This window comes from Marmota monax, unplaced genomic scaffold, assembly GCF_021218885.2.
Source record: "Marmota monax isolate L192 unplaced genomic scaffold, Marmota_monax_Labrador192_F-V1.1 WCK01_AAM20220418_F8-fsc00362, whole genome shotgun sequence".
NCBI lineage: Eukaryota > Metazoa > Chordata > Mammalia > Rodentia > Sciuridae > Marmota > Marmota monax.
In genome coordinates this window covers 608430-677623 of record NW_026694757.1, presented here as the reverse complement: position 1 = coordinate 677623, position 69194 = coordinate 608430, and the positions used below count along the sequence as shown (strand labels likewise).

General features: G+C 57.1%; 4 long non-coding RNA genes across 5 annotated transcripts; 1 reads left to right on the top strand and 3 right to left on the bottom strand.

The window, feature by feature from the left end:
* Nucleotides 1-19058: 19058 nt before the first annotated feature.
* On the bottom strand, nucleotides 19059-21286 carry LOC124079418 (uncharacterized). The gene is made up of 3 exons (XR_006847360.1): nucleotides 21197-21286; nucleotides 20121-20266; nucleotides 19059-19994 (listed from the first exon to the last, which is right to left on the bottom strand). It is a non-coding gene; the product is annotated as an uncharacterized LOC124079418 (long non-coding RNA).
* Nucleotides 21287-33176: 11890 nt separating this feature from the next.
* Nucleotides 33177-47941, top strand: LOC124079423 (uncharacterized). 2 transcript variants are annotated; one of them, XR_009225001.1, is made up of 4 exons: nucleotides 33177-39823; nucleotides 42917-43005; nucleotides 44755-44883; nucleotides 46285-47941. It is a non-coding gene; the product is annotated as an uncharacterized LOC124079423 (long non-coding RNA). The 2 variants fall into 2 exon arrangements; XR_006847371.2 differs by lacking the exon at nucleotides 44755-44883 and having other exon boundaries at nucleotides 34609-39823.
* Nucleotides 47091-48150, bottom strand: LOC131423422 (uncharacterized). Its single transcript, XR_009225002.1, has 2 exons — nucleotides 47815-48150; nucleotides 47091-47561 (listed from the first exon to the last, which is right to left on the bottom strand). It is a non-coding gene; the product is annotated as an uncharacterized LOC131423422 (long non-coding RNA).
* A 1649-nt stretch (nucleotides 48151-49799) lies between these two features.
* Nucleotides 49800-52885, bottom strand: LOC124079422 (uncharacterized). The gene is made up of 2 exons (XR_006847369.1): nucleotides 51177-52885; nucleotides 49800-50681 (listed from the first exon to the last, which is right to left on the bottom strand). It is a non-coding gene; the product is annotated as an uncharacterized LOC124079422 (long non-coding RNA).
* Nucleotides 52886-69194: the final 16309 nt, after the last annotated feature.

Here is a 69194-nt window from a genome sequence, read left to right as displayed (position 1 = left end):
TTTGGTTTCTGTGGCTACAGTAACAAATCCCCATAGACTGGGGGGCTTAAAACCGCAGATGCTCATTCTCTTACTATTCTAGAGGTCAGAATCCAAGAGCAAGATGTGGTCGGGCTCTTCCTTCTGAGGCTCTGGGGAGCATGATCCTGCCTCTCCCTGTTGCTGCTGCTCACTGCAATCCTTGGCCTTCCTCAGCCTCAGACGCGTCCCTTCGGCTTGGCCCTCCTGGTCTCCCTAAGTGTGTCTGTATCTAAATTTCCTCCTCCTCTTCCTCTTCCTTTCCTTCTTCTTTGAGCCCAGGGGCACATGACCACGGAGCCACATGCCCAGTACCCCCCCCGCCTGCTTTATAATTTTTTTTTAGTTGAAGATGGACACAATATCTTTTATTGATTGATTGATTGATTTTATGTGGTGCTGAGAATCGAACCCAGTGCCTCACACATGCCAGGCAAGTGCTCTACCACTGAGCCACATCCCCAGCCCCATTTTCATATTTTATTTAGAGACAGAATTTCACTGAGTTGCTTAGGGCCTCATTTTGCTGATGCTGGCTTTGAACCCGAGTGCCTCAGCCTCCCGAGCAGCTGGGATTACAGGTGTGCAACCCTGTGCCCAGCTTCCCAATGCCAGTCATTGGATCAGGTCCCCCACCCCACTACACATGACCTCATCTCAACTTGATGACATCGTCAGAAACCCTCTTCCCAAATAAGGTTCCATTCTAAGGTCGGAGGGGTTAGACCTTGAGCATGGTCTTTTAGGGGGACACAATTTGACCCACTAGAGATTCTTAGATTTGTGCCTGCTCCCAAGCCTGGTCCCAGACTCTGCTTTTGGAGGGGACTAAGCCAAGGCAGCAGGGAGTTTGTCTGCAGTTGGTGGACTGGAGTTGTGTCTGTCACAGAGACAGGATGGCTGCTGTGCAGAGGGGCAGGGGGAGATGCAGAAGGCGTTGCATCAGAGCGGGGGGAACAGGTGGGCAGGACACAGGTCTGGGGGGTGGGAACCTTACATCTCAGTGATGGGAGGGAAGGGATGGAGCCCAAGAGGGAAGCAGTGCTTTCCCCATGTGGGAGCCGCCTAGTGGGGAGCAGAGGCTGCCAGAGCTGGCCTCCTGCACCTTCACCCAGGGGAGTGTCTGACCCTTCCCCACCCCTGCTTTCAGATCACGCTAATTGGGAGAACAAGTCCTTCCCCATGAGACAACAGGGGAGAGGGTGCTTGGGAAATCAGAGCATTCTCAGTTAAAGGTTTTAGGGACGTGTGTCGTGCCCGCACTGTCGAACATTAATAACAGCTGTTTTTGGAGTCATAGTAATGATCGATGTCCCTGGGGCTATTGAGATGCCGTCACAAGTGTTTACGATATCCTCTCGGGTGAGCAGAGCTTTGGAAGGAGAAAAAAGGAAACTGGAAAATTGACCAACTTCTGAAAACACGCTGGGCTGGCAAGAATGTCCTCTCCCCGAGAGCAACACACTCACAAAGGGGGTCCCCGACTCAGGTCACTGTCCCCGGCACTCTCTCATCTGACACCGACAGCAGCCCTAGGGTAGGGGGAAGTGGGGATGGCGGGGGGAGTGGGAGAGTCAGAATCCCCATGACTCCAGTCCCCAAACCCACATCCAGAACCTGAGGGGCTACAGTACCCCAGCCCCATTTTCCTATATCCTAGAAGATTCTGAGGGGCTGGTGCCAGCTTCCCTCTGCCTCTCCTGGCCCCCAGTTGGCCCCCAATTGGTGGTTCTCTGAGGAGCAGCTGCTGAGGGCGGGGAGTGGGCTGCAGGAGCTATGTTAATGAGCCAAATCCCTCTGAGAGGTGGGTCCTCTACCTTGTTGCTCAGGGACCCCTCTGCCCAGCACCCTACTCCCTTCTGCGAGAATGAGAGCATTCATGGTCTCCATGTGGTCACAGCAGAGGGGACATTTGGTCATGAGGACACAGGATAATGCATTTATCTGTTGCTTTGTCGTTGACAGCACACCCTCAATGCGCCTGTCCATAGAGACATTCTACCCTGCAAGGGACATATTCTTTTTAATTTTTTCCATTTGATAGTTTGTGGCAAATTGGGTTCTTGTTTCCTATCTTCTTTCCATCTCTCCCTGGAATAGATTTTCACATCTGTGTCCTTTGCCAGGTGGCTTTGCAGCCCCACCCCCACCCCCGGAGTGGATGCAGACCTTCTCAGGCCCTGCTGATACTGCGTGTGACCATGCCACCTGCAAAGGCACCTGGAGCAGGGCCCCTGCTGACCTGGACCCAGGAATAAGAAAAACAAGTCGGCTTTGTTGTCCAAGCCCCGGAGGCTTCTGGGATGGCTTGTTATGCAGCATGGTTGCAGCAACAGCTGACCAGTGCACGGGTTGCAGGTCCTCCCATTGGGAACACAGCAGAGCTCCCCCTGCCCAGGAGCTGGACGGAGGTGACATTTGGGGGAAGGAGGTAGCCCTGGCTTTCCTGAAACACGGGTGATCAACGCCACACCAGGATTCATGTGACTGTGGAGAGCTGGAGAGCAGCTTTCTCATGCTCGGGGCTGGCCGCAGCACCTTGACCTGTCCTCCCCCGGTACCCAGAAAAGTGGCTGTTTAAGGCAACCAGTAGCCAGGATGTCCTCCCTCCCCCAACCTCCCTGAGACTCAAAGGCTGCTCTTCCAGTGAAATGCCACCTGAAGTCCTTCAGGAGCAGGGCTGCCACCCTTAGAGATTAGCTCATCACAGGAAGCGGGCAGGGTGGCACCCAGGGCAGCAAGGTAGTGACCCTCAGAGCCAGGCCACCTTCAATGTTTGGTTAGCAGCAGCCCTGTAGGTGTCCTTTGTTTTCAGATGTCACACAATATCTTTTTGTGCTATTTTGGGACAGAGCCTCTCTTCCTTCCTCCAGCCCCGCCTTAGTTAGGGGTGGGGTGGGGGAATTGGACACAAGGGCTGTGGACAGAAACCCTCATGACAGTCCCAGAAAACTAGCGCAGAGCAGAGCTTAACACACTGGGATGACATGGTGACAGTCTCGTGCCCTAACAGGCTCAATTCATCCCTGTGCAACTGTGAGGTTGGCAGCCTCGTCTGCATTCCCTCCAGGAGGCTCAGGGAGGTAAAGTGACTTGCCTGAGGTCACCCATCTACAGGAAAGAGAAGGAGTGGGTGGGGACTGGCCCCCACAGACCTGTCTGGGTACAGGGACTCATGCTTCCCCTCTCTCGGTGGCTTCTCTCTGGGTGCAGCTGGCTCTACCTTTGCTCTGCCCGGCCCCTGCAGCAGGAGGGCACGGAGCTGACTGCTGGCTGGTCTCCATGGTAACGGCTGACGAGCCTGCATCAGATGATGGCAGAGCCGCCAGCCTCCAGCTCTGTCTTGGAGTGTGAGCTTGGCTGGCTGTGGATGGCAGGGGCTGGGGGGAGGGGCTGCGGGGCTGGGGGATGGGGTGGCTGCGGGATGGGCCTTCTCCCCAGCAGCCCTTCGAAGATACTGCTATACTTCCGGTTGGCTCTTCATCAGCCCCTAACCCTGGGGGTTGGGCGTTTGCTCTCTGCTGGGAAAGTTGGTTCATTTCACATTCATTTCCTGGGCATCTACCATGCGCCAGGCACAGGGCATCCAATGGTCTTGCTCCCAAGTGGTGTTCTGTCCAGGGAAGCAGGCAATGCCAGCCCAGCAGGATTGACGTGAAGAGGGGGAAACTTGGGGCACCTGTCCCAGGATTGGGGGCAGAAAAAGCCTCTGAGAGAGGGATGTCTATGTGGCATCCCGAAGGATGCAGCAGCCGGGTAGGTGAGCAGGGTGCCGGGGAGCCAGGGCGTGCGTGTGTTGGGGAGACAGAGGGAGACAGGGAGAGGGACAGAGGTTGAAGGCAGAAGCTCTTGAGGAGGAAGCCATGGGAGCGGGTGAGCTGTCCTGGGGTGCAGATCCGGAGAGGCTAGGTCCTGGGCACGGGGACAGATTGGTCTTCACTGCCCTCCCAACAGATGAGGCGGCGAGGCTCATATGGCTGTGGCTGGATAGAGGAGGGGGCGACCCCGGCCCTGACCATGGGGGCTGGCTCCAGGACAGCCCCTCCTCCCTGCAAGCCGTAATTCCTGAACCAAATCTGGGGGCCCTGGAGTACAGTGGTCATCTCCAGGGCATGGCTAGCTGCCTGTCTCTGGAGACTCCCAAGGAGAGCTGCTTGACCTTGAGGATGCCTGGGGGCCGTGTAGGGACCCCTTGGAGGGGCCAGGGCACAGCTGACCTGCCTCCCAGTCCTTCCTGGGTGAGGGCTTCTCCGTGGCTGCAGGGACCAGCACAGGGCTCTCTGTTTACTCCAGGACAGGTCCAGGCCACTTTGGGCTCAGCATGCAGACCCCAGAGAGCCCAGGCCTTGGCGTGGTCCAGGCTGTGGTGTGGTTGGTGCTGTGGGGTCTCTCGCTCCTGCAGACTTGGCTCCAGTCCCAGCTGTGACAGCGCCACAGATGCCACCCAGTGGCATCTGGTCTGAAAAGGAATCTAGTCTTGCCAGTCCTGCAGGGCTCTGCTTCTTGTGCCCTAGAAATCCAAAGGGAGCGCTAGTCTGGACTGTTCCGAGACACTAGGTGGAAATGAGCCAACTCTGCTTGTCCCCAGAGGCCTATGCATTTAGATGCACAGAGGCCTGGAAAGTTCTTTAGCTGAACATTGGAAAACAGCTTACGTCATCCCCCCGCACCCGCCCCAAGAAGCTGTCAGGAAATCCCCTTGTTCCTGGGTGAGAACCCGGCCTTCAGGAGTGGTGACCTTGAGAGGGTGCCACCCTTGGCTCCCATTAGGAGCCCTGCAGCATGGCACCCTTCAAGGGGCAGCCATCCCTGGGGTGTGATCAGAGGGGAGGCACCTGGCCCTGCCTGCCTGCTGAGCCACTCCTGCCTGCTGGTGCCTCCCGCCTGCCAGTGCTGTGTGGGTGTTCTGCCCTTCTCCCTCCTCCTCCCGCTCTGCCCAGGTGCCCTGCACATGTATGCCTGCACACCCAAGCACGGTTGAGCACGTGTGTGTTGGCAGACACAGGTGTCCCTACACACCATGCATCCACACACATTTGCACACCTGTGCACGTTGGCCTGCCTGCCTCTGCAGACACATGCACACTTTCGCAGCACATCTGCACATCTGCATACCACACACCATTCAACCTGAACACCTGCACAGGGGCATTTGCACACACGCTTACATGCCTGCATCACAGCAGACTTGTACACATGAACACCTGCTCGTTCACACCCACACACAGCGGCATACACCTCTGCCTCAGTCTCCCAGTGGCTGCCCTCTCCCTGGCCCTCTCCACCTGGGAGCCACCCCTGGAAGGGGCTGGCCTTGTGTCCCGTATCTCTGGCTGTCTATCTCTCCCATGCAGGAGGCTTCGTGCAGACAGCCAGACATCTCAGCTCGAGGTGGCCGCAGCTGTGCAGACACAGCAGAGGGGCGAGGCTGAGAGGAGACCACATGCTTGCTCAGGGTCCCCGAAGCTCCTGCCCCCAGAGAGTGGTGGAGCAGTGTGTGTGTGTGTGTGTGTGTGTGTGTGTGTGTGTGTGAGGTGGCTTGGGGGGAGGGGTGCAAGAGGCCACCTCCCCTGGTCTCTTCAGTCTCCAAGACAGAAAGAGGCCTCCTGCTCCAGGAGAAGGGAAAGCCATGTCCTGCTGGTGCACAAATGGGCTCCCAGGTGCTCTTCCTCTGGCCTCAGCCTCTCTCTTCTTTGGGTCCCGTAAACAGAATTTGGAGGACAGTGGCCCCTCAGATGAGCCCTGACCTGCTCTACAGGGCTTACCCCTTGACCCTGGGCACCGTGCAAATTGGCATGCAATGGCGCCCCTGGAGTCGCACCGTGTGGGGTTGGCGCAGGAGGCAGCAGCCCTGCCCATCTAGCAGCTTTGGCCTGTCAGCCCAGCTCCGCCTCTGCCACAGGGAGGAGGCCAGGGTGGAGTTACAGGCACCTGGCAGGTCTGGCTGGGCCATCACTGCACCCTGTCGGTGGAGTCCGAGTGGTTGTGGCACCAGGGGGACGGCCTGGCTGAGTAACAATGTTGACCAGGGGACACACGTCTCTGCTGTGTGCCCCGCATGGCTCCAGGCGTGTTTCTGGCGGAATCTGATGCAGTGATTCAGAGACAGTCTACCACTACCCCGGCTATGTCAGGTGAGCCCTGGCCACACAGCTAAGAAGCAGCAAGCAGGTTTGATCTGATCTGCACTCAGGCAGGCTCCAGGACCGCAGTCCAACCACTGGCCGTCCAGCCGCTCACGGAGACTCGATGCTTGCAGGCATTGCTCCCCTCTGTTTTCCAGGGACACAACTGCCAGCAGCCCCCTCTCCTCAAGGGCACTTGACCCAGACACTTTGCCTTGGCGGTGGGCAGCCAAGGAACCATTTCTCTCCTGGGAAGGGGCCTGGGTTCTCCAGCTCGATCCTTCTCAGAGATGGTCCTGTGGGTAGAGGGAGGTGGCCAGGAAGGTCAGTTCAAGATGGATAGGGGAGGGGCATGGATGGAGGCCTGTTAGAGCTTTCTGAAGCACCCAGCCTAGCTGGGGTGCTGGGGAGTCCTTAGCTGGCCTCTGCGGGCTCTTCTGTAGAGCCTGTGTCCAGGTGGGCGGGAGGAGTCAGTGCTGGCCTGAGTTCCTGGGGTGACCAGGCCTGGAACCTACCCTCCTGGGACGCCAGGCCTCTTCCCCTCCACCTGGGACCTCAAGTTCTCACCTTCAAGGCAGAGGAGACAATCCATTGTCCCTGTCTCTAGCATGGCTCCAACAGAGGCCAGCAGAGGCCTGGCACCTACCTGGCCTCCTACGGCCCTGACCTCACTGCTGCGGTGAGGCCAGACCCCCACCATCTCCCCCCTCTGTGTTCAGGAGGGAAGCGGGAGGCTCATCTCCCAGTCCCCAGCTGCTCCCAAGCCCTGCTGCCCGCGGGTGGCCCTCGGCCCTCGGGACCCTTCAGCAGTGAAGTTCCCGGGAAGAAGAACCTCACAGCGAACAAATTGCTGCCCGGCAGACCCGTTCCTTCTGAGCCTCATTTTCCCTCCTTTCATGCCAACTTTCCCACTATTAAGAGCATTTTGAAAGAGAAGATGAAAAGAGAGAGAGAGAGAAAGAGGGAAGAGAGGGCGAGGGACACCTGGGATCCCCCAGCGCCTGCTGCTGCGAGCCGAGAAGAAGGGGAGGACGCGGAGGGGGCTTTCCCGTCACCCCTCCTGGGGGCTGAGTCAGGGCAGCAGGGGAGGTGAGCGACAGGCATCTGGCCGGCCCTGCAGCCCCGGGCTGCCCCTCCCTGGCCTCTGGCCTGTGCCTGGCACCTGTTGGTACTTACTCAATAATTTCTTGTTGAATGAAAAAAAAATAATCAACAGATGGAGGGTGGCTGCAGTCTCCTGGGGGAGGGGGGCGCCACACCTCCTCCATGGGGTTCTAAGGCCAAGACAAACAGACTCAGCCAGGGGGCAACTAAGTCATGCCGGAAGAATATGGTGAGCCGCTGACATCGGTGCATGCAGTGACGGAGGCAGCGCCAGTGTCACAGGAGCTGGGAGTGAGCTGCCTGCTGGGTCCAGCTGAGGAAATTCAGGAACTTGCCGAGAAGATTCGATGGGATGGTGCCTATGGGATGGAGGGGAGAAACGGCAGGTGTGTGAAGGGTGGACTGGAGGCCCGGCCAGCGGAGTGACCCCTGGAAAGTCACCGTGACTCCTGTGAGGGAGACCCAGGGAGGAAAGGAAACGGGCTGTCAGTGGGTGAGATGGGGAAGGAGCGACAGCAGGCTCCCCTTACCAGGCATTCTGGAACTCTCTAGAACTCGCCCAGGCCAGGAAGGGCTGGGGTGGGGACGTGACAGCAAGGGGGCAGGAGGGAGTTTGGGGGCACATGAAAATGAGGGAGTGTGGATGTAGTCTCACAACCACGTCCAGGTGTCAAAATCCCTCAAATAGACCCCTAAAGCTGGTGGGTGTATGGCATGTCAGTTGTGCCTCAGAGAAACTGTGGTTTTTGAGAAGCGACCACTGACTGCAGCCCTCTGTTCCAGGCATGAGCCGAGCTGTCAACACAGGGTGTCGGTATTCACATTGATGTCAATGTTTATAGCAGCACAATTCACAATAGCTAAACTGTGGAGCCAACCTAGATGTCCTTCAGTGGATGAATGGATTAAAACAATGTGGCATTTATACACAATGGAATATTACTCAGCAATAAAAAAAAATAAGATCATGGCATTTGCAGGGAAGTGGATGGCATTAGAGCAGATTATGCTAAGTGAAGTTAGCCAATCCCCCCAAAAAACAAATGCTGAATGTCTTTTCTGATATAAGGGGAGTGACTCAAAATGGGATTGGGAGGGAGAGCAAGGGAGGAAGATTACCTCTAGATAGGGAATAGGGGTGGGAGGGAAAGGGAGGGAGAAGGGGAATAGCATGGAAGAGGGAAGGAGACCCTCATCACTATACAAAATGCATGTATGGAGATGTGGATTTGGTGTCAACATACCTTATATACAATCAGAGATATGATAAATTATGGTATAATGGTGTATTAAGAATTGTAATGCAAAATAAATAAATAAATAAAATCATTAAAAATAAATAAATAAAATTTAAAAAAAAAGAGATAAGGACATGGGCAAGAGAGGCTTTGGCCACGAGCCTCAGATCCAAGCCTGAGGAGAAAGGCTGGACCTTCTCGAGGGGTCCGACTTGACTATAGGGGCCTGCAGACCCTGGTCTCACGGGCTTGGGGCTCTGCACTCATACACGATCCCGGTGCAAGACCCGACCCTCCCTGGCAGCAGCCCGGCCACCTGCACCTCTAAACCTGGGACACATTTGATCTACGGGTTTTTCTAAATTAGAATTTGCTCAGGGCCATCCCGAGTGCCCGCAGAGTGCCCTCAGAGCCCAGGCAGGACCTGGTCCCTGGTCCTAGAGGGAGGCCCTGTCTCCTCCCTCCCTCTCCCTCCCTCTCCTTCTCCCTCTCTGTCTCTCTCTCCAGATCAGCGTATCTGTCACACTTTTCATTTCTCCTCCGCTTGGTGACACAAGGTGAGTGGAAGGAGAACTGTTTGGGCGAGAACCGTGAAGGCTGGAAACCATGGAAACCACTGGAAGTCCCCTCAGCTGTCCTCCCCTCAGCCACTGGCCCTCATCGCTGGGCCTTTTCACCTCTCTAATGTGCCTGCGACTTTTGTTTATTTCCCCCTTTGTGCATCTCACCCCTCTCTGCTCCTCTCTCCTGGGGTCACTCAGAGCCCCGGGCAGGAAGCAGCAGCAGAACAGAGCTCAGGGCAACCAGGTGCCGAAGACTTCTCTTCCTTTCTTTTTCTTCTTTTACTTTCTGCTGTTTCCAGGCTCCCTCCCTCCCGGGTGTTCCTTCTTCCGTTCCAGAGGCTGGATGTGGGATCGTGGCCATCGGAGGGGGTGTGACAACTCTGGCAAGGTCTGTGAAAGTGGCCCTTTTTTTGGCTTGTGCTTTGGCCCCACAAAGGGACCGAGCTGGGCAGCCCCTCTGGGCGATGCACAGACTGAACCTGGCTGGAGTTTGCTGCAGAGATGGCAGCACAGTGGGCAGACTCCACCCACCACACCTCCCAGGGTTGGGGCGCCACGGTTGGCATATGGTTTCCTCGGAGATTCACACGCTGAGACTTGGTCCCCAAGGTACTGGTATGAAGAGGTGGTGGGGCCTATAAGAGGCAGGGGCTTCGTAGAAGGCCACTAGGCCCCCAAGCTTTTTTTTTTTTTTAAATATATGAACACGTTGTGCAGGTCCAGATGCTTGGCACTGGGAGTGTTTCAGATTTCGGAGATTTTCTAACTTCAGAAGATTTTCATAGACTGCCAGTTGAGCACCTAGTCTGAGAATCTGAAAGGTAGGGATGTTTGACCTGGAGAGCTGCCAGGGGGCAGTTGTGCCTCGTCTCCTCCTTCCTTTGAGTGGTAATGATAGGAGTTCCGTAGTCAGCTTCCCCGAGTCGTTTTTACAGCCTGCATTTTCTTTCTTTCCAGCAATGGCCTCGGAGAACCATCAGGTTAGGTATCCTTCAGGCCCACGTTAGAGGGGAGAAAACAGAGGTTCCGGATTTGGGGTGGCAGCCCTGAGACAGGGGCCCAAGCCTGCTGCTCGCTGTCCAAGGCTCTGCCAGGCTGCTCGGTGGCCTGGCCCACAGCTCGGGTTGATCCAACTGTGAAGGCTGTGGGTGGGCCTTTCCGGGCTGGCTCCTGGCCAAGAAGCGACTTCTTACATAGTGGAGCAGAATGTAGTCCTGTGCTTCTCTTCCTTCCAGGGCAAGTTCCTGCTCAACAAACAGCTTCTGAGCCACACACACACACACACACACACACACACACACACGCACGCACACACGCACACCTGTTGCCATCTTGTCCCTCTGGGTTGGGCTCCACCCCACTGCTGTGGTGCTATGCTTTGGACATGGTTTGCCCTGAAAGGTTCCTGTGCTGGAGGCTTGGTCCCCAAGATGTTGAGAGGACCTTGAAGAGGTGATTAGGTCACTGTGGACACCACCTTAGGGAGGGATTAAGGCCCAAGTTTTGTGAGGGAGTTAGATCTCCTGGGACTGGATTGGTTACCCAGATTTGTTATAAAGTGAGTTCAATTTTCTTGACTGTCATCTTGCTCCTCCTCTTACTGTGTGATCTCCCGCCCCGGATGCTTTCTGCTGAAAATCCGATCCACGTTGATGCTCTGCTCTTGGACTTCCAAAACTGTGAGCCAAATGAACCTCTTTTCTTAATCCTGTGCCAGCCTTGAGTATTTTGTTACAGCTACACAGAATGGACTAAGACACCCACCGAGCCATGGGAAACTCTCTGACAACACGTTTTTGTTTGTTTTTTTAGTTTAAAAACGACCATTTTATTGTCTTGTGATTCTAGGTTGCCTGGGCTCAGCTGCCCGGGTCTTCTGGCTGGGGCTGCCATCTTGTATACACTTGGCAAGATCAGAATCCCAGACGTGCAGGCATTGGACGCTGGGCCGGCTGCTCAGCCAGGGCTGCAGACTGCGGTGGCTGGGGTGGGAGGGGAGAGGAGCTTTGCACCTCCCAGGCTGGAAGCTCATGGCATGGGGTCTTGGTCCGAGGAGAAGGGCCCCAAAGAGGTCATTGCAAGAAAGAAGAAGTGGAAGCTGCCTGTCTCCTTAAGCCCAGACCCACAGGGCACCACAGGGCCCCTGCTGTGCTGCTGGCCGTCTGAGGAGGACTCCTTTGGTTCCAACTCCAGTGGACCAACCTCATTTGAACAGATGACTGTGAGGCTGGGCTGCCCCGCCCCTCACTGAGCCCCTCCCCCTCGCTGAGCCCCTCCCCCCTCGCTGAGCCCCTCCCCCCTCGCTGAGCCCCTCCCCCTCGCTGAGCCCCTCCCCCCTCACTGAGCCCCTCCCCCTTCACTGAGCCCCTCCCCCCTCGCTGAGCCCCTCCCCCTCGCTGAGCCCCTCCCCCCTCGCTGAGCCCCTCCCCCCTCACTGAGCCCCTCCCCCCTCACTGAGCCCCTCCCCCCTCGCTGAGCCCCTCCCCCTCGCTGAGCCCCTCCCCCCTCACTGAGCCCCTCCCCCCTCGCTGAGCCCCTCCCCCTCGCTGAGCCCCTCCCCTTCACTGAGCCCCTCCCCCCTCGCTGAGCCCCTCCCCCTGGCCTGACAGCCCACAGCCTCCTCTCCTGTTTTTCCTCCCCTTCCTTTCCTTCCAGACCTTGCTGATGACCTTTTTCTTTGTTTCACCCAGAGGTCTCCTAAAAGATGTACCCTGTGTGGTGTCACTGGTGCCTCACCTATGCCCGAGTCTGCCCTGTGGCCCACCCTGAGAGTGGCCCTGGGCCTCCAACTCTCCCCCAGACATTGCTGCAGACTCAAGGATTCCCAGCTGGGCCTGGTGGTGCACGCCTGTGATCCCAGAGGCTCAGGAGGCTGAGGCACGAGGATCGCAAGTTCAAAGCCAACCTCAGCAACTTAGCAAGGCCCTAAGCAACTTAGTGAGACCCTGTCTCAAAATAAAAATAAAAAAGGGCTGGGGATGTGGCTAGTTTAATCCCCAGTACCAAAAAAAAAAAATGCCTCTTACTCTGCTCACCCAGAGAAGAATTTATGGTCCTTCCCCACAACTCATTTCTCCTTGCAGGTCCCTACCTTTGTCCCCCAGACTTCCCCCCAAGCCAAGCCCCCACCCCCCAGGGTGTTCCTGGATGATGACCAAGCTCAAGCAGGACATTCAGAAAAAACCAGAAGTGGAGGAAGGCGTGTCTGTGGCGAAGCCGGGAGAGGCTGGTTAAACAGCTGGGGAGCAGCCCTGCTTAGCCTGGAGAGGCCTCTGGAAGGCCGACAGCTTCTCCCGGCTGGAAACCATAGAGGCTGCTTTTCCTAACCACAGGCTGGTCTTTCTGGCAGAATCAGCGGGAGCCTGTGGTCAGGGTGGCCAGGCCCAAGCCAGCCAGCATGCTGCTCGCGCAGTCTGAGCTCCCTCGTCCTGGGGAGTGTGCCGTGCCCCAGGTCTCCAGTGTGCCCCACAAGGGGGAATGGGATTCCACCCCAGCCCCCAGCAGCCCTCTGCTTTACCAGGAGCCCCGCAGAGGAAAGCACCGGAAGGAGAAGGCAGCCGGTTGCTGAAGGCCAGCTCCGAGGGAGGTATTTTCTCATTGATTATCCAGTAGGTCCTGGGGGAGGTTCTACTTCTCCAAGAGGAGACAGGCTCAGGGCAGTTAGGAACCTGCTCAAGGTCACAGAGAGGAGGCGCTGGGGCTCTGCCAGGTCTGTCTGATTGCACATGGCTCTGCGTGCTGCAAGAACAGGGAGGTCCTCAGCCAGTGGGGCTGAGCTGGGTCCCCGAGAAGCATGTCTCAACCCCTCATTATGTAAGAGGATGTGGCTTCGCTGCTGAGGCCTGGGGGGGAAAGGAGAGGGGGTGGGGGATGGCTCTGGATCTGTGGGCTCCTGCCCTCTGTGGGGATGGGGAGGGTCCAGAGCCTGGCGATTCTCTGGGCACTGTGCCTGCTCTTGAGCAGAGCCATGGGTCAGATAACCTGGCCGCCTGGCCAGACGCTACTCAGGGTAGCAAACGATTGCACACAGTCAGTCATTTCTGCTGTAAAGCCATTTCTGTTGCATGTTTGCCTGACTGCTTTATTTAAGTAAAGCATATTTACAGAATATAAACAAAAATAGGAACAATTGAGAATGAGGTTTATAGAAATACGATGCTGGTAATTTTTAAAAAATAAACGTATAGTTGTGGGAAATTTTAAGCATGCACAGAGCAGAGAGAAGGCCTCTCTCTGCAGGACCCAGGGTGGGTCTCCTGCGACCTAAAGGAACTTGGGCTGTAAGCCCTCTCTGCCTGGAGGCATCCAGCAGGGGCTCACCTGGTATGTGGTTTTGTTTCTTTTTCTGGTGCTGGACCTGGGGGTGCTTTACCACGGAGCCACACTCCAGCCCTTTTTGTGCTTTATTTTGAGACAGAGTCTCCCTAAGTTGCGAGGATGGCCTCCATCCTTCCTCAGCCTCTCAGGTTGCTGGGGTTTCAGGTGTGCGCAATGTGCCCTGTACCTGTTGTGTTATAAAATTTGTAAAAATAAGGCTATTAAGGCTCCCTCTCTCTTTTTTTACGGTTCTCTTCCTTAAGGCCCCTACGCATGTATAAGCTTCAAGTTCCAACTTGGGGGATTTCAGTAGGAGCAGCTGCACCCGCTCCCTCCTCACCCTTCGGCTGGAGCTTGATAAGCAGGCCTGGGGACCTGAGGTTGGTACTTGTGGCCCAACAAATTTCCCAGGACTTCCTGAACTTGTCTGGCCTACAGTGCAGGCCCCAGCCTTGGCCTTGTCCCCAGGGCCAGGGCTGATCCAGGGCCGCAGTGGAGACGGGCTTGCTGGCCCAGTCCCCAGAGCTGCACCACCCTCCGGTGGAGGACGAGCACCATCATGTATTCAGCCATGCTGTGCCTCATCCACCTGTGCCTGGCACCGAGCTAAGTGTGAGGGACAAGTGGCACAAGGAGCATGTGACTCCCGCCTTCAGGAGCCTGCACTCTTCAGGGGGAGGCAAAGGGCAGAGAAATCACAGGAAGGGGCAGGAAGTACAGGGTCCCTTGAGCCTTGACTTGCCCGGGAGAGATGGACAGAGACCCACTGAGGCACTGCTGGTCGTGCTGTCCACTCTGTGTGTTGTCTTGGGGCATGAAGCCTACGTAGGCCACAGGTCAGACTCCTCTCTGCCCTGGGGAGGGCAGCAGTCAGCTGATGGGTCTGTACAGAAGTTGTGTTTTTTAAATTTCTGGTGTCTACAAATGAGGCCTCAAGTCTATTCCTGTAGGTGTGTGTTGGCCACCATGCTCCAGAGCAAAGCTGCCCTTGGCCTTGAGGGCCGCAGTGCCCAGGTCCCGACATTGGCTTACTCAGACGACTTGGGCTCTGTGGACCAACTCCCTCAGACCTGTTTGCCCTAACCTGCTTTTTAAGGGCTGTAACCAGCCCCTCCCTCTAGTCTCCTAAAGACACATTTGAAGAGTGATACAGAGAAAGGTGAGTCCCCTTTCCAGAGGGTCCTCTATGCTCTGGGAAATCCCAGGAAATGGGGCCATCCATGCACCGGAGGCCATAAGCCTCCAAGTGGTATTTACGTCTAAGGACAGAGGGGGTGGCAGCGGGGCAGGGTCTCTGTCCCTCTTCTGACAACATTTGTAGTCCTTTCCCGGATCCACCAGGTACGTGACCAAAGGGTCAGCCAGGTACCTGAAGTGATGCCCTTCAGTGTGGCGGGGGAGGGCTGTCTGGCCAGGAGCCAGTGAGATTTTGGGGACTCTGCTGATGTTCTGTAAATTGGGCCTGGGACTGGCCAAACTCTAAGGAGGCAAGTTTTTCATAGATTCACTCATCTGGCTTTTATTGACTGTGCTTGGAGCTGGGGATACACAGGGAGGGCAAGACTGCCCCCATCCTCCTGGAGGTTGGGCCCTGAGGAGGAGGAGTTGGCTGGGAGGACCTGGGCCGGTGTTTGGGGTAATGTGTTCAAGACTGAAGGCCAGAGGAGCTGCCTTTAGAGGCTGGGGAGGGCAGGAGGGCCAAGCTCTGCAGAGCCTGTGGCTGGAGAGCAGGGCCGGGAGAGGCCCCTGGAGAAGGAGCACAGGCTGCTATTGGAATGAGGGATTCCACCAACTCTCAGGAGCCATGGAAACCCCTCAGGAGACCCAAAGGGGCCCCCCAGGCTTCTGGTTGAGCAGTGTGGAGGTACCATTTGTGGAGGATGGGGACTGCGTGTCGGGGAGCCACTCACCTTTCCAGGGGATGCCCTCTGAAACATCCCGGGATGTAGCCGGCATGTCCTTGGACACGTCTGACGTGGAGCCAGGGCTCCTGGGCGTGTCCCTGGGGACAAGGTCCCCCTGCAGTCACCGCTGTGGGAGCATCAGGGAGAAGTCTCAGGCTGTGTGCGGGGCTCAGGCCCGCTTGGTCCCGGTCTCTGCTCCTGTTGCAGGAACACAGCCAGCCAGCGTGCCGCTTCCAGGAGCATCCGTGCCCCTCCTCCCCCGCTATCTCCGATCTCTCATCCGCACAGGACGATGATGGCTAGGCCGAGCAGGCACTGCCAAATCAGACGCAGCCTTTCAGGGACGGCGTCCTATTTTGAAGTCTGTTTACTCTACAAAAATCGATCTCTTTGGTGCCTGGAGGAGGAAGGTGCATGTCAATCGAAGCCAGCTCTGGATCCCACTGCTCTCCAGGTACCAGGTCAGGGAAACAAACTGCTGCTCCCCAGGCGGTGGACACAGGGGCGTTTGGTTTCATTAGTTAATCACACACATCCCCCCAGAGGCCAGAGCGGAGCCTTGCTGATGTCTTGGAGGTCGTGGGAGGGAGCAGAGGACAAGGTGGCGATGGCAATGGCCAGGGAGCTGGGACCCACGTGGTCTCGATGGTGGCCCGAGACCTCGTGTGCCGTGGGGCTGGTTGCTCCCACGAGGGCCTTTCCAGGGACACCGAAAGGCCACTTCACTGGACGCAGCAGGCAGCCAGGGAGAGATGGGCCATCAGAGCTCTCTCCCACTCTGCTCCCACCAGCTCTGTGACCTGGTGGCCATCTCTACTTTTCCTCATCAATGAACTGACTGGTCACTTATATGCTGGCTTGTGTCCCCTGCCACCAGATTCCTCTGCTGAAGTCCTAACCAGAACGTAACTGTTTGGAGGCAGGACCTTGGGGTACGTGATCAGGTTAGAACAAGGCTGCTCGGGGGGACCCTGATCCACTTTGAGGGTGTCCTTACACGAGAAATCTAGGCCCTCAGAGAGCCACTGGGAACACTCCCAGAGGAAAGGCCGCTGAGGACAGACAGGGAGGCGGCTCTGCTGGCCGACGGAGAGGCCCCTGAGAAATCAGCCCCGTTGACACCTCCATCCTGCCCCCCAGCCCCTAAACCACGGGAAATCACGTCTCTGTGCTCAAGCGGCACAATCGGGAGGACTCTGCTAGCACAGCGCCAGCAGACGCCGCCACCTTCTCTTCCACAGCCCAAGGTCATCTCAAGGGCCCAAGGAGAGACTGCAGGCAAAAGGGTCTGGGAATCAGAAGGAAAAACGCAGTTTTCTCCATTCCTTTTTATTCCATTAAGGAGAAGATCTCGTTTGGCCAAGGTATGTCTTCAATATCTTTCTGATATTGGAAATCTCCCTTCTAAAAAGAAATTGAGATAAAATTCTCTCAATATAAAATCCTCCACGAATCGTTTTCGGGTGTACTCTCCTGCAGGTGTAACCACAGCACTGTGCGGCTGTCACCGCTCACTGGGGCTGAGACACCCCATCCTCCAGGGCCTGGTGGTCCAAGCTCACCTTCGTCTCTGGATTTTCCTACTCTGGACGTTTCATAGAGTACATGTCACAGGAATTGTATGTGTGACCTGGGTGCCAGGTCTCTGTCACCACATGCCTTGGGTTCATCCATGCCACAGCATGAGTCGTGCCTCTCACCTTTTCATGGCTGAATTATATTCCATGGAAACCACGTTCTGTTCATCTGTCTATCCCCTGATGGACATTTGGGTTGTTACTATCTTTTGGCAATTAAGGATTGTGCCCCCATGAATGTCAGTGTGCAAGAATGTGTCTGAACGTCTATTTCAATTCTATGGGCTACATACTTAGAAGTGGAATTTCTGGGTCATATGGTGATCCTATGCTTACATTTTTGGGGAATGGATCTCTCCTGTTCTAATCAAGCAAGAGCTCGTCAGGATTCAGACCTTCATTGGAGAGAGCGTTCAGAAGAAGTTTGCAGAACTCTTGATTTCTAACGGCCCCACAAAGTCCATGCTGGATTTTCATCTGTAGGAGCAGCACAATATTTTTTTAAAAATAAGCGTTACTGTAGCCAGACGTGGTGGTGCGTGCTGGTGATCCCAGCAACTCAGGAGGCGGAGGCATCGCAAGTTTGAGAACAGCCCCAGCAATTGAGTGAGATCCTGTCTAAAACAAAACAATTAAAAAAAAAAAAGGCTTTTGATGTGGCTCAGGGGTTCAATCCCCAGTACCAAAAAGGAAGAGAAGGGAAAAAAAGACAAAAGAATTCATGTTACTTTAGGAAACGGGCAGATGCAAACCTATTTAGAAAACAGACGACACTGTCCAGAGGGCTGGCCTCCCGCGGGCAGGCGTCTCTGTCTGGTTTACTCTGAATCTCCAGGCCCTCCGATGGTGCCTGCATGATGTCAGGTCCTGGGTACACGATCACTGAATCAACGACTGTACGTGATACACCTCTGAACAGTATCACACATACGTAATTGTCCGAACGGGATGTGGCTCTGACGGAAATCACAAAGGTGGAGAGCAAATGCCTAAGAGCTGGCACGGTGGCCCCCAGGCACACATGAGGGTGACACCCAGCCCTGCCACTTGCTCACCCTGACTGTGGCCTATTTCTCATCTTCTCTGAACCTCAGTTTTCTCCTCCGAAGCTCGGGGTTACTGGGGGAATGCAAGGTGCTGGTGTGTGCGGCACATTCAGCAGAGGCCGGCTGGGATCATCTTGACCCCCTCAGCTGCAGCAGGGGGCTCAGCAGTGGGGAGACAAGGGAAGGCTCAGCCTGCAGTGTGGTGGGGGAGGCTGGGAGTCCCGCTGCCAGCACATGGTCAGGGCTGCATGCGTTTGCTGGGCAGGGCCGGCCCTAGGCCCACACAGGAATGGTTGCGCGTGAGAAGCCGCATCCGATCTTGCATTCGTTCAGGGCTGGCGGCCTGTGAGTGTGATTTCCCTGTACCCTCACCCGGCAGGGCTGGCCAGAACTAGAACCCCCTACGTTACAGGGCGCAGACCTGTGCTGAGGAGGGCGGAGGGGCTGGGTTCATGCAGCAGGTCAGCCTCAGGGTGGGGATGACAGAGTTGGGATGGCTTGTCCTGTGGTGTTGGGACCTGCCCGCCAGCCTCTTGCCCCAGGCTGGGCCTGGGAATTCGCATTTGAGTTCCCACCTTGCACTTGTTCTGCAGAGCTTTCCAGATTCCGGGGCCTCTGCAGAGTAGACAGGGTCCCCTGGATCTCGAGGAGACATCACCCTTCACCCTAAGTTGGAAGAGCGGGGGTGGGGCAAGGGCGCACCACCAAGCTGCTGGGAGGGGACGTGGCAGGGGAGTCCCTTTCATGGGCCACTTTCTCCTTCTTCCCAGGACACTGGGCGAAGCTCATTCCTCTGGGTGTCACCGTGCTGGGAGCAGGGCCCCTGCCACCACCCAGACACAGGCCGCTCCAAAAGCCTGCCAGTTGGGGCCGAGTTAAGTGGGTACAGGTAACAGGGCTCAGCTGGGGACCTGGGACATGTGCCCAGGGGGAGAAGAGAAGCCACCAGGTCCAGGGCCAGCACCATCTATCTTGATGTGACCTGTGGAGGCAGCGAGATGAGTGGGTGTCCCTCCCAGGCCCTCGGAGCTTATCACGGTTATTGGCTCAGAGGGCCTTGGAGAGCCGCCGTCTTCAGAGTGACATGGAATTTATTACTCCTTCCTTCCGTCGCTCGACAGCCTTTCCCCCAGCGCTTTTCTTTCGAAAAATGGTTCCTGCCAATCTTGCTGTTTACTTAAGCGGTTATTTATTTATTTCTCCCGCTGCCGGTCTGAGCACTTCTTGATAACTTCACCGCCTCTCCACCCGCTTAGAGGACCCCATAAGGAGAGCCCCAGCCCTGAGGAGCAGGCAGGAAGGTGACCTGCCTGGCCTGGGCCGGGCCTCGGGGAGCTTGGGTGAAAATGGGTGGCTGTGGGTGGCTGCACCCCCTCTGCCCAGCTGGGAGGTGGGGCATGGGACTCAGCGGGGCTCCTGTGCTGGCTTCTGTGGCTTCCACTCGCTGGCCTGACGCCTTGGGCAAAGTGTCCCCTGTCTGGGCCTCAGTTTACTCACCAGGGAACAAAGGAGAGGGGCTCGTCCCCCGTCCTGTGGTCTAGGAAGGCAGAGGGCACGGATCTGGCTGAGTCTGTGGTGAACCCACTTCTCTTTGCTTCTCTTGCTGTGGCCCTGAAAACAACCCGAGGTGGACAAGCTGCCCAGTGCTGGGCCCCGTGCTGGGCCCTGGGTTGGCCCTGCTTACAACGCATGTCTGATTCTTATGCAGGTGTGAGGAGGCCAACAGACGGAGGGGGACGCCCTTGCTGGGGCTCAAGAGGTGGCCAGGTCTTACCACACAGGCCCATGCAGGGAGGGCAGGCAGAGGGCGAGAGCAGGGGCGCCCGGGTGGGGGTCTTAACTGTTTCCATGGGAAGGGAGAAACGGCAGAGGCCAGGTGAGAAGCCTAGCTGGCCAGCCTGAGTAGTTTTAGTGGGCTTCGGGTGTGGTGGGCTTCCGGAGGTCTGTTCCTGGGGTGATGGGGGACCGGTGGACCATGGTCCAGTGTGAGCCTGATAACAGAGGTGTTGGGGTGTGGGCTCTGGAAGGTTTGCATGTGAGTCCGTTTGAAGGCGAGTGGTTTCCATCTCTAGGAATCAGCTAGACAGGTAGGTAGCTGACATCTGAATGAAGAAAATAAGAAAATGCCGTTAACAGAGACACAGTGAAAGGTGTGCTGCGTGTGACTTTTGTTTGGTCTTTTTACTTCTTATTTTGAGACGTAGTCTCACTACATTGCTGAGGCTGACCTCAAACTCGTGATCCTCCTGCCTCAGCCTCCCGAGCCGCTGGGATTATAGGCGTGCTCCACTGCGCCCGGCTAATTTTCATACATTTTTTAGTAGAGTCTGTAGTTGACATTAGCGTTCATTCTCCGTTGCACACTCTGTAGGTTCTGATGAATGTATGAAGTTATTTTCCACCATCATTACAGCATCATACAGGAAAATTTCCCAGCCCCAAACACCCTCTGCCCTGAAAACCCCAGGCAGTCACTGAACTTCCTACTGCCCCCAGCTTTGATTTTTCTAGAATGTCCTGAGCAATATGTGTTTGTTTCCTCTTTGTCTCTACATGTCTTGTTGGCTCATTTCTTTCCTTTTTTTCCCTGGTTGTTGAGGACCTTTATTTTTATTTATTTATATGTGGCGCTGAGAATCGAACCCAGTGCCTCACACATGCCAGGCGAGCTTCCTGCCACTGAGCCACACAGCCCCAGCCCGGCTCATTTCTTTTTATTTCTGGGTAATATTCCGTCGCCTGCATGGGCCACCATTTGGAAATGAAGCTTACCCACTTTTAGCATTTAAGGGAGCGGCCCAGCCTCCGTGGTGCTGGTGGGGCTCCCCGATGTGTGCACACAGCCCGGGTGGAGCCCCCAGAGACCACTGTCCTGGCACTCAGCACCAGAGCCCCACGGTCAGGCAGTGGGGATGGTGGATTTGTGGGCGTGAGCCACCGGGGCCATGCTTCTGCTCTGGGCTCCACGTGGCTGTGGGGGCAGTGCTGACTGTCCCTGAACCTCTTGGTGGTGGAGACCCAGGGGCACTCTTCTTTACCCATAGGGCTGCAGGCTGGCGAGGGAGTCTAGGAGTCTGAACGCTCTGCCTCCTGGAGGAACTGCAAACAGCTGCGAGAAGACAGACCCCCAGGGAGTGGGTGCTGCTGGCCTGGAGCAGCTGGAGGCCTCCTTCAGGCCGTTCAGGGCAACTGGGGCCGGGCTGCTGAGCTTCCTGGGTCCCCGGGGTGGGCTTGTGCCTGCTGCTGGCTGCCCGCTGCAGCCCTCTATGGGATCCTTTCACCCCTGGCCTCCTCCCAGACTTACACCCTGTCTGGGACACGGCTTGCTGCTCCTGTGAAGGCTCCTGGCCAACGTGCTCCAGACAGGGCGGCTGCCTCCCCTTCTGCAGGCCTGTGTGCGTGTGTGTGCTCATGCGCATTGTGTGCAGGGTGCTGCAGAGGTGGGCGGTGCTGCGTCAGCCCCTCCTCCCAGAACCGTGGCTCCAGGACCCGGAGCCCTATGGGGGGAGCCAGGCTGCCAGCAGGGACCAGCTGACGTGGTGCCATGACCAGCGAGCTGCCAGGGGAGAGTGCCCACTGGCTGGCATTCTGCCAGGCAGCCTCAGCTGGAGTCTCAGAACCTCTCGAGACACCCCAGAGGTTGGGAGCCAGGAGCTTCTCCTCTCACCTCTACATCGGGTTTGCTTTGAACTCCTTGGGGTTCCAGCAACTCCAGAGGCCCCGGGAACAATACCTGGGTGGGGAGGCTGCTAAGCAGCCAAGCAGGCAGGACGGGCGTCTCCCTTCCCGTCCACGGCCTGCTCCCCCAGGGAGGCGGCTGATTCCATGCAGACCTGAGCACCCCTTGGCAGTCCCACGCCGGGCTGGCTGGCGAGGATGGAGAGGATCCACTTGTTTTAAACGTTCTCTGAGCTCTCCTGCCTGACTCTGCCCGGTGCTCCGGCTGACTTTGTCCTGGGGGAGGTTATAGAAAGATCTTAATGCTGCCCACACGGCATCAGCAAGGTCCTGTGTCCCCGACCCGGGAGCCTGGACAGGGCACTGCAGGCAGCTGTGCATCCATACGCTGTGGCTGATGTACCCCTCTGTTTCCTCAAGGTCAAAGAGGAGAAGAAACGAGGGGTCTGAACCAGCCGCCTGCGTGCCTCCGACGTGTGTCCCCGCGCGAGGCCAGGGCCCGTCCCCGTAAGCTCTGCGGTTCCCCCTGGGAAGGGAATGAGTGGAGGGTCCACACTGGTATTTTCATTTTCTGACATTTGTCTGAGCCCTGGAAGCTCCTGAGCTTCTGGAATGGCCCAGAGGCTCAGGAAGAACTGGGCACCAGCCTGCCCAGAGGCCTCTGTAGACGTGAGCCCCACGGGGAGAGGCAGCCTTGGCTGAGCTCCCTGAGCTCCACGTGGAAGGTGGATGGCTGCTCGGCTGCCGTTCCCCAGCCCTCCCCGTCCAGTCCTGACTTGGATTCACATCTCCTCTGGCAGCAGCTGGCTGCTCTTGCTGCAAGGTGGGAAAGGGAGATCAGCTTCGCCCACAGCGTGAAGTAGCGGGAAGTGTGCTGGTGCTTCTGCGGCTGGCAGAGGTCTTGGGAGGGAGCTGCCTTGCTGTGTGTTTTGGCCAGGTAGTTTTGCCTCTCTGGGCTCATCAGTAAGCAGAGACAGAGGGCTAGAGCGCTGGCGAAAGTTTTTCTGGTCCTTCCCAGGGAGGGCAGCCCACTCCTGGGGGGAGGAGGGGCACCCCAGAAGGAAACTCATCTCTAACTTGGATGCTTATTCTGAGATCTGAGTCTGGGTCAAGCAGGGCCCACACCCAGCCCTGCAACCCTGAGAGCATTTAAAAAGACCCGAGTGACCAGCTGGGGTCCCCTTGAGCCTTGGTTCCCTTGGTCCTTCCTTGAGGAGGGCTGAAGCCCAGCTTTACAAATGGGGCTGGAAGTTGGGACCGGCCTGAGTTGTCTATGAGTTAGCGTTTGCTCTAAATAGAATCATACTGTCCCCTATTTAGTAAAATGCAAATAAAAGTGGCAATACTGTCTTTCTTATGAATGACCTGGCACTGCTATTCAGGTTATCTATTCCATTCTTACAATAACCCAAAGAGGTGGGAGTGACATTATCATTCTTCTATAGAATGACAACACTGAGGCAGAGAGGTTAAGTAACTTACCCAGAGTCACACAGCTGAGACACTTGGCAGAACAGAACTTGAGCCCAGGCCTATCAGAGCTAGAGTTCAGGATATAACCTCTAGGCTACACTGCCTCTTCTCACCGTAATCGTAGAAGTCCTGGAGGGACGTTTACTGAACAGCTCTGCCTCGGAGTCCTTTGCTGGAGGCTGAGCTGGTAAGCCCAGTTGGTTGTGGCTGGTTGAGTCCCAAAGAGGCCACTTTGAACTTTATGCCTCGAAAAAGTAGAGACTACCCCTGTGGCCCTGGCCACTCTCTCCAGTATCCTGCCTGGCCTGACCCTGTCGGCAGAGCACATTGCCCGAGGTTGGGCAGGGGGTGGGGGACTGTCCAGAGACTCAGCAGCGTAGGGAGTAGCACCCCAGCTTCTAGGCCTTTCATTAGTCCAGCGGAAGCTCTGGCCACAGGCACGGAGCTCGGGCAGCCACGTATCTTGGTATTTTTCTTCCTTTCTTAGGAAAAAATGATGAGAAGACTCGAGAGCCCTCTCACACACGATTTCAGGTCATAGTAAGAGGACCTCAGGAGAATCGATTCTGTTATCACAGAAGTAAGAGCAGGTACTGCCCCTGCCCTGCCTTGACTCCAACCGCCACCGGCCACATCCATCATGCCTGCAGGAAGGAGATGGCAGCCCTGGGACCTGGCACCATGGCACAGAGGAAGGTCTGCAGCTGGGTCAGGAAACTGAGGGTCCTTGGGGGACAGACAAGGACAGGCTGGGCTCCCAGCCACCCCAATAGGCTCATTTACGAACCCACAAGACAGAACCCTGTAAGTTGTTAACTCATGAAAAAGACACTTCTAAGGGGTGACAGCCGGGCTCTGCCGTCCACTGACCTGTGTTCCCGTAGGGAGCTGATAGCTGGTTCTTTGCTTACAACAAGAACTTTGATTTTACCCAAGGACTTGATCTGGGTTGGCTTTGCAGAACGACCTGCAGCTTCAGTCAGTAAAGGGATTTGATCTTCAAAACCAGATATGAGCATGGACATTATGGAGACAGGTTTTTGTATAAAGCAAGGGCCATGTGGGTGAGCAGAGCGGGTGAGGCAGGAGGGTCCAGCTCCGCCAGCTCGACCCTGGTGCAGGCGTGTGTCCCTGTGCGCCTCGTGGCTGGCGGGTTCTCCCATGCCAAGGGGGAGCGCGAGGCAGCGTCGCTCAAGGCTGCATAGCCGTGTTCTGTAGAGCAAAGCACATGGGATCTGGGAGGCAGAAGCCAAAGGCACAAACAAATAACCAACAGCCCAGCTTATAAACACATGCAGGCTCTGACAGCCGCAGGCAGCCACCAGCTCCTTGTCCCAGCGGGAGCAGCAGCACAGGGCCAGAGAGAGGGACCTCGAGTCCTTCCAGAGAAGTCCTTTCCCCAGCTGCTGCCCACCTGGTGGAGTCCACCAAGGCCTGGCTCTCCTCCCGCGGCCATGAGGGTGGCCTCCTGTGTGCTTCCACTACTCAGAGCAGAGGGAGGTCAGCTCCCAGGGCTGCTGAGGTGTGCTGCGTTCTCTTGGCCTCCCCGTGTCCCCAGTCCTGCCTTCAAGGCAGCACTGACTGGGAATGGCAGAGACACGGATCTCAGTGCGACGGCTCAGTTGTGTGAGTCTCAGGACTCGACGTCTGGCATTGGCTGGAAGCGTGGGACCCGTCTTCTTGTTTTGTGGTTCTGAGGATACCACCCAGGGGTAAACCTGAGCCACATCCCCAGAGCTTTTCATTGTTTCTTTTGGGACAGGGTCTCGCTAAGTTGCTTAGTGTTTTACTAAGCTGACGAGGCTGGCTTCAAACTTGCAATCCTCCCTTGTCAGCCTCCTGCGCCCCTGGGATTACAGGTGTGGGCCACAGCACCTGGCTTGGACCTGTCTTCTTGACCCTCTAAGGGTCTCTGCTGTTCCAGGGAGCATCCCAAGCAGAGTTAATCTATCTGTCCATCCATCGTCCATCTCCCTCCTCCCTCCCTCTATGTCCATCAGTCCACCTTCCTTGTCCCCATCCTCCCAAGGGCATGCTGACTGACAACTCTGAGAAGCACAAGTGGGTACAGTGAACGTCCCTCTGGTTCTGATCCTCTTTGCCTTCTCTTCGGTGCAGGACGCAGGCTCAGGTGAGGGGATCCAGAGGGGCGGGCTGCTGTAGGAAAAGTCCTGGTTGCTGTGGGAGCCCAGGGCAAGGCTGTGTGCCGAGGGCGGTGACTTCTCATCTGAGGCCAGACCCCTAGACCACACTGCTGCCCGACTATGAGGGTGGGTGGCAATTCCCAGGGTTGGCACGCGTTAGGTGCAAATGGAGAGTGCCCAGGGCAGGAGGGCACTGTGACAGCAGTGATGGCCACTGCCCACTCTGTGCCCCGCCATGGGATGGTACCCTCAACAAGGCTCTGCTGCCACCTCAAGCTGAGCGACTTTGGCCAAGGTTCTGGACCCCTCTGAAATGCATTCCCTCCATCAAAAAGGAAGAACGTGAGCTGGGAGTGGCGATGCAGCCTGTAATCCCGGTGATCTGGGAGGCTGAGGCAGGAGGGTCGCAAGTTCGAGGCTCACCTAAGCAGTTCAGTGAGACCCTGTCTCAAAAATGGAAAGGGCTGGGGATGCAGCTCAGTGGCAGAGCCCCCCTGGGCTCAGCGGCAAAAAGGAAAAACAACCACAAGGAATCACAGTGTCCCTTTTCGAGCCTGTGGTCTGCGTGTCAATGTCAAACCCTCTTCACGTGCTGGTTCTTCTGTGTTGAGGACTCATTGGTTGAGAAAACTCACAAGGACAAGAAGCTACTTTGAATTCAGTAGTGGTTTAAAATCAATTTATAATTGGTTATTCGAAGCCGCATGTGTATGCGTTTGAGAAATGACCCTGGCGTGGGCTTTGTCCTGAAGGGTGAGTGCGAGGATCTCGGTCAGTGTGTGGTGACTCTGCCGCCCCCCCCCCCGGGGGGGGGCCAGGTCCTCGCACCACCCCTTCCAAGTCTGCCTTCTGTCATCCACAAAGGGCTCCACTCCTGCTGCCCTCAACTCCTGCTGCTTGCAGAACAGGAAGGAGACGGAATGGCAGGGCACGAGCCCAGGGAGGCTGATGGAAGATGTCAATGGCACGTGAGGCAGAAATGGGAGGGCGGGAGGTCCGCGGTGACCCTCGGATGGGCTCCACCATGTGGAGGGGCCATAAGAGCCCTCAATCCTGTCGCGGAAGCAGATGTGCTTCACAGGTGCTGGTCTCCCCTGTCTTGGCCAAGGGTCCCCACCAGGGCACCTTTCACTACCCGGCGCCACATGTGGTTCAGTGGTGAGAACTGGAGTTTGGGGCAGCTGGGGACACAGCTGTGAGGACTCCACCAGCCATGCTGGGCGAGGCAGGCTGCCCCTGGTGGTGGGCTTGGGGAAGGGACAGGACAGTGCTGACCAGGGCTGGAGGAGGGGCAGGGCTCCGGGGAGTCTGACGTCTTGTGCTAGAGCTGGCTGGCACCATGGGCTGGGTGAGCCGAGCGCTGGAGACCTCTGGATGGAGTCCCTTCTGGAACCTAGCCACGGACCTCAGAGAAAGGGGCAGGGGACAGCGGTTTCCACCACAGAACTAAATGCCTGGGGTCCTTGTAGGTCCCCAAACAGAACATGCAAACGGCTGGAAAGCAGGCCCGATCTTTCCTTCTTTTTATTATTTTTAAAAATCATTCCTTTCTGAGATTGGATTTGGGCCGACTGCACACATCAGCACTCCGGCTTCCCCGGGGAGGGAGGCAGAGCTCGCCCCGCCCCCTCCCCCGTCCCTCCCCACTTCTGGCACAGAGGGCTCAGCCCAGGATGCAACTGTGGGCAAATGAGGCCCTGCTGGGGCCGGGGAGCCTGGGGAGGGCACCTCTGCCTGGGGGAGGAGGCCCCGCTTGCTGGTGCGGTCTCGGCCTTCTGGAAGCTGTAATGAGCTCAAGTTTGACTTTGGGTCTTACAGGCCGTGTACTGAATGGTTTCAGGATCATGGAAGTTTCTCATACAGCAGGGAACAGCTTCTATTCTACCAAAGGCCCCGCCAGCTGACTGCCCCACCTGTCTGTCCACAGCAGCCCCGTGGACCTCTCCCTCACAGCTCCTGGTTCTTTTAATTCCTGCGTATCTAACAGCTTGTAGTCATTTGTCTCTCTGTATGTGAATGTCACTCTCCCCAACTACAGATGAGTGCCACCAGGGAAGCATGCACACCTGTAGCTCTCCAGGATCAGAGGTTAAAACTGGGTATGTGGGTGGGCGGAGGGGCAGAAGGATGGGCAGATGGACGGGGAGTTACGGGATGGGTGGGTGAGTGGTGAGTGGGTGGGGGCTCGAATGGCTGGGCAGACAGAGGGGCAGGGAGAAGCTGCTCCTCTCATTGTGGGCCCTGTAAGTGTAAGCATGAAAAGAACTTCATTTGGAAAGTGTTCCTTTAATGATCAAAGGAAGAAAACACTGAATCTACTTGGAGATGAGAGAAACTCACTCTGAAAAATAACAGGCATGTTTGAAACGGCCCTGAAATGTGTGCGTGTGTCTCTACGACTGCCAAGAACGCACAGAGGACAGCCGGCTGCTTCCCTGGGCCAGTGAAGGGGCTCTGGAAACAGCTCTGTTGGTAGGAGTGAGGAGAGCAGCTTCAGGAGGCCAACCCCGTGTGCCTGCAGAGGGGGTTGAGGACGGAGAGAAACCCCTCTCGGATCTTGCCTGGCAGGTGCTGTCAAACCTGGCTGCTGAGGACAGTCTGCAGGCGAGGTTCATGGTGGTGCCCGGTGCTCTGAAAGGAGGGCTGATGGGAAGTGGCAGAGTGATGTTTTGGGACTTCTGAGGTCAGGGCAGAAAAAGTCTTTTAGCTCCTGCCTGGGGCCAAACCTGGAGAAGAATGAGACTTCACCCCTCCATGGGAGCAGTAGCCAAGAATGGGCAGCCATTTTAAATTTGCCACACCAAGTGACTCTTTATCCAGGCTGGCTGAAAAAAGAGGGAGTCCTTGGGAATCTCCTGGACCTTGAAATTCTCTCCTCACATGAGATCCCCTTTCTCTGCATGTCAGCCCACTAAAATTATGTATATATTATGCAAATTGTGTTATGCAAATTGGATGCCTGTACTCTCCCCAGCCTTTGGGAACGAGTCAGAGGGCTCACAGCCCAGTCTTGGTGGTGTGTTTATCTTCGCCTGTGTTAATGCAGCCGGTTAACCTCAGTCAGTTTGGGTTCTCTCCCCTCCCACCCTCCCTGGAAGTCCTGGGACCCTCACACGCCTTTGATGGTCAGCCCTGACATCTGGCCATCGTCACTCCTGGCTGCCATCTTGGTACCTTGACATGCAGCCTGGGCCACTGAGGCTCACTTGCTTGCTCTGGAGGGTGGTGACACTGCTCAGCCCCGCTGTGTTCTGTAGTTTGGGGGACCCACAGAGGGCTGCCTGAGCTCTGGGGGAGGGTAGTGGCAAGTGCAGGAGCACCCCTAACTGGGCCCACACTCATTTCCTTCCTTCCAGGCCCGGCATGTACGCAGAAGTTGCAGGCTTTCATTTCCTTCTTTATGCCCTGTGTCTGCATCACCTTAGGGATCAAAATTCTCCTCCGGGGCTGCATCACCCCTGCCCATGTCCTTCACCACGGTCAGTTTCTCAGATGCCAGCAGCTGTTTAGACATGGGCCAAGTTCCCCTCCTGGGGGATCTGCTTAGCCTCCTTGTGAACAGGTCCAAGCTGGGACCCCACAACCTCAGAGGCCCCTTATTTGCAGAGTCCCCCTCAGTGCACCTGTGCGGCTCTCAGCACGGCTCTTGTCAACCTGCTAGGTCCTCTGGGGATGTGTGTATGCATCTCCCCACGGGCAGGAGCGAGGTCTTATGGATTGGGAGTTAGATCTTAGCTCATGACACAGTGCCCCACTGAGGTGACCCGAGAGGGGTGGACGTGCAGGAGAAGGATGTAGGGTGCATTCTGCAGCTCAAGATTGGGAAAACTCATCAGAAATCAGAAGGCAGGTGTGTTCACAGGCAGCGAAGCTTGTAGAACAGTCAAGCCCCAGCTTTCCTCACCATCTGATGCCTGGGTCCAGCCTGGTGCTCCTGGACAGACCCCCGTCCTTACCCCCTCACCACACGGCCCCATGGCCGCATAGTCACATGGTGCCAGGGTGTCTGGCACCAAGCCCCTGCACCAAACCACTGTGGCACACTGCTTGTGATGGAACTCGGGGTTTGAGCAACACACCTGCGCCCCGCCCCTGAGCCAGGCACCCTCGGCCTGCATGCTCTAAGTTGCTAGCTCTGGGGAGGAGGGGTGGCCTGGGAGCTTTCTGGACATGGATTTGGCCATGGCTTTTCTCCAGTAGCTTCTGTCCCACCTGCCGGGTGACCACAGCGAAACCAGAAATCCAGTTTGGACCAGACTCTGAGAGTGCTTTCCTGGGTCTTCAGACCCTAAGGACACCTCCAGTCCAGAATGTAAGACGGAAGTGGTGAGGGGTGTCGTGGAGAACACGGAGGCCCAGAGGGGGGAAGTGAGGGCATCAGGGACCCCAGGAGTTGGCCTGCACCTGGATTCATCCCTCCTAAAGCCAGGCCCGTGCTCCTTGGACCACACCAGGCTGGACCCATTCAGACCCTCTGAGAGAAGGAGTGGGGTTTATATATAAATGAATGACAAGGAGCCAGACGCCGGGGTGCATTGCCCATCATCCCTCCCAAAATAAAAACTAAAAGAGGCTGAGATATAGCTCAATAGAGTGCACACCTGGGTGTAGTCCCCAGTGACCTCAGCTGCTCCTTGCGGACCTTCAGGCTGCCCACTCTGTCCTTACTCAGGGTAGCTGTCCCCTGTCCTCACCCCGTCAGCAGCCTCTGGTCTTCACGAGCCCTCTCTGCGGTTCCCTCAGCGGGGTTAGGGTTAGGGTTATCTTCTTGACCTAAATCCCTCAGAAGACTCTCTAGGATACCAAAGGCATCTACAGAGAGCAGTTGGGGCCATCCTGGGATGGACCTCCTGTTGCTTGGCATCTGTCACTCATTCGCTTACGCACACGTTCCAACACACATTTATCATGCATCTGCCACGGGCCGGGCCCTGCGCTCTTCTGGGAACAGACAGGCGGGGCGGTCCCTGCACTTGAGATACCCTGTGACTACAGGGACACAGCAAATCTCTTTGCTGTCTCTGATCCTCTCAGGGAGGCTCGCTGGAAGGGCCGTGAGAGAAAGTGAAGAGTGAGCAGGAGGTGCAGAGGGACCGGCAGGTGCCAAGCCCAGGAAGGGTGAGCAGCTCTGAGGGCCCTGGGGGTCTGGAGGGAGGACACAAGGGGAGGCAGGTGGCGGGCAAGCTGGAGATGGGAGCTGGGCCCTGGCGTAGGACAGGTAGGACAGGGGACCCGTGGAGGACACTCAAGGCTCCCTCCCCCCAAGGTGGCCTTTCCCTGCGAGTCACGGCTCCTGGAAGGCTCCGACACCAGGCTCCAGCCTGTTTCCTTTGGGGCCATCTCCACTCCCTTCCCCTCCCCACAGAGTCCCAAGTCTTCCCTCTCCTTCCTGGCCACAGCCAACCCTGTCCTCGTTCCATGCCTCGGGATGCGCCAGGTAGCAGACACTCTGGGGGCTCTGGCCCAGCTGTGATGCTGGAGTCCACCCTGAACTGCCCACTCCCGTACCCGTGTCTGATCTGTGACTTCGCCCCTGGTCAAAGGTGCCCATGGACCCAAACTGTGCCCCTGGGTTTCTTTCTTGGGTATTTGGAATGGGCCTTATGAACTGCCGTTGGGTAAGGCTGCCGTCTGGGACAAGGTGCTGAGGAAAGCCACTTTCTGCCAGGTGATCTGGGAAGTCAGGAGCAGTGCTGCCACCAGGCAGGAGGGGGAGAGAGATGGGGGGACCCTCCTGGAAGCGTGGGCCCTGCCAGCCCTGCTGCTCGCCCTCCTGCAGGGCCAGCACACCGCTGCCCATGGCACCGCACGGCCACCCACTGCCCGAGAGCAATGCCTTTCTGACCCATCCTTCTTCCCCCTCTTTCCTTACCTTCCTGCCCATTGCCCACCATCAACTGGGCAGACTCTGGTTAGGATGTGTATCTGAAACCAGGTGCCTGGACAGAGGCAGGGAGGGGTCCTCCGGGGGCACAGGGGAATAAGCTGGTCCTGAGGACCTCGAGGCACATGCTGCTGTATTAACCAGATTCAGGTCAAGGCAGGAGGTCCTGGGCTCCAGGGCCCAGACAGAACCCTGGGACAGGAGGTCCTCCATGCATGGTGCCTCACTCGGGGCCTGAAGTTGTAGGATTTGTGCCCCAGCAGCCTGCAGCCTGGGGAGGTATTTTTTTCAGCCTAAGAATATGCTTCTCAGTGTTAGTGATCCCTTAAGGCAGCCACCATGCCACCTGGGGGGCTATGATTAGAATCCTCACGGTTCTTCTCATTACTGTGATTAACAGTGACGGTGAACACAACTTCTGCTGAGAGCCCGCCTCGCAGGGCCTGGCTTGGGGGAGCCCCAGAGACCCCTTTCAGGACCACAGGAGCTCAGTCCACCATCCCTGCAGTGAGGGGTCTCCAGGGGCACAGCGCTGCTTCCTTCATCCAGGCCCCAGGAGCTGTAGAGGGGCTGGCCTCAGGGTCTAGAGGGGTCAGCTCAGCACTGGGGCAGAGCCAGGCCTGACTCCCTGCTGGGCTCCCAGGGCTGTGTCATGCTGCCTGTCCTTGCAGGGCTGATTGTGCTGAACCAGAGACGAGTGGAAGAGGGACAGACTGTGGCACATGTAAGATCTCTTCTTGACAAATGTGCATCCTCACCAGCCTCTCCTGCCTGGGCCCTGTCGGGGTCTTGCTGAGGGTGGCCATGTTGGCCAGGAGTGCTGGTGCAGCTTGTGGGCAGGGGACAGCTGTGACCAGAAAGAGGCTGCGAAGTTAGAGCTTGACTGGAAACATTTGGAGGAGGGAGGATCCTTCCAAGGGGACCACTGGCTGTTCCTCACAGCCACAGGATCCCGCAGGGAGGGTCTGGAGCTCGGCATTCTAGTCTCTTTCCCCAGCAGGCACCCACTCCTGAGCTCACCCGACCCCTGGGCACATCCTTGACACAAGAGAGCTGTGTTTTTGTTTTTTTTTGTCAAACACCGGCAGGCCTTGGGTAAGAGTAGGAGCTCACTTACTCACCTTTCGGTGGGCAGACCAGCTCAAACTAAAGCAAAGCAAAGAGAATTTGGGGATGAGCCCCTCCAGCTGGCCGCGCCCTCCGTCCTTTAGATCCTGCTCCGCTCACAAGTCTCTTGTTTTTCAGCTAGTAACATGGTGCCCCTCCCTCCCAGTGACGATCAGGCCCTAGGGCCACCGCGGTGAGGCCCTGTCCTCGGCAGAGGGGGAATCCTGCTGCCCTGGTGCTGGGCCCACGCTCTCTCAGCTCCTGTCCACGCCAGGGCTCGCCCTAGGACTCGGGTCCCTGCCAGCCTACCGCTCCTTGGGAACGCAGGGGGCGCTTGGCAGGAACGCTTCCCCTGCTCCCCAAGGCCCTGGGGCAGACGATCCGCACTGCAGGGGCCTCTCTCACCCCACAGACGGAGGGGAGGAGCGAGGACCCGGGAGGGGAGGAGCGAGGACCCGGGAGGGGAGGAGCACGGGCCGGGAGGGGAGGAGCGAGGACCCGGAGGGGAGGAGCAAAGACCCGGGAGGGGAGGAGCACGGGCCGGGAGGGGAGGAGCGCGGGCCCGGAGGGGAGGAGCAGGGCCCGGGAGGGGAGGAGCGAGGACCCGGAGGGGAGGAGCAAAGACCCGGGAGGGGAGGAGCACGGGCCCAGAGGGGAGGAGCAGGGCCCGGGAGGGGAGGAGTCGGGGGCCCGGGAGAGACGGGCGCTGGCACCCCCCCCCCCAGCCCCGCGGCTGCAGTGAAGAATTGAGCGCGGAGCAGCGCCGGCGTGTTTCGGTGGTGGGCACGGCGCTGGGCGCGCAGCACCGGGGAGGGCTCTGCGGATGGGCCTGGCGGGGAGGAGGAAGGGCGGCCTAGAGGGAAGGAAGATGCCCGGAGGGGGAGAAAGGAGGGCCGCGGAAGGCACTGGAGGAAGGAACCGGGGAAGGCAGAGCCGCGCTCCCTGTGCACCCCCTGCCTCGGGTCAGCCTCTTGCTGGGGCATTTCTCATGTGAGACCCCCACCTTGAGCGGTTACCCCGTGCTGCTTTCTGCCCAGTGAGACGGCGGAGGAGGCCACAGTGGCTGGGCCTCCAGACACAGCCCCCAGGCCCAGGATAGGCGAGGTGTGGGGGCGTTCCCACGGCCACCAGGAAGTGTCCACTGACCAACCTTATAGTGTGATCAGCGGTACAGATTCCCCCTCCCGGGGAGGAGAGTGGGCCACAGTGCTCTTCTTTCAGAGTTATTTGGAGTCAAATTGGTAAAATAATAATTTTTATTCAAAGCCAGCTTTGAAGGAAGATGGAAGAAACTTAATTGTTTTAAAAACTCCGTCTTTTAAAGCGTTTAAGAGGGGAAGGGCGCACCGGAACCAAGGGCAGGAGCTTCCCGGTTCTGCCTCCTTCCTAGTCCAGTTGGCCAAGAGGCGTTTCACAGGTGTTCACAGGTTCCTGCCCTTGGAGCTGGGACTTCCTGGGCCAGCCTCTGTGCTGCCTTTTAGATAAAAACGTTATCTTTTTAACTGAGGAGAAGGAAAGGTATTACAGAGGCTTTTCTTTAGAGTTTAGAACCTCAAAGAGAGGATGTTTGAGATGGAGAAATGTTGGGAGGCAGTCACAGCCTCCTTGGCCTCCACTCTCAGCATGAGGAAGCCATTCCCAATTTCAGATGGGTGGGGGCACAAGTTCAGTCTGTTTCAGTTCCAACGGTTGCAAGGGACAGAGAAAGAGGGATGCTTCCCAGCTTGTGTCATAAGGCCATCCAACCTCCGGCCAACCGTGGTACCCGGCCTTACATAGACATGTCCAGAAAGAAAACCAGAGGTGGGCCATGCTCATGACCATGGGTCCATCCGTCCTTCATCAGACATTCGCAGATCAGGCCAGCAGGATGTGAGTCTATTCCTGGAATGGAGAGGTGGGCTGACAGTGGGCTTCTACCCAAGTGCCTCACAGCAGTAATGACCTAGGAGAAAAGTCACCTCCATAGAGTGGGAAGGAACCTCTAAACTCTACACCCATGTTGCTGTCCGGGTTTAGTGTCCAAACGTGTACAAAGGACTTCTACAATGTCAGCGTGAAGAAGACAGGGGACCTGGGGGCGTTCCCCAAGTCCACCAGGAAGTGTCCACAGACCAACCTTATAATGTGACCAGCCTTATAAAAGGCCAACTCTCTTTTCCTCCCTGGAAAGAGAGTTGGCCATCCATGGGTGGGCTCACTTGGACACAAAATTCCTGAAGTTGGACACGTAGTATATATAACACATAGGAAATGCGCAGTGAAATCCGCCTTCCACCAAACAGAGCTGTCAAAATGAGGGACAACAACTCACAGGCTGGGAAAGGGTGGCCCACCTGCGGCTTCTGCTTTGGTGGGAGTGGGAGTAGGTGTAGGTAGGAAGTGGGTGCTGCCCTCTCGGGCTGGTGCCTGTCCCCCCCGTGGCCCAGCAGTCCTTTCCTCAGGCGTGTGCCCAAAGCAGGGTGGACAAATGTGCAGCCAAAGACTGTTCACAACCATGCTATTCATAGTGGCCCGAATCTGAAAACAACTCCAGTGCCCATCCACAGAGGAGTGGATGCATAGATGGAGGTTTGTTCCCGGATGGGTCACGCTCCACCAGCGAGGATGAATGCACAATAGCTCCACACAGCACACTCGGAGCTCGCAGACGCTGGGCCAGAGAACCTGACCCAGGAGCGTACATGTTGCGCAACACCCTTCGCATGAAGTTAAAGAGCAGGCAGGGTAGCCTCCAGTGTTAGGAGTCAAGGTGAGTCATCTTGGGGGGTTCCTGGGGCCCAGGCAAGGGTCTGGGTACTGACTTCATGGATGGGCTCCCTTGGACACAAAATTCCTGAAGCTGGACACATTGTATTATTCTTTTCATTATTTGTATTACTTTAGTAAAAAGCTAACTTTTAAAAAGCTAATGTGGCTGGGCCTGGTGCCACATGCCAGTAATCCCAGAGACTCGGCAGGCTGAGGCAGGAGGATTGCAAGTTCAGGGCCAGCTTCAGCAACTTAGTGAGGCCCTAAGGAACTCAGGGAGACCTTGTCTCTAATTAGAATATAAAACATAGGTTGGGGATGTGGCTCAGTGGTTAAGTCCCCTGGGTTCAATCCCTGACATAAACAAACAAGCAAACAAACAAAAATCTAATGTGCTTACAATGTCCTCAGGCCCAGGGGAGGGCTCCCTCCGGTCTGCATGCGTGCCTTGGTGAGCCCCTCCAAAAGAAGGTAGAGCCACACTGTCTCCAGAAGATGACACAGCTATGGCATGTCATAGCAACTTCAGAAGATGCCGTGTTTCCAAACTCCCTGGTCTCCAAGGAGGAAACGCACCGTGGTGGGCTGGGGAGATGACCTGTTCAGTGGGGAGCAGAGCTGACTCTGGAGGCCGGTCCTGCGGCCATGCTGGGAAAGAAGGAGGGGAGGGGGTGACCCTTAGAGCCCGGCATTGCTGGATGCAGGAGGACCTGGGTCCTGCAGGCACTGAGGTGCAGACAGGAAGGGAGCCGGCTGCAGCCCAGGGTGCAGCTCTGGCCTTCACGGAACCGTCCTGGTGCTGCCCCAGGTACCTTTAATACTCCAGGGGTTGCCAGTTAGTCTCTGAGAGGGATGAAGCCTCTTCTGGGCCACAAGTTCCAGCCACCATGGTGGGACTTCACTGGAGGAGTGAAAGGCAGCTCCCGCGGTGACAAAGGCAGACACTGTCTCCTCCTCCTGGAAGCCCCTGTGCTTCTGCACGGAGCTGCTCCCACACCCCATTTCTGCACCATCCTTCCTGCCACTCTGGAGGGAGGTGGGAGAGTGAACCAGGGGACCCTGGACCTTGCAATCACCAATAGTAGGAACTGTGGCCATGTCCTGCCCACCCTAAGCCTGGACTCACTCCTTCTCTGGCTGGGAAGCTGGCCTCCAGGAGGCCCACCAAGAGACTGTGGAGCCGACATGGCCATTCTCGGCTGGGCTTGAGGGCTCTGGGTGAGTATGGTTAGAATCCTTCCCCCCACTTGCAGGGGAAGGTGACCCAACGGGTTACTGTGGGTCCTCCTTCATCCCAGCCACACAGGCTGGGAACAGGAATGATTCTCCAATTCTCCAGCCTGCAGAGGAGCTTGGGACCCACTGCCAGCCTCTCCCTGATTTGAGTCTCCACCCACAGGGACTTGGGGGCTGACCTAGAGGATAAAGGCGAGAGGCATTGGGAAGAACAGCCCGAGGCAAGGAGCCTCAGAGGTGCGAATGGGTGGCCATGCCTGCGGGGTGTGCACGCATGTATGTATGTGTGTGTGTGTACATGTGCTCGCATTCGCGTGACTGGGTCCTGTCCTCCTGGGGGCAGAGGTGGGTTTTACCCAGCAATTTTATCAAGGCAGTTTGCAGTAGTTTTGGGGAACATGGCAAATAGTCCCCGTGATGGACAATGGTCTCGCTCAGTGGAAGATCATGGGTGGCCAGCACAGGGGTGGTGGCTGGAGAAACCTGGCCACAGAGGTTGGAGAAATGTGCCCTGGGAGGGGAAGCTGGCCAGGGCACAGGGACTCTGGCCCTGGAAGATGGGTCCTGTGTGCATGGTCCAGGGGCTGGCCAGACCTTGTCCCAAGGCCAGCTCTGTGCCCATCAGCCCTGTGGCTAATTCTGTACAGAAGTCCTGTGGCTTGCTCTGTAGGGGCCGCGGAAGGAAGCTGTAGCCAAGAGGAAGAGGAGACCGCTGGTAGCAGAGGGTCCCTCACGGGCAGCGCAGCATGCTGTGGTGTCTGAAAAAACGGGGTAATGTGTAGTTTTCCCATAAGGGGCACGGTCTGGCCGCTCCTGCTTCTCATGTGGCATCTGCATTTTCGGAGGACTCTCCACATGTCCTCGGCTCAGGGCTCAGAGCTGGGCTGCACCAGGGGCCCCCTGGGACACGTGAGTTTTCTTTCCACCTTTGCTCCCACTGGGTTTGGGTGGGCTCTGCCTCCATGTGACCCCCCAGCCAAGCTCCCACACCCTTGTGTCCATCATGCATTCGATGCTTGCTGAGTGCCCCATGGGTCAGGCCTGGGTGTAGCTGTGGATGTCCTCTTGAAGGACTTGGACTCCCTGAAGGAGATCTAGAGCAAGTGGATTTGACCACCAGGAACCTGGCAGCCTGAGGTCCCCAATAGCCCAGGAAGCACACTGAGTGGTGGTCAGTCCTGGGGAGACACCACGTTCTGGAGCTCAGGCCCACAGCGTCCCTCAGTCAAAGCAAGCAGCCATGACCCATGGAGCCCCACTGCAGCCCTCTAAAGCCCTCTGCACACTTGCTTCTGACATGAAGATATTGCATCTGGGTTGTCTGGCCAGGGATCAAGGCGCTTCCCAGAGAGGGGAGAAGTAGCCTTGGGTGGCAAGCTCCCAGGACCCAGGACCCAGGGTCCAGGGCTGTCTGGTATCCTTGGCTCATGTTCAGACACATGCAGAGGTAAAGAGGCCGAGAGATGCTTGGAGTCAAGAGGCCTGGCTCTCCCATTTACCAGCCATGTGACAGTGAGCAAGTCATATTCTCTCAAGTGATGGGGTTGGGCTAGCGTCTCTTAAAGTGCCAAGTGTCTCCAGGAAGGCTGTGAAGGTCTGAACCAAGACCCTGCAGTGAGCAAGGGCCCAGGCGAAGCTTCCCCTGCATCAGACACCACCCAGGAGCCGTGAGATGCCTCCTGAACCACTCCATTCCCTCTCTTCTTAACACATTTACTGAATTCCTGGGATGCGCCTGGAACTTTCCCACAACCCTGCTCTCTGAGGATATAGCAAATCTCTACCCCCATGAGTTCAACTTCTGCCAGATTCGACTTTTTCTGTCTTTGTAGACTGCAGGGCCTGGACCAATGAATAAAAGTCATGGGGAGGTGGGTTTAGGTTTGATGCCAGAAAGAACTTTCTAACCACTCAAGTGACATTAGAGTGGAAGGACTGCCTTGGGAACAGTGACAAAGCTATCTCTGGAGATGTTCAGAAAGAGATGGAAGGCCTAGCAGATTTGTGGTGGGTCCCCATGATGCTGCCAACTGGTGTTCACAGCCTCCTGCGTTCCACTCCTGTTGTGACCATAACAAAACACCTGAGGCTAGGTAATGTGTAAAGAAAAGAGGTGGATTGACTCACAGTTTTGGATGCCAAAAGTCCAAATTGGGTGACCCCATCAATTCAGCCTCTGGTGAGGGCCCAGTGGTAGATGCATCCTGGCAGGATTGTTTTTAAGAGAGAGAGAGAGAGAGAGAGAGAGAGAGAGAGAGAGAGAGAGAGAGAGAGATCACGTGGTATGACCAGAAGCCAGAGTAAGACTGGGGTCCTCTAAGAACCTGTTAATAATCCCTTCTAAGAATGCACCCCAATGACCTCTGACCTCCCACCAGGCTCTGCCTGGTTAAGGTCCCACCACCTCAACACCTGCTAAGGACTAAGCCTCCAACCCACGAGCCCTTGGGGAGCCTCCTCTGAAATGTGGGCAGAGCCCTGACTTGCTTCCAGCCCACAGAACACAGCCAGCGTGACTGGGTGATGACGTTACGGAACACGTCACAGTTGTCTAACTGGCAGACTCTCTTGCTGGCTTGGTGGCACAAGTGGCCGGACTGGTGTGGCCCAAACAGCAGGGAGTGGGAAGCAGCCTCCAGTCAAAGCCAGAAGACACCGAGGCCCCCAGCAACCCACGCTGCCGGCCACCGTGAGGATTCAGGCAGTCCTTCCGCAGCTGAGCCTCGGGGAGGCCTGCGGCCCCGAGGACGTCCCTGCACCGAGTCTCTGAGGCAGAGGAGCAGCTGAGCCACGCCGACTCCTGACCCCAGAGACGGGGAGGACAGGTCGGTGTGCGTGGAGCTGCTGAGCGCGCAGTGATGCCGTCACACGGCCAGCGTCAGGCCACACGAGGTGCGCATTGGCCAGGTCAGACTGGCTCTCAGAAGACTCATCCCAACCCGAGGCCAGGGCCATCTGCACTGATTTTCATCTTCTGCGCTGCGCTTAGTTCAGTCCTTGCATAAACGGGGCCTGCTGCACGTCTGTTCAGCCCTGGCACCGGCTCAGGCACCGAGGACGCGGCTAGCGCACGAGCAGATCCTGCCTGCACTGCTCAGGGTGGGGGCCAGGACCCTGGGTCTGGGCTCCCTCCAGCTGCTCCCACCCAGAGTGACTCTGGGCACGCCTGCCTGGGGTTGTGCACCTCACGGATCAAACCTCCGACCTACCCACGCAGGGTCTGCGCAGGTTGAATGAGCTAATATGGCGGCCTGTGGAGAAGCCCACGGAGGGAGGGGTTGTTATTGTTGTTATGAAATGTCACAGGCATTCCTGCTGGCTGACTCACGGGGCTCCAGACTTGGAGGGCTCCCTTCCAAATAAGGCACGGACGTGTCCAGGCGGTGGCCTACGGGCTTTGCTGGTCACCCCTGCCGCTGATGTGAGTGCAGAGCCCGAGTCTGTTGATCCAGGGCTGGCCTCCTCCTGGCCCCTCCTGAGTGGCCCAGCTGCAGTGTGGCCGTGAAGGGCCCTGTGAGCTGCCTTCACGGATCCGGGTGGGGGCTGTGGGCTGGTCTCTGAGTCAGAGGACGAAGGAAGACAGGAGTGGACGGCGGCCAGGGGCCGAGCACATCTCTCGGCGGGATTTCAGAGGCCAAGGCCTTCCCGGCAAATCACGGTTAGTAGCAAAACCGGAGTCTCACTTGCAGTGACAACTGTGCTTTGATCACTGCCAACGCTTGGAAGCACTTGTGGCTTTTCAGGGCTTCAGGCAGAGTCAGAGGAACCAGGTGTTTGCCCAGGCGGTCCAGGAGGGACGAGCAGCCCCTGGGTGAATGGGGAGAGAAACATCCAAGTCCTTCCCTGCATGGCCCCTGGTGACGGCCACAGTGCTCCCAGGAAGGACCCCACCCCGTACTGCACCTCCTCTTCACAATAAAGGGGTCAAGACTGGACTCGGACCCTGGGCTTGCCTGGTTCCGCCACTCCTACCGCTGTGGACTTGAGCAAGTTAGTGACCTCTCCCCGTCTCTCATTCCTCATTAGCTTGGCACAGAGTCACTTGATACATGGTCACCATGATGGTCTGTTGCTCTCATTAAATTTTAATGTGACCTTTTTATTTATTTATTTTTAATGCACTGAGAGATTATTATATGCAGACACTGGCTTAGGTTTTGGAGATACAGCAATGAGCCAAACAGAGTCTGTATTAATGGGGACCAAGGTGGGTGTGTCGGGTGGGTGACCTAGAGGTGAATATCCACATCTTCATGTGGCGTTGAGTGGTGTCAAGAACAACAAGTCAGGGAGAGATGTGGGGGTGACCGGAGTTGTTCTTTTAGATCAGCCATTGGCGAACCGTGGCCCACTGTCGCTTGTGTATATATAGGTAAAGTTTTATTGGGACACCCCCTTGCTGCTCTGTATGTCGGCTAGGACTGCTTTTGAGTTAAAGGTTTGCCAAAGAGACTGGTTTGCAAAACTGAAATTGTTTACCATCTGGATCTTTATAGAAAAAAGTTACCAATCCCTGTTTGTTTCTTCATTTATTTTTTGGTACTGGGGATTGAACCCAGGGACACTCTACAACTGGACAGTAGCCCCAGACCTTTGTATTTTGAGAGAGGGTCTTGCTAATCTGCTGAGGCTGGCCTCAAACTGGTGATCCTCCCACCTCAGCCTCCAGAATCTCTGATACTGCAGGTGTACACCGTGACCCTGCCCGACCCATTTAGATGATGTGGACAGGGAGAGCAAGGGATTGGGTGGAGCAAATATCCAGGGAAAGAGGTTCAGGAGAGGAAGCCACAAGTCTCAGGGTCCTGATGGGGAATAGCAAGGGGGCAGGCGGGAGTGCCTGGAGGGGTCTGGAGGTCTGGCTTTTCCTGGGGGCAGCTGGGGAAGGCGTGGGGGCCTGTTAGGAGGTCGCTGCTGTCATCTAGTTGCCTTGGAACCCAGTGAAAGGTTGCAGGAAGGTAAGAAATGTAAATGTAGGAGGCAAGATTCCCAGGACCTGCGAGGCACAGACCACAGGTGTCTCTGGCTCTCTAATGTCTGGGGAGTGCGAGGGTGCATGGATGGAGGGACAGTTCCTGGATCTTGTCAGTGCCCGAGCAGGGCCGAGCAGCCAGCCTCCTGGTGCCCGTGACCCACGGGCTCCGGCTCTCTTCCTAAGGTCCTCCCCGGCCCCCAATGGGCCCTGGTGGATACTCAGGGGTGTCGCATGTCCCCTGGACCATCGCGAGGGGCCATCACGAGTGGGTCACATCTCCTGCCTCCTGTCAGGCTGGGATTTCCTCTTGCGCAGACATTGTCTTGGGGCCCTTCTGTTGACCCGTGGGGACAGGAAGTGGCAGGATCGGCTCCCCATGCCCCAGGCCCACCTCACCGTTTCAGCGATGAGACTAGACTTGCCGGGGAGGCTGGAGCCGAGTCCCTGGGGCGCCCTGGGAAGGCTTTCATCACCTCTAATGACCCAGTGTCAATAGCAGCCTGCTAATAGGTAACCCTGCATTACTGGACTTGCACTAATTAGTTGCTATCCATAGAGTGCCAATCCCCAGACGGTGGGCAGGAGGGCCCTCATAGCATTGGGGAGACCGCCCAAGGCCCCCAGGCCATCGCCTCCTGCATGTCAGTGGGCTAAGGCTCCCACGTGCAGCCTGGTGGTGAGGGTCCTCAGGGAAGGGAGCTGAGCCCCTGGGGCTTGCCGCAGACCCCCACTGGTGGCAGCCAGCCATGGGGAACCCCTGTCCCGCCCTGCGTTCAGGTTGTGTCTGCCTTGCTGGGTGGTCCTGGCCAGACTGTGAGCTGCCTGAGGTCAGGGCGATCCCACCCGGGGATACCCCAGGCAGGCGCTGGAAACCCAGTGGGGATGGGGACTTGGGTGCATGCCCTGCTCTCCTGGTGTGTCCCACAGCAGAGCTCCGTGGGTGTCAAGGGGCTGGGCTGGGTCAGAGAGACGCCTGGCACCCGTCGGGGTGGCGTGTGGCTCCTGGAGAGGCGGCAGCCCTGTGGAGTCCACCTCCTCCCTGGCTCTTGGCTCCCTTCTGGTGCTCGGACTGCCCATCTCAAGAGTGGGACAGCGGGGACAGGGAGCTTGGGAAACAAGGAGGAGGTTCAGTGGTGGCCGCCCTTGGAGAGAAGTGGGATCCCTCTTTAAAAAGCAGTTTTGTTGATACAAAACTCACATCCGTAGCTGCAGGCCGGATCGTGTCATCCCCAAATTCATGTTGATGCCCTTGTGCCAGCAGCTTCCTGGGACACAGGGCCTTCGGAGAGCTGATGAGTGACCATGAGACCGTTAGGGTGGGCCCTGATCCAACCCGAGCAGTGTCCTCGCAAGAAGAGGGCATTGGGACACACACAGGGACATCAGGGGCCCTCACAGAGGAGGGATGGCAGGGGCACAGGAGAAGAGGCCAGGAACAGTCTCAGGAGGAGGCAGGCGAGGTCCTGCTGAGGACCGGGAAGACAGCGCTGTTGTCCAGGCTACTTGACCAGGTTACCCGGCGAGCACCGGCGGGAGCCACAGTCCACACGGCCCGCCGCTGGCAGTACAGTTCCAAGGTTCTCAAATGTCCGTTGGGATCCGGGCCGTTGCTCGTCACCTTCAGGCATCTCCATCCCTCAGGAATGCTGCGCCTCGAGCTAGGCCACTGTCCCCACATCCCACCCCTCACCCCACCTGAGCACCACTGTCTGCCTTCTGGACATTCCATACAAACGGAAGCACACAACGGTGGCCTTTGTGACCTTCCGTCCCCAGCACCAGGTCCCACGTTCCCTTGTGGGATGGTCCACACCTGCTCATCCATTGTCGGCTGACGTCTGAGCTGCGTCCCTCCTTGGTCTGTGGTGAGTGACACTGCTGTGACATTGGTGGATGGGTTTTTGTTGAACATAGAGCTTTCCCGGGTACATAGCAGGAGTGGAGTCCCCGGGGCCTGATTGAGCTCTGTTCACGGGGGAGGGGGTAAATGCTGCAGGGGACTGGGGCAGCGGCACCACAGCTGCAGGAAGGGGAGGGGCCATGGTAGTCCTTCCAGCCAGAGCCCTGGGAGATCTAGACCCAGAGACCAAGTGAAATGGGCAAGGCCTGCGGGGTCTGGGGCAGTGGGGGTGCGGGGCAGAGGCTCCTTTGCGCTCCCCTCTTGAGCTGGACATTCCAAGGGTGGAAACCCCTAAAAGCAAATCTTATCCAAGAACTTGACAGTCCACTGATCAGAGGTTCATCCTTGTGAGAGGACAGTTTTGATGCCAGGTGAGGTCTTAATGGTCCCACGAAGTCAATTGAATCCGTGAAGAGTCACTCACTGACCGACACCAGCACGCGTTACCGCCCATTCAGAGGCGCCAGGAGGGAGCTGGCTATAGTTGGTCCACACCATGCAGTGTGGTCAGTGTCCATAGGGCAGTGGCCAGCTGCATGGTGGTGGACATCCCAGCTGAAAGACCGTGGAACGTGAAGAGAGGCCCAAGGTGTGCTGGACGGGATGCCCGTGAGCCTCTTCCTCCCATTTCAAAGCCTCCCCTGGTTTCCCAGACACCCTGGAGACAGGACAGGCTGATCCTCCGCCCCCGGGAGGGGAGATGGGGGAAGGAAGGGAAGGGGCGAGGGAGGCAGGACAGGGGGCTCTTGGGAGGAAGGGCTGTTGGGCTGTGGGCTCAGAGAGGGATTGGGATGGGATTGTGTGCACAGCAAGAGGGTGGGGGGTGCTGGCAGGAGAGGAGACCAAGAGCGACCATATCTGTCTCTGTTCTTTGCTGTCTGAAGGCCTTGTCCCCGTGGGGCTGGCATGTCGACCACAGGAAGGGTGAACCTGGGTTCTAGTGAAGCTGGCGAGCTGCTAGCAGGACAGGATGGCCTCAGTGCCAAGCAGGACCCAGGGTGGCTTCATTCTGGGGGGCAGGAGGGCAACAGGAAGAGCCCGAGAGCAACTCTGCTTTCCTAATGTCCCAGAGGGCTGCGCAGGACAAGTCCCAGGGCTGTCCTGGTGAGGGTCATCTCAGAAGCTTGACCACCTCTTGGCGTCCTCCCAATGAACTTGGGGCTTTGCTTGGAGAGTCCAGCTGGTGATTCCGCCTCCCGGGAGCAGGGGACAGTGTGGAAGGGCACCAGAGGGCAGGACGAGGCACTGCTCGCTAGTTTGGGCCCTGAGACTCAGCTATGGTTGAGGGATGGGTGGCCACAGGCCCTGCAGTTCAGAGTGGGGGACACTACGATGTGCCTGGAACATCACCCAGAATCCACAATGCGGCAGCAGGAAGGCAGCTGGGGGCAGCCTGCTGGTGGTCAGCTATGTCCTCCTAAGTGCTCGGGGGTGGGTGGGGCAGGGCAGCAGGAACCCAGGTCCCCAGTGAGCAAGGCTGAGGTCACATGCTAGGCAGGCTCCTTCTGTGGAGGGTTGTGTCACCTGTGATCACAGAGAAGAGGGGGCTGAGGCTCCCCCACCGCCCGCTTTCTCCCGTGATCATCATCCAATTGCGATGGAGGGAGGGCCACGGGTCACCTCTCCCTGGAGCCAGGTTACAACCCGCATGGAGAACCAGCCTTGGTCTTGGGCTTGGAACTTCTCTGTAACGTTCTCCACACCTGGTTTGCAGTGTTTGAATCCCGCCAGTAATGGGGATCTCAGAACCTTTCAACAGCAGCCGGTGCCTTTGGAGGCAGCAAGGACTGGAACGAGAGTTTCTCATCTGAGACTGAAAATCTGTTTCTGAGCTTCAGTGGCAGTATTCCTCTTTCTTCTGTCTGTTTCTATGTTTTTGTGGTGCTGGGGATTGAACCTAGTGGGTGCTCTACCACTGAGCCACACCCCAGGCCTTTAAAATTTTTTTTTTTGTATTTTGAGTTAGGGTCTCACTAAGTTGCCCAGGCCGGCCTCCAACTTGTGACCCTCCTGCCTCAGCCTCCTGAGTAGCTGGGTTTACCGTCCTTCACCACTGCTGCCAGCTTCAGTATTCAGCTTAATTTTATACTTGGGGCCTGTAGTGTTTTGAGTGATGGCATCCCCCCTCGAAACTCACGTGGATACCCAATCCCCAGTGCAGAAGTGTTTAGGGGTGTGGGAGCCGTCTCCAGGGCTGCACCCTCCCGAATGGGGTCAGCATTCTTAGAAAAGGCTCAAGACCAAAGGGAGCACTCTCTGGCCCCTCTGCGTTGTTGGATGCAGCAATGAGACGCCATCCTGAAACAGAGCAGCCATCACCAGGCGTCAACAGCAGCATCTTGATCCTGGATTTCCAGCCTCAGAGCTGTGAAAAATAAGTTTATGTTCTTTGCAGTTTACCCAGCCTCAGGTATTTTGTGATAGCAGCACGAATGGATGGAGTCTATTTCCTTGTAGCAGCACAGCACCCCACATTCTTGAAGGAAGGTTTTGTCCCTTCCAAGTTTGTCTTATTTGGTATTAATTATTTTTCAAGGGGGCTGATTTCAAGTTCTTTTACCTATCGGTGAACTCATTAATTTGACTTAGTCTCTGCCCACACCCAAACTAAACAATAGGCCAGGGAATGTCAGGACAGGGTAGAAGAGAGAGTTATTATGACCGCCTTGTTAAGGAGACAATACTTTTATAATGAATTCTGTGTCCGTCAGCTTCCTGTCACTATAGCAAAATACCTGAGACAGTTAACAGCTAAGGAGAAAAGGTTATTTTGTCTCCCAATCTGGGGAGTTCCAGCCTGTGCTCAGTTGGCCTTGTCATTTGGGCTTGTGAAACAGTGTGTCATGGCAGGACACCAGGGAGCAAACCGGCTCAGCTCCTCCCAAGCCAGGAAGCAAAGAGAAAATGAGGTGAGGCCCCCACAGACCCTTCAAGGGGCTCCCCAAGGATCAAGGCCTCCCACTCATTCCCACCATTTCCCACTAGTGCCACCTGGGACCAAGGGCCCCCATGGGTCTTGGGGGGACACGCGAGGCCCCACTACAGCAGAACCCGGTGCTCCAGTCAGGGCTTCCAGGGGAGCAGAACAGGCAGCTGCGAAGTGATGCCCTGCGCCAGGGACAGACTGCTCAGCCCAGGTGGCCCTGAAGAGCATGTTACCTGGTGACGTCACAGCTGCCAGGCTGTGTGAGCAGGGAACGGGAGGCTGAGTGATGCATTTCTCTGAGCGTGTCCTCTCTTTTAGGTGACCGTACACTGATATTTAAGAGGAGCCCGACCGTGGGAATCAGCTCATGTGATTATGGAGGCCGAGGAGTCCCACGAAACGCTGTTGGCAAGCTGGACACGCAGGCAGCGGAGCTGTGACTCAGTCTGAGGAAGTCCTGGGAACATGCAGGGCGGGGGCCGGGGCGGCCCTGGCCTGCATCTGAGTTTGAAGGCTTGGGAGCTTTGGGGTCCTTGGGGTGTCCCATCCCCAGCAGAGAGAGCACAGTGACCTCCTCCACTGTTTGTCCACCCAGCCCTCAGTGGATAGGCCCATGCCCATCCACCTGGGTGGACTTCACTCAGTCCACGGAGTCAGGGGCTAAGCTCTTCCAACAACGCTCAGAAATAAAGTCTGGTGTCCCTTAACCCTGGCACGGTGACACCGAAGGTTAGCCGTCACACAGACTGCACAGCCAGCCCCAGCTCTGTTAACTCAGAGCACGTGGATCTGCTTAGACCAAACAAGACCACACGGCCACCGTGGCCGCCGGCTGCACATGGCTTTCCATAGGAGGCTGACCAAACTCTCTGGGATCCCCCAAGCAGTGCATCAGGAACCAGGACGTGGTGTGTGATGGGGACGGGGGGAGCGGGGTGACGTCGCCTCCCCTCAGCTTATCCTGGATTCCCTCTGAAGCAGGCCCTGACCCCGTCCTGGGATCCACACCCAGCCATCCCCTTGTCAGGGGGCTCTACCTCTGCACAATCAACCAATGGCAGGTGGAAGAGATTTGGGGGAAAAACCCACATCGATAAAAAAGAACAATATAACAACAAGAAAAGTAGGAAGAAAAAATCAACATCACAACTGTTTACGTAGCATTTACATTGTGTTAGGCCTTAGGAGTAACCTAGGGATTGTTTAAAGTACAGGGAGGAAGCCCTTAGGGTCATATGCAAGAACCACTGCTGTCATTTCTATAAGGGACTCGAGCAACCTCAGAGGTAGGTGACCACGGGGACCTGCAGCACATCCTCTTTGGATCCCTGTCCCCTCCTCCAGGTGCAAGGTAGCTGGGGAGCTGCTTCTGGTCTGTTGTGCTCAGCCCAGGGCAGAAGGTACAGGTGCCTGATCAGACTTGTAACCAGTGCGCCCAGGAGCACACAGGGCCCAGGGGCTGAGGGTGGGTCTTGCTGGCACCTGGCTCCCACTCCGTCTCCGCTGCCCTGGACCAAGCTGGGCCTGCTGCTGTCTCCCCTCGTCCTTGGGTTCCCCGCGGCTGTTGACAGGTGCTGACTGCCTCCTGTCCCGTCCTTTAGGGTGCAGAGCCACCATCATTTCAGCAGACCTTGGCCCAGCTGCCAACTCTACTCTTCGTCTGGCCTCCCCCAGCCGCCCACCTGGGACAGGCAGCCAGCAGGACGTGCTGGACTGGGAGGGGACTTGGAGCTCCGCAGCAGGCTCCCTGGGCCTCCCGAGGGGAGGACTGCTTCCAAGAACTGCTTCCCCTCCCGCTGCCCCAGCTCTGACTCAGAGGAAACTGGAAAGAGGACATGAAATACCCACAGTTCCAGGGTTCCGTGGGGTCACAGGATCTGGAGCTCTCCAAGGAGAGGAGGGAGTGCCCGCAGCCGGGGCCCACGGGGCCACGGAACCACGGAACCTCATGGACGGGTGTCCATATCTGTGGTCCCAGTCTGCGATCTGGGGCTGCTTTTCCTGTCCCTCACAGCCATCCTGACCGGTCCTGCCTGTTCTTGCTTCTGACCCCGTCATCCATCGAGGAGGCCTGGGCTTCTGCACAGGGAGGTGGAGGCCTCCCTCGCTCATGGTCGAGGCAGGTCTTGCCAGGCCAGCACCAGGAGCGCTCGGGCCTGGCCAGAAGTTTTAATGAAGAGAACAACAAATGGTGGGCGGGCGGGTGGGGGGGGGGCGGCTGTGATTCCATCTTCCCTTTTGGCAGAAACTAACTTCTCTGCGAGAACAATGAGAAGTCAGGGTGGAGTTTCCCCTGCCACTCAGCACCCCCAGGAAAGTGCTGTGGCTGCGAGGGCTGGACGGGCTCTGCAGGGGGGTGCCTGCTGAGCAGGCCTGGAGGGCTGGTCAGTGGCCGGCCGGCTCTGCTGCCTTGCCTGTCCCTGATGTCCTGAGCCCTTCCTGCTGCGCAGACCGCCACACTGTGGCCTAGACCACAGCATTTGTTGGGTGAAGGCTACTGATCCCCCACAGGGCTGGCCTTGGCGATGTCCTGGGGTCAGTGGAGAGGCAGGCTGGGCAATGCTGGCCAGGCAGGGGCTGGGGACGCGGGACGGCTTCCTTTGTCCCAGGAAGGAAGGCTTCTTGGAGCAGGGCACCTCACTGGACTCCTGAGTCTGGCACAGCTACGACCCAAATCCAGGTGGTAGACACAGGACACAGCCAAGCTGGCCCCTTGCTGGCTGCGTGGGGACCACTGGGAGCTGCCTTTCCTGTACCCAGGGTCCCTCTGGGCTTCCTGGGCGTCCGGTCCTGCCCTACAAAGCTGCTCTCAACCCAGTTCCAAGCCCGGCTGGGCCTCCTTGCTGCGGGGGACAGGGACGTGGGCTTCCAGATACTTTGACATGGACAACTCCACTGGCCTGCGTCTCTTTTTGTCAAAGGGAGGCCCTGAGCAGGCCGGTTGTCATTAGGGAAAGCTCAGCATAAAGTCCACGGGATAAAAATGCCACCCCCCTCAAAAAAGAAAGAAAAAAGCCTCCAAGAATGGGGGTCCCAGAGCAGCTTGGGGTGTGTGTGTGTGTGTGTGTGTGTGTGTGTCTGAGTGTGCAGCCCTGGGGCCTTGGGCACAGCTGGCTCAGCAGTGGGGAAACTGTGGATAGGAATCCAGGAGATGAGGATCTGGAGTCAGAGTTCATGGTCAAAGAGGCCTGAGCTGCCTGAGAGGATGGCACTCCCCGGAGGACCCTCCCAGCCCAGGGAGGCAGGTCAGGGGTCACTGGGTCTCACCCCCTGTCACCGGAGGGTCCTGAGGTTGAGGGCCCAGAGGCAAGGCCTGTCTGGCAGCGTCCCCTCCGTGTGAAGTGGGGGTGTCTAGAATGAGGCTCTCAGGGATGGGGACGCTGGACTTGTTCCTCCCAGTGACAGGGAGAGACACCTGCCAAACTGTGATGGGGTCACTGAGAGGAGGTTGGGGATTCTATGCCTGGCTGAGCTGAGAGGCCAGAGGTGAGCTCGGCATTATACAGGTGAGGAATCGGAGGTGGCCCCGGCTGCTGGTGCCGAACGGGACTTCCCCGGACACCACCCCGGTCAGGTGGGCGGCATCACCAGGGGCCCCTGGATCACACACGCCCGCCCAGCGCTCCCCACGTCAGTGGCACCAACTGGAGAGCTGGGGGTGGGGCAGGAGCCCTCAGAGGCTGGGTCCCTGGAGACCCAGAGAAGGCGCAGCCAGCAGCCAGGCAGCCCAGGAGCCAAGTCTCTCACAGACTCTTTGTTTTCATTAGGGGAAGATCTCAATTAAAATAATTACAGTTACAACAAAAAATCACTAAGAGAGAGAGGAAAAGGAGTTCAGTTAAATGCAGATATATTCAGAAGCTGTTATGAACTGGCTCCCTCTGAAATCACCCATTAACAAGTTCTCGCTAATTATCTACCTTTTATTGTTTTAGAGAGGAAGCGGTTCCTCCATTCCCTCCATTCCCCCCATTCCCCCCATTCCTTCGGGGCTTGTTGGAGGCCCAGGATCGGAGGGGTCTTCACAGTGGACGACACCCCCATCCTTGTGATTAGGTCGCCAGCAAGCCGGGCTGGCCCTGCAGAGCCTAGCCGAGCTTCGAGCTTCGCCTTACAACGAACAATCAGCCTTGGTTTCCATCACTAAGTGTCCCCCTTTTTTCAGAGACGGTGATTTGCCCTGGGACCGAGGCTCCTGTTGGGAGCAAGGCTGTGCGGCAGGAAGAGTTTGGTGTTTTATTTGCACTTCTTGCTTGGGTGGGGGTCGGGGCTTGATTCTTTCCCTCTGTCCCTGGGGGTGCTCAACAGCAGCAGGAACTCTGCATGTGCAGCCCCCTCCCCGGCCCCTCCCCTGACCACCATGACAGGTGAGGCAGAGGGTGGGCATCACTTGGGGTCAGGGTGCAGCCTATGAGTCTGCCAGGGCCGTCTGTCTGGACTTCTGGGACTGTCCTGCTGTCAGCTCTGCCTGCAGGATATGCATTTTCTACAGTTGTGGTGTTTAGACCGAATCCTTCAGACCCCCTGCGTATCTAGCAGCAGCACAAAATTCTGTCAGGCCGCATGGTCCCATGTGGGGTGAAGAAGGAACCTGGCTGCCCAGGATGGGGCTGTGGACGGGGCTCTCCTCCCAGCCGTGTGTGGCAGGAGGGCCATCAGCCCTTGGGTCTCTGGAGGTGGCTTGTGCACTTAGCTGTAAGTCCTGGCTCTCGGGTCTGTAAAACACCAAGTTCATGGTTTTACCTGCCCCCCCCCCCCAGATTGCCTCCGAAGAGGACCACTGTGCCGTCTGGAGGATTGGGGTGGGAGCGTCGGGGGAGCTGTCTGAGGCGCTGCATGTCCTAGAAAAGCAAGAGCCAGATGCCAACCACATAAGGTGCCCAGAGTCAGCACTGAGGTCCTGTCCTGGTTGTGGGGGTGGGAAAGACCCCAGGTGTTGGTGGGAATCCCTGGAGAGACAGCCCTGGCTTCCTGGGTGGTCCCTCATATGCTGGTGGGGCTCTATTGGAATGTGAATGCTCCCAAGGGCACTGACCACTCCCCCGTAGGTGTGGCCCTAGCCCCTCTACTCCCCTGGTGGAATCCCGGCCTTTCTGCCTGTGTGCCCTCAGTCTCTGTTCTCTGCCTGCAGCGCCAGCCGTGGTGTCCACCCCCTGCACGCCTGCGTCCTGGTGCCGGGCACGCCTTGCTCATCCTACACCCCTGCTCACCAGTTAGCTCTGCAGTGGTCTTGGCTGAGGGTCTTCCTTCTGGATGTGCGCCAGGCTCCGCGCTCCTTGCAGAGGAGTGCTGGCCATCAGGGGACTGAGACAGCCCGAGAGGTCGATTTGAAAACCCCAGAGCATCACTCGGCCTCAGGGGCCCCCGTGGGTTGCCTCTGTGCGTGGCACTGTGTCACGCACAGGGGAGGAGGACACCAGAAGCAGGAGCACGGCCAGCGCTGGGCGGGGCCCAGAGTCTGCTGGAGAGCCACACGGAGTCCCCTCCTGAGGGCTCGGCTGCGGAGGGCTGCCCGCTGCTGGCCGAGGGGCACTTGAGTGTTAAGGGAGGCCATTTCCTCAGATCTCTCCAAGACAGAGAAGGAGCAGGGAGGTCTGTTCCAGAGAGTCGGGAAGCTGGCCTGTCCCCAAGAAGTCCCATTGCTCTGGGTCAGTAGCACACCTGAGCCAGGATTAAAGCCCCATCGGCATGAGCAAGGTGACAAAGGCCAGGCCTCGTGCAGGAGGGGGACAAGTGGGTGGGCCAGATGCTGGCTGGTGAGTCCTGCCGTGTGCTGTCTGAGAAGGGGGAGGTGGAGGGCTGGAGGGCTGGGTGTGCAGGGGGACAGCCCCCAAGGGAGTTCAGACCCTCACCTCCCCGCTTCCTGGGTGGGGGCTTCGAGCTTGATCCCCGACTTGATCCCCTTGTACCTGGAGAGCAGCCAGGGGCGGGAGACAAGGGGCCGGTCGCAGGCACATTGTGTCCCAGGTCTGGGCGACAGAGGATTTCCTGGGCAGGCCCAGTGTCCGCCGGTTCCCAAAGGCGAGGCCAAGCAGAGCGAGGCGGCCTGTCCTTCCCCCACCAGAGGCGGTGGACACGAGCAGAGGGAGGTCAGCGGTCAGCCAGGCCCCCTCCTCCCCACTCACCTGGGCGTGACGTTCCCGGAGGATGTGCGTTGGGTGGGGAGCTGGGCCCTGTGGGCGCTGCCATTTCCCGGTGCCGTATCGTTGCTAGTCTGACCTTGTTGCTTCTCCTGGGGTGCATTTTACTTGTGCTCTGCCTCCCCTGACGGGGTGGGTACGTGGAGCAGTGCGACCCGACCAGGTAGTCCTCACCCTGAAGGTGCGGTGAGGTCCCAGTGGCCTGACCAAAGGTGACCCCTCACAGCACACAGTTCTCTGAGCTCTCTCACAGTTCACAGGGCTGCAGGAGGACCCAGGCTCAGGACTCTGGACCATTGTGTGGTGTGCGCTGACCTCGGTGAATCCTCCTAAGGACCCTGTCAGTGGAGATTATTTTACAGAAGAAGAAACTGGTCTCAGAGAGGTTCAGCACTTTTCCTAGGGCCACACAACTGAGAATCAGCTGCACCTGGATTTGAACTCCTGCACTCTGGTTCCAGATCACCTGACCGCCACCCTGCCTATCTGATGCCAAGTGACCTACTCAGCATGACCCCACCTGACCTCACTTCCATCCCCAGACCGGCCCTCCTCTGCTCCCCAACTTGTCAATGTCACCTCCAAACTCTCTCCCTGGGTTGAGAGCTGGCCTGGGCCCTTCCCTCTCATTCCAATCTTCTGCCCAGCGTGGGCCCCAGCTCAGCTCCTCCTCCTCCTGCCTGGCACCCCGTCTCTGTCCTGCCTGCACTGCCCAAATGCCAAGCTGCGTTCTTCCCACTGCACCAAAGTCAAAAGCCCGACTCCTCAGGGTGTCTTGGCTGCCGGCCTCGCGGTGCCTGTGGATTGGCTCCGCCCCACAGCCTGTTAGTCTCATGGTGTGCTTCTACGTCCCGTGGCTCCACCCCTTACTCACGCTTCCTCAGCTCAGATTGCCCGCACTCACTGTTGGCAGCCTGGCGAGCTCCTGTTCACACCTCAAAACCCCGCCTCCACGACCTTCCTGTATCCTCTCCCTCCCGAGAGCTCCTTCTAACTCATCTGAACTTTCATTCTTCTTGTCAATTACGGATATTGCTCTTACCAGTGCCCACCCCCTTTTGGACTCTGTGGAAGGTGTTGGAAGCATCTTGCGCCTCTCCTTCCTAGATCCACCAGAGCCTGGTCCTGGGTAATGCTGGTGGAGTACAGGGAACGGGCTCAGCCCTTTCCCACCCACCATCTCTCAGTGCCTTCTGGAAGATCCTACTGATCGTCAACTTGCAAGCCTCCGGGAGCCTTCTGCAGCCTATTTGAGGGCTTGCCTTTGTCACCTGATGCCCATCTCTCATGGCCCAGGTGCTGAGAATCCTGCTGCTCCATGCACAGACTTGGCCACAGTGAGGCCAACACCAATAGTGCTGCAGCCTCGTGGAATGGTGTTCTGCCGAGAAGGAGAACTGGAGGAATGTTCCCATGGCAACGGGGTCTTCCTGGAGACTGTCGGAGGGGAACAGCTCTGGTTCTGCTGGGCGCGGCTGCAGCCTGGGTAAGGCCAGGCGGAGGCCAGGGCACTGCCCACTGCTCGCTACTCTTCTGGCCGCTCCTCCACTCGGGCCTCCCTCTCACTGTTCTCTGCCGGCCTCCCTGGGCCCTGCTGGAAGGGCTGCTGTGTGCCCCGCAGGGTTCCCAGACAGCCATCTCTTCCCGGGTGATAACAGAAAACGTGCCTTTTGGCAACAGAGGTTTTCATGCTCATGTGAAATGATCCTCCAGAATGCCACTCACGTGTCCATTTCACAGACAGGGCACCCAGGCTGCACTCTGTAAGTGCAGCAGAGAAGCCGGAGGTGCAGAGGGGTGCCGGGCGGGTACCAGCCCAGACTCCTGAGCGCTGTCCTTCCCGGGAGGCCAGCAGGGGCAGTGACCTTCCCCTGACCTGCCCTCTCCTGGCAGCAGGCATCCCTGGAGGGCATCTTCCTGGCTCAGGTCGGGAGGGGAGGGCGAGCCCTGAGCTAACAAGGTCCCTGGCGATTCCAGCAGGGCTCCCCCCTCCCAGCCCCATGAACACGTTAACTGGGCGATGAAGAGGCCAGCGCTCTCCCGCTCGACCTGGGATCTGGGAGAAGCTCCCGAGCCCATCAAGTGAGAGGCACCGTCACATCTGCTGGGAAGTGTGCACACGTGTGAGCAAGTGTGTGACCAGTCGAGTGTGGACCACGGGTGAGAGCGTGCGAACCTGTTCAGGTGTGAGCATGCGAGTGTGTCGTGTATGCAGGTGCACGTGTGTGTGGGTGTGAGTGCACCTGTCAGGGTGTGAGAAGGCCCGAGTGTGTGTGGGTGTGAACAGGAACGCAAGTGAGGGCTGTGTCCTCGGGGCATCGAGAATCCCTGGCTGCTCCTCGGGGAGAGGGGACGTCAGCGGGGCCACGGGCCTCAGGGAGCTGGCCGGGTGGTCCCCAGTCCTCCCACAGCTCCGTGGTGCTGAGGCCCTGCTCGGAATGGGGACCCACACCTGCCGGCTCTCTGGTGCCTCTTCTGTACATGTGTGTCCTTCCAGCAGAGGCCACAGATGTCAGAGGACACACGGATACTGTGTTCCATCAAATGTGCGGCCCTCAGCCAGGCGTGGTAGAGTGGCTGGTCTACACTCCACCTTAGGGCTGGCTTGTTCTGCGGCCCTGGGTGAATCAACCACCTGGACAACCCCTGGTCTCTACCTTGAGGCCGGGTGAGCTCCTGGTGCCCATACACTTCCCTACCCCATGCCACTTCTGAAGTTCCCAAACACGTGGAATCTTCCACAGGTGCATGAGACCAAACCGGAAACCCTGCTGTAACCTTGACCAAGTTTGACCAAGTGAGGCCCTTGACCTCCTCAGGCGGTGGCTGCAGAGTCAAGGAGCAACCGCTGGAGATTGGTCCAGGTGCTCTGTGGTCCTGGGAAAAGAGTCCAAGATGTGGTCCAGGCTTGGATGAGGGCCTGACCGTGTCTGAGGGCTGCCATCTCGTCTCCGTGGTAACAAACTCTGCACTCCCACATCCCCCTGAGGTAGGACGGGTCACGCGTCGAGCTTCGGCAACGAGATGGAAGAAGGTGATTCCTGCCCTGTCCTGAAGGAGGCCCTGGGTCTCCTGGGGGACTCGCCAGCACTGTGGGAGCAGGGCCAGGTCAGACCCTGAGGCCACCCACTCTGCCTACTGCTCCAACCGGTTTATTGATTTATCTTTGGTACTGGAAATTGGACCTAGGGCGGCTCTACTCCTGAGGCACATCCACAGCCCTCGTCCTTTTGGGTTTTGAGACAGGGTCTTGCTGAATTGCTGAAGCTGCTCTTGAACTCACTACTCTCCTGCCTCAGCCTCCCATGTAGCTGGGATCACAGGTGTGCACCACTGGGACCGACTCTGCCTGGGGCTCCTTACATGAGCCACAAATAAACCTGTGTCGTTTGTGTCCTTTTACTTCCAGCATTTCTGTGATGATAAACAGAATGTGCAGTTTAATTTTTTAAAGACATCCCGTCTGGCTGGGCGTGGTGGCACAGCCTCTACTCCCAGCTGCTCAGGAGGCTGAGGCAGGAGGATGGAACATTTGAGGCCAGCACATGCTCACGTGCGTGTTGGGGTTCTCAGTGCTTCTTGAATCCGTATCTTGACGGCTTCTGTCAGTTCTGAAAATTCTCGGTCATCATCTCTTCAAGGGTTGCGTCTGTGCCCCTTCCTGCGCCTATTGGCCGTGCACTACTCAACCACCAGCAGTCTTGTCCGGCTTCCCTGGTGTCCTTCTTCTATCAATTCCTTAAGTCTTGGCTCCCTAAATGGCCCCCGATTCCAGTTTTTGGCATCCAGCCCGACATGGCTGGAACACCGTCAACCTCTCTGTCTGACGGCCCTGCTCTCTGCTACCCCCTGGGCTCCTGTGCACACGGATTATGAATTAGCAGACGCCTCCGGAAGGAAAGAGCGCAGTGTGGGTTACCCCCAGGCTCTATCTCTCTGGAGCCATGGCCTCTCTGCTCAGTCCCACTGCCTGGACAGCTCATTGACGTTGTCAGAAATATTCTCTGGTTCTCCACGGGAGGCCAGGTTGTCTGCAAGCTAGTCTGTCCCCCTAGGCTTTGCGGTTTCCGTCACTGATTTGGGGGTTGTTTATTACAATGGCACAACCTAGCACATCCTGAGCACTGGAGCAGGGATCCTTGGTGGGCAAGTGGGCTGTCACATGGGGATGTGACTGTGGATCACATGACACCCCCAGGAGGCCCCTGCAAGAGCTGCTAGTCCCTGAGCTCTGCGTGTCCTCACGGACCAGTCCAGAGCCTTTCGATGGAAATATTTGCTTTCCAGGAGTGAGTCCAGGTCCTCCAGTGGCTCCTCGGTTAATAGAGAGGGCTGACCTCGGGTTTTGGACATCCCCCTGGTTTCCTGGGGATGAAGCAGGCACTGTGCAAACTACCCCACTACTTATCCAGGCACACATATTCAGGGTCCCGCCGTCTATAGTGTGAATCTGACGAGCTGTTTGTGGCTGGTGATTTTAGAATTGGCATAATAATTCCTTTAAATTTTCTCCCATTTAAAAAGGGAAAGCACATTCAATGATTCAAAAATTTTAGAAAAGCAGCAAGGTGTAAAGTCAAGAAGTAAAAGCTCATCTAATCCCGATTGTCTCGATAAGAACTGTTCATGGGGCCTACCTCCGTGTAGGGTATGTGCTAGTGGGCAAGAGGCCCTGGTTCCATCCCCACAAAAAAGATGAAGAAGAAAAAGGAGGAGGAGGAGGAGGAGGAGGAGGAGAAAGATGAAGAGGAAGAAAATAAAAGAACTGTTAATTATTTGATGTCTTTAATCTACATCATTTATGTGAATAATTACATAAATAAACATTTAAAAATAGGTTCATACTGCGTATCTTGTTCTGCAGTTAGTTTTTTTGATTCAGATATTTTGCAGATGTCGGTGCTTATACCTACCTTGTTCTTTTTAAATGTTATGCAGTCTTCATGGGACAGACTGACGTACAGTTTAGGGAACGGTCCTCAGGCCAGGAGGGAACTTCCAGTAAAACAGCAAAATCTGAAACTGTGCTCTGACCCAAAAGGTGAGCTAGCGGTTGAAGATGAATAAGAAGAGGTAATTTCACAAGATATATGGGTTGAAGGAAAATAACTAAATAAAAAGTATTATAGGATATATATGAGTATTTTATTTTGATCTGGAAAATATGTATATTCTAATTGACTCCAAAACAAAGCAACCTCTTTCTATTTATTTATTTATTTGGTGCTAGGGATTGAACCCAGGGGTGCTTAACCACTGAACAACACCCCCAGCCCTTTTTTTTCAAAAAAAAAAAAAAAAAAAAAATATATATATATATATATATATATATATATAGAGAGAGAGAGAGAGAGAGAGAGAGACAGACAGACAATGCCTTTATTGTATTTATTTATTCTTTTTACTCTTTATGTGGTGTTGAGGATCGAACTCAGGGCCTCACACATGCTAGGCAAGTGGTCTACCACTGAGCCCGAGCCCCAGCCCGTCCCCAGTCCTTTCAAACTTTTATTTTGAGATAGGGTCTTACTCTCTGAGGTTGGCCTCCAACCTGCCGTTTGACAGCCTCCTGCCTCAGCCTCCCAAGCAGCTGGGGTTACAGGCGCGGACCACCTTTCATTTCATCCCTTTGGAATTTGGGTCCTGCCTCCCTTGGGGCATACAGACTTAGATGTTCCCAGGATCTTCTGCTGTTGTAAACATGCTGGAGCATATTTTTAATTGTTGTGTACTTGAGAATAAGTTGGGGAAAGTGCTCTGTGGGACGACTGCTCCGGCTTTGGGGTCTGCTGTCCAATCAGCCCTGGAAGCTCACAGGGCCGCACTACTGGCCCAGACCCAGCAGGCCACCAGGGCAGGCTCTGCTGAAGTCAGAGGCTGCAGAGTAGTTCTCAGGGAATAGGGTCTGGCCTTCGGGACGAGAGGCAAGTGGAGTCGTGCAGGGTCCTGGGGGGCTGCCCCGTGACCGTGGCCACCAGGCTGGAGGCATAAGGACTGGGTACAGGAGCTGGGTGCTCTTCCTGGTGTGCCTGAGGCCTGGGTACCATCGCAGTCCCATCGCCAGAACCGCCAGCAACGGCAGCAAAGCCTGGGTGCAGCCCAGACCCGGGCATGGCTTCTGTCTGATGTGCCCATCGCTAGCAAGCAGCTCCCGACCTTGGGCCCCGAGCTCTGAGGGGCTCTCTCCGTGCAGCGGGGGCTCAGAGCCCTGGTGGTGTGGGGCCGGGCAGGGGTGGGGGCAGGTGCTGCTGTTCCCCAGGCTCTGACCACAGGGCAGACGCCACCCATGTGCAGTGAGGAACTAGCCCGCCAGCATGCTTGGGCCCAGCCAGGGGCGTCCGCGGGGTGGAAAGAGGTGGTCCCTGCACTCGACCACCATAAGACCTGTGCTGTACCATGGGGCCTGGTCTGACACCCCGAGACCTTCACTGCCACCCCAGGGAGCTTCTGTGGTCTCACTCTCAACTAATTGAGAAAATGTCGAGTTCTTCACCTGCACCTGCCAGCTGCTGACAGTGCGATGGGATTGCCCGGCAGGAAGCTGAGGAGGGTGACTTGACATTCATACATCCATGACTCATTTAGAAGGCACATGATGTGAGAGACGTGTGCTCATACATGCATGTGTGCACGCATGAGAGTTCATGGGGGGCCCAAGTATTCATGCCCACGCGTGGCACCTGTGCAACCTGTGGGTGTGCCTACCAATGTGCACACACACGCAGGCAGGCACACCCATGTGCACACGTGCACGCAGGGCATAGGCACACACGTATGTACACGTGTGCGTGTTTCATGCAACACATTGTGCTATTCCAGGCATGAAAATACAATTTTCAGTAAAACAGAGTCTTAAGACCTCTAGCAATCCACGGCATGGTGGAGGCTGGAAGGTATATTAATAATGAACTACTCAAAATGTCATGGCTTAAAGTAGCATTTAGTATTTCTGTTCTCCATGGATCAGCCAGGCAGTTATTTTCTGGGCCCTTCTGCCTGATCCATAGGTGCTATGGGTGGCTGGGTTGGGGCTGGGGCTGGGAAGCCTCACCTGGGCTCTGGCAGGTGGCAGAGGGGTTGGTGGGGGGTCTCTGCTCCCTATGGCTCTAGTCCTCTAGGAGGCCAGCGGGCTCCTCATATGGTGGCCTTGGGGCTGCAAAGTGCACAGGCACCTGAGAAGCCTCTGACTGTGTCCCAGTTGCCATCTCATGGTCAAAGCCTAGGACATGCCAGGCCCAGAATCAGTGCAGGAGGGGTGTCCTCAAGGGCATGGGTACAGGTGGGCACCCACTAACGGGGGCACCATTATTCCAATGATCTACCCCAGAGGCAAGAAGGTGGAGCCTATTTGAGCAGATAATAAGATAAAAATAGAATTCTAAGAGTCTATCACTTTAATGGAAAAAGTTGCACTTAACTCCCAAGTTAGGAGTGGCCACTTTGGGAACTGGATGCTGCCCTCTGTGACTCACAGGCTTAATTATAGGCTCTTCTCCCCGCCCCGCCTCACCTCCTATTACCAGAGCTCTGGGATAATTAGCTGCCTGGGCAGAGGTGGGGGTATGGGCTGAGCCCAGCGCTCATGAAGGGGTGCCTCTGTGGTGGCACTGTGGGTACATGGCACACCCACGGGCCTCTGCCTGATGATTTTGCCCCCCAACATGGCTTAATGCTCCTTTTGAGCACATCTTGGTATACATGGAGGGTCAGGGAGCTGTTGGTCCAACTGCCAGGACCTCAAGCTTCAGAGCCGGGTGTCCATCTCATGCAGAGGGGCCCTTCCCAGCTGTGGACACTGAATACAGAGAACAAAGACGGGGCAGGAGGCAGGTTGCAGGTCCCACATGCGAGCGTGCATGGTGTTGCTGCTCCTGCACTGCGCAAGCTCCTGGGAGCCCTCCTGCCTGAGAGGGCCGCGCCCAGGGGATGCGGCTCAGCGTTGACGGTGAGGAGCCTGGACACGGGTCTGTGCTTCCCCCATTCTAGGCTTTCAGGAGCAGACAAAATAGGTTTTGGGTTGTTGCCCTTCTGAGAGTCTCTGCTGCCCCCCCCCCACCTCTCCACCTCTTCCAGCTCCTCCCTTCATATAATTAAAAGGTGGTTATGACCTTAAAAAAATGACAGCAGCCCTCAAGAAACGTCTCTACATGTCCCCAGATAGAGGGAATGAAACGTGAAGAGGTGCAGAGGCATGGACCGAGGCTGGATGGGAAGGTCAAGGCAGGTGTGCAGAGAGGACTGGAGAGGAGCAAGCCCAGCCAGGCCAGCCCCCCTTCCCAGTGTCAGGGAACGAGGAGACTCAGGACGCGTCACCCTGAACCAGACCTGCGGGCCCTGTCAGAGGTCCCGATACCTGCGGGATTCGACAACAACAGTTTCTGCGACCTGGGAAATCCTGGAGCCCCTTGACTGGGAGGTTCCAGACGGGTCCCCCACCAGGCTGCTGTCCAGCAGGGATAGACACATCCAAAGGCTTGGCTGGGTTTGGGGGTCTGCTCCCGAGAAGGCTCACTCCTGCAGCCCCGTAGTGCTGGCTGTGGGCTAGGGGCCTCAGTCCCTCCCACATGGACTTCTCCACAGGCTCTCCAGGGCCTCACAATGTGGCCAACCTCCCCCTGAAGGATGCAAGAGCCAGGTGGAGGCCGCAATGCCTTTATCACCCCGCCGCAGAAGTCACTCACCGTCAGGATAAAGAAAGCTCAGGGGCCATCTCCAGGCCCAGCCCTTAGACACCTCCTGCCCCAAGGCCCAGCTCCTTGGTAGGGTCCTGCTCCCTGCTCCTGTGTCATTGCTGGTACCCCAGACTCCGCTGGCCCTGACCACCCAACTGGGATTCCATGACCTGCAAGATTCAAGTATTCAGTGACAGTCTCCAGCAGCTGAGCATGGTCACCAGCCAGGCGGGAGCTGGCCTTCTGGCTCCAGGGCCATCCTGTGGATGCCCAGGGAGGCTCTGCTTTTGCTTGCTCACACTGAGGATGCAGTATGCCCTGGTGCCATGCCACCAGGGACCTGGTGTCTTCCTTCCTTGATGTCACTGTCCCTGCTACTTTCTGCTCTTGCTCGGGTCAGGAGTGGGGTGCACTGTCTTGAGTCTCATCATCCAACGTGGTCTGAGTGCTGCACCATAAATGCAGGAAGAACTTGAGACATTTTTGCAGAATGGATGAAAAGCTCCCCAGAGACCCCACCGTGTGGGATGATGTCATGCTCATGAACTCCAGTCCCACTCGGCCCCAGACCCCCCACTCCACACTGAATGCAGCTGGGTGTGTTCTGAGGGAAACTTAGCATTTGGGGAGGGGACACCTCAGGAAGAAGGAGGTGGTGGCTGGCGGCTGAGGCTCTTCGTGCCTGTGGAGCGACGTCCTCCTGGGCTCCAGCCAGAGGAGGCGGGTTTCCCTGGGAACCTGAGAAGGACTCGTTCCTGGCACGGCTCCAGGTGCCTTCCCTCCTGCACGTGCCCATCCCCGTCCCCCACCCCCGCCACCGCTCAGCACCCAGAAGGAAGGTGTGAGAGGACCCAGCAGGTAAATCAGGAAAAGACCCCCATTCAAAGGATCAAAGCGGGGCTGGGCAGCCCAGGATTCTCTTGAAAGCTCTCCCTTCTCCTCGGGCTGCGGCTCCCCGGGGTGGGAGTCACAGGGTTTGATTTTCGTGGCCTTTCTCAGTGAGGGCTGAGACGCTCAGGAGGGAGAGGAGCTGGAGAAACAGATGGAGACGGAGGATGGGCAGGTGTGGTCCTCACATCTGGGAGAGCAGAGCATGGTCCTGCCTGGCTGGACCATCTCTGAACCGAGGAACACGAATACAGTCATCATACCATATGTGCCAATCAATAAAGCACCGACTGAGCCTGCTCCTGGGCCAGGCACGGGGCTGACGGTTTGGCCCCATGGGTCTTCCCGCACCCTCCCATCATGCTGGGAGGGGCATCTGCTGACGTCCCTGGTGGACCACGGGAAGAAGAGCTTGCCGGAGCCAGGGCTGTCCAGAGTCGGCATCCTCACCGGCAGGACATGCTGCGTCTAACCCGGGCTCTGTCCCTGAAGCCAGTGGAATCCAACTTCAGAGCATGGAGGGCCACAGGGCCCTTCCCAGTTAAGAACCACTGGGCATCAGGCTGGCAGTGTGGGATGAGCCCACATGGCTCACGTTGGGTGAGGCTGGTGCCCTCACCAGTGGGTTGACCTAGCAGCCTGCCCTCTCTGGTGTGCAGACTCGGCGTCAGCGGGCGCTAAGGCTGCTGTGAGCGGGCAGGAGCCAGGATACCAAGACCCCACACGAGAACCCACCTCTCAGCCTTTCACAAGATCATGCCCCAAATAGCAGCCCAGTCGAAGCCGCTGAAGAGGTGATAGGAACGGCCTCCGAGCAGCTGCGGCGCGGGGCCCTGAAGCTGGAGCCTGGGCCCGGGTTCTTCTCTCTCCCGACGCTGGAGCGAGCTCCTTGGCAGGCCCTGGCACCCTGGCTTGGCTCCAAGAAGCAGAAAGGCCATGTGGTGCGCTTCAGCTTTACGGATGTCAGAAGACTCATGAATCACGTGATTGTATTTTTAGCAACATGCAGGAATCTGCTTCTTGACAAAGAATCAGAGGGGACACTGCACAATTACCATAACAAAGACGATTAATTTGATGTGACCCACGGGGATGGAGCTGGCCAGGCCGTGCTTTGTGATCGAGGAGGGAAAGGGAGAGGGGTGCTGGTGGTGCGGCCAGCGGTGCCCAGGGACGGGGGTGGGGGGGTGGGGGGTGGCCAAGGTGTGCTCTGGACAGCAGAGGAGGCTGCCCCTCTGGGGGCCAGTTGGCCTGGTCCTGGACCCTGGGTGCTGAGGGTGCTGCCCTGGCATGATCAGGGCCAGTCTGCTCCACCAGGGATGGTCACAGAGTGGACTCCTCCCCTGGAATCCTCACCTGTGCCCTGGATCCTCCACGGGTGTTTCTTCACCCTCCTCCTAGGAATTCCTGAGAGTTCCGGGCCTTGGTGGAGCTCTGCGGGGGTGACCACAGCAGAGGGGCCAGGGAAGAGGAGGAGAATATTCCTAGACCTCGGGACCTGCCTCCCAACCCTCCCCACCCCTATTTTCTTTTTCAGTAGATTCTTTTTGAAAGAAAGAGGTTTCTTTTGAGTCTTTAGTTGACTGATGAAAGTCAGGAGAAAGTACCTATAGATCCTGTGGAGTAGATTCTCTGTAGGGAATACACGGTGGGGTCGGGTGGGGGGGACATAGTTCCCAGGTGTCTGGGGCCCTTCCAGCCTCCTGGAGCTTGTGGAGGGAAGGGCAGGCCTGGGTCAGGTCACCTGGGCTCATCAACTGTGTGACCTTGGGCCAGCCCAAAGGCTGGCTCCTTACCACTCCTGGAAGGTGGGGGAGGCCTACCCTGCGTATGTGGGAATGGGGGAGCTCATCAATGGAAGCCCATCCCCAGCGTCTTAGTTTACCCTGTATTAGTGTCTTGTGGCTGCTATAACAAGTTAGCACAACTTTGGTGGCTGAAGACAACAGAGGCCTATTCTCTCACAATTCTAGAAGTAAATTCTGGAATCTGGAAGGGCTATGTGCCCTCTCGAGGCTCCAGAGGAGAATCCTTCCTGCTTCTGGAGGCTGCTACGCTGCTTGGCTTATGGCCGCCTCACTCCAGTCTTTGCCTGGGTGGTCTGCTGTTCAATCTCCCTCTGCTTCTCTCCTATAAGGGTACCTGTGAATGGGTTTAGGGCCCACGGGGATAACCCAGGATGATCTCATCTCAAGATCCACAATGTGAACACCTTGGCAAAGACCCTTTCTTCCAATAAGGTCACACTCACAGGTTCTGGGAAATTGAGATAAGGAAGTAGTTTTGGGGGGTCACCCTCAACCCACCCTACACTCCCCACTGGTAACACTGGTCCTGGGAAAAGTTGAAACTTCTGACCTTGGCATCCAAGAGCCTCTTCAGTCTGGTTCCTGGTCCCACTGCAACTTCATCTTGTAAACTTGAACCTGCTACAAGCCATGGTCTTCTGGAAGACGGCATTGTCCAAGGAGAGTCTGCCTGCCCCTAGTCTCTTGGACCCTTGACAAGAGACTGGGCCTCAATTCCCTTTATAATCATTCAGCAGTTAATTGGCTGAGCGTGGTGCATATAAAGGGAGGGGGACATGTGTGTCCCCCACTGAACTTCCAGGGCTGTAGTGAGGACAAATGAGATGAAGGGCAAGAGAGCCCGCTGCAAACCAAAATGCATGAGGCAAATGAGGACACGCAACACTCAGCCCTGGGGCTTGGCCACCCATGCTACATGGCCCAGCCTCCTGAGGTGGGCTCCTTTGCTTCTGTAAGGAATGGCAAGTGGCTTCTGAGGGTCAGAATCTTGCCGAGAGGCAGCTCCTCAAAGCCTCTGCTGTGGCCAGCTCTGAGCTGTTTCTCTCTCTGGCTGCTTGGTACTCTTGGGTGTCCAGAAGACCACCCGAGTGTCCAGTACACACTCAAGGGAGCAACCCCGTCACAGGGTGTCCCATCAGACGGTGCTGAGCTAGGAGAGGCTCAAGATCTGAGACAGACCCTCTTGGCTCTGGGACAGGCTAATGGAGAGGGCAATTGGAGAACCTCCCGAGTACCCCAAGCCACCAGTTCAAGGTCCCTTTACTTGTTGTTCAGTGGTATCAGGGACTCCAGGAGAGGTTGCCAATGGCCCATGACTCGGCTAGGCATGACCGAAATCCCCAGAGGAGAGGAGACCAGGCCTGGGTCTCTAGAGAAAGGAGGACGCAAGAGCCATGGATCTTGCCATGGAGGGCCATGTTTGTGGTCCTTAAAGAAAAGGAATATGGATGGTAAAAGTCTATGTCCCCGAGACCTCTTTCTACTCCAAAACCCTAGTCAAGTTAAGGGAATGATTAAGGGAGGAATGAAACTGGGTCTGGGCTAGAATGTCCAGGTATTCTCTCTCTCTCTCTCTCTCTCTCTCTCTCTCTCTCTCTCTCTCTCTCTCTCTCTCGTACTGGGATTGCACCCAGGGGTGCTTCATCACTGAGCCACATGTCCAGCACTATTTTTTTCAAAATACTTTTTAGTTGTCAATGGACCTTTATTTTACTTATTTTTATGTGCTGCTGGGAATCGAACCAGTGCCTCACACATGCTGGGCAAGCGCTCTACCACTGAGCCACAGCCCCAGTCCCCCCAGCCTGACTCTTTATTTTTATTTTGAGGCAGGGTCTTGCTGAGTTGCTTGGGGCCTCACTAAATGGCTGAGGCTGACCTTGAACTTTCAGTATTCATGTCTTACCTCCTGAGTTGCTGGGATTGCAGGTGTGTGCCTCTGTGCCTGGCCAGATACATTTATCTTGAAGAACCCTGGCTTTCTCTCCTGTATCTTGGAATTCAGGGAAACTTGTAGAAAGCAACTTTCTTGCATGCCAGCCAGGACAGCTGCTCCTCGGGTGCTGCCATGCCGTGGGACAAAGCAAGCTAAGCCGATCTGCTTTTGTGACCTAACCTAGAAGAGCCCTCTCCCTCTGGAAACTGGAGCAGATCAGAGCGCCATGGAGAGGGAAGCACATGTCCACCGGCTGCCCTGGACAAAGTGTGCCGCGGGATAGGAGGTGCTGCTCTGGGGTGCGCCTGTCCAGTGACCACTAGACTCCTCACAAGCATTTCTCAATGGATGTTGTGTCTCACATCCATTGCTGGTGTCCTCCCTGGTCTCCTGGCAACCTGCCCCACTGTCCTGGCACAGCTGGGTGGCAGCCGGTGCACACGTCTTGACACCATGGTCAAGAGGGAAGATCCGGGTGGAAGATCCGGGAGCTGCCTTGGCTCCACGGTCCCTGGCCTCCCCCCAGGGCCTGTGGTGGCCATCCATCCTTGGCCTCTGCCCAGCTTGCATGTGCACCAGCCCCCTCCCCTCCCGTGTTCAGCCCCTTAGCATCTCAGGACAGTCCTGTTACAACTGCACTCAGGTTTTGTTTTGCTTGCTTTTGTGAAAACTGTATAGTAAAAGTCCTTGAAAAAGACCAAGTCACCCTCGAGCCCTTGACCTTACACCATTGCCATCTGGTCCTCTTCCCTCCCCCTTCCATCTGTACCCCTATCTTCTCCCAGCCCCTGCTTTCTTCTCCAATGCGAACAAACTAGATTTTCTCAACTATCACCCCCGGGCTGTGAGCCACCAGGTCCTCCCAACCTGTCCTAAAGGCCACTTCCCTCTCTGTCTCTTCATGCGTCTACTTTCCACCTGAACTCGGGTGTGGGTCACCCAGGGAGCTGCTCCACTGGGCACAGACCCCCCTCTGCCAGCATCGTGGCTGCCCCATGCCCAAGCCTCCCCCTCTGGGTGTCACAGTCTCTGCTGCTCGGCCCCCTCCTCTGTGGCATGGCCCCAACAATCCCATTCATTCCCTCAAATGCCCACTCTCAGCAAGCACTGCCTGGTGCCGTGAACGAGCCATTTAAAGGTGCGTCCTGCGCGGTGCTGCTTTGTAAAAAGTGTGGGAGAGGCTGTCCGCGGTGGGGTCAGGGACAGCATCTCGTTTCTTCCCTCTACTTGTTATTGTTAACCAGAGTTGAACTTATTTTTAATCCTTTAAGATCCTTTAAGCAGCTTTAAGGGAAACCATTTGTAATGGGGTCTTCCTCTTAGCCAAGCGGTTTGCTCCTCATGCAGGGGTTTTCCTGCCTGTGGCTGTACCTGCTGGGCAGGTGTGGATCAGGGCGGCCGTGCTGTGTGCTCCCAGGAGGGCCCACCACCAGGACAGGGAAACATTTCCTGAGCACCCACTATATTCAAAGGACCGTGCCAGGTGCTGAGGGTTCAAGGCAAAGTCCCAGTGGTCAAGGAGTCCTTGGACTGTGGGGGCAATGAGACTGTACCCAAACCCAAGGTGGGATGGGAGACGACGGGAGGGTAGAATGTGAAATGCAGAGCAGCTCAGCCAGGCGAGGGTGCACTGGGCGGGGGCGGGGGGGGGGGCTGTGCTCGGCCCAGCAGGGATGAGGCAGAACCTTCCAGGCTGAGGTGAGTGTGAGGTCAAGGTGCTTCAGGGCTGCATGGTGGGAGCAGAGTACAGATGGTGGTGAGGGCGGCCAGGCTCATGGAGGGCACAGGGCAGGGACAGTTCTGTGGCAGAAAAGTTCCCTCTGAGGACAGCAGCCCAGCAGATGGGGACACACCTGGGGACGGGGACTGACGAGGAGGGAACTGCATTAACCCAGGAAGCCTGGCTGGTCAGGGAAGGGGTTGGGAGGAGGGGTCAGAGCTGCAGGAGATAGAATCCAAAGTGCAAATGGACAGACCCCTGTGCCAGGCCGAGGGAGGGGCTTGGATTCAGGGCTGTGGGGTGGAGCCAGTCTGGGGAGAGGACAGTCCAGTTCTGAGTCTACTGAGCGGCATGGACCAGGGGGCATCCGAGGGTGAAGGTACTGAGGGAGGCTGCAGGCCTGAAACTCAGGGGAGAAGTGGGGGCGTCACCAGTCCCTGAAATAGGACAGGGACACAGTTAATGATGCAGATGTTCAAAGCTGGGCAAACAAGTGGCTAAGAACCCAGTATCCACGGCAACCGCTACTCATCCCAGTGCAGATGTGAGGGTGCAGGGTGCATCCCCCGGGCTGAGGAGTGACGTCTGCAGGATCAGGAGCCTGGTAGATGGAGGCTTTGGGTGTGACATGAGCCAGGCCTGGTGGAGAGGGACGTGCAGGCAGTGGAGAATCAAGCCACCCCTCACTGGCTGCCCCCTACCTATGTGCTTAGGCGCCCTCCTTCCTGCACACACTTCTTGGTGCACACACACACACACGTGTCGGCACCGCCTGTGTGAGGAACAGTTTCAGGAAGGTCCATGGACGAGGGGCCAGTAGCTCTGTCCACTCAACGCCACCAGGTTTCCTGAGAGCAGGGGTCACCCTGCCCTGTCTGCCTCAAGCCCCAGCTGTGTTCAACTCCAGCTTCTCTGCTCCCCTCTGCCTGGGAGGCAAGTGTCCCCAAGAAATAAGAGCTCCTTAACTTTGCCCAAGGCTGGCCCGTGTGGCCCCACCCCTCCTGGAGAGTTTTGCCCCCGAGGCGATTTCAGTCCCCCCAGCACCCCTGCGCCTCAGTGGGGCCACCTGGCTGAGGCCTGGCTGCAGAGATCTCTGGCCTCACAAGAGACACACGGAGGCCTGTGGGGCTTGGGGCCAGGCGGCTGCTGGTTTTGCACCTTGGGGAGAAAGTCAGAGCTGTCAGGAAGGCGAGGGGTTTGGTCCAGCAGTGCGAGGCTCCCTGGGGCCTTTCCTTGTGCCTCCCTGTCCATTACCTGGCGGGCTCTTCCCCAACTCTTCCCCTCCACCCTCCTCTTCTGCATTGTCTTGCTTTTTCAAACCTCTGTGCTGGGCTCCCATTACAGAAAGTGCTGTTTACATCCAGGGCGCCTTAAAAAGGCAGCTAACAGCTCCCTGGCTGCGGTCCTCTCGGCTTGTTGCCCTGGCAACCGGAGGCAGGGAAAACGGAATCTGTCAGATGGAAAATGTCAGTTAGAGCAGATCTGGAGGCAGGAAGAGGGTGGGGAGGGGAGGAGGGCGGGCTGGGGGCTCGGAGTGCTCCTGCCCTCCCTGGGCTGGTGTCCTTGCCCCACGGAGACTGGCTCCTTGAATGAGAGGGGCTGCCCCTGAGCAGGGGCAGTGGGTTGGGGAGGGGAGGGGATGCCAAGCCGAATTAGCAGAGTGGCGGCCGGCAGCCCTCCCCACTAGCTGAGGATTATGTTGTTTTAGAGGTAATTTGGGCAGCATGGGGCCTAAGGAATGCATTCTAGAAGCCCAGCTAAGGGTTTTATGCTTCAGGGTCTGGGCAGCAGAGCCCGAGGTTCTGGGGGGGCGGGGAGAGTGAATCCTAGCTGCCTAAAGACTCTGGAACCTGCCTGCCCCCGCCACACTCCATAGTGATCCCTCCCCTCCCCTGCTTTCCATCAATTGCTCAGTGCCCCAGCAGAAAAGGAGAATTGCCCTTTAAAATGGGGGCGGGGAGCAGGTGAATCAAAGCGGCCCCTCTCAGAGGGACAGGGGGAGAGGAAACAAAAGGAGGAGGCTGACGGGGGGAGCTCAGGCACCTGGACTCAGCGAGCGTGAGG